Raw genomic sequence first — 72,089 nt, 5'->3', positions numbered from 1 at the left:
ATCCGCTAGCTGGACGGTCCCTCCTCTAGGAGTTATTAAACTGAACATTGATGCTCACATTGCTAGAGGTGGCTATATGCGACTACTGCAGAAGCTGCTGCTGTCCGCTACGGTTTACAGTTGGTGCAGAGACTCGGGTACAACAATATATGGGTGGAGTCTGACGCTCTTGAAGTTGTTCAAACTATCAACAAGCAAGCCTATGGAAGAGCTCCTATTTTTCTGTTCTATGATGATATTAAATTGCTGTCTAATATTGTTAATGTTATTTATTTTTCCCGCCTTAGGACAGCGGGCAATACCGTTGCTCATCTTGTTTCGAGATGGGACACTAACGGATGTTCGGAGTTAGTTTGTATGAACTCTTTTCCCCAAAGTATCCAAACTTTGGTGGATTTTGATTTGCAATAATTTTGTCTTCTCACCTTTTCCTCAAAAAAAAAAAAAAAAAAAAAAAAAAAAAAAAAAAAACCAAAAAAACAAAAAAAAAACAAACATAAAAACTGTATAGTCTTAAAATGCTTATACGGAGTAGCTTTCTAAGGCCCTTTTCTTTGGAGCTTCTGGGCTGGGCAGACAGAGCATAGCAGATTTCAGCAGAGCAAATTGAAGCAGAGCATAGCGAGCATTTTATTATTATTCTTATTATTATTAGTAGTAGTAGTAGTGGTGGTGGTGGTGGTGGTAATAGTAGTAGTAATATTATTATTATTACTACTACTAATACTATTATTATTACTATTATTAATATTATCACATTATTATTATAATCATTAAATATTATTATTAAATATTATTTTATTATTGTTATTAAAATTAATTATTATTATTATTATTATTATTAAAAATTAATAATTAGTATTATCTTTAAATATTAGTTATTATCTTTAAATATTAATTTTTATTATAAAAAAACAATTATTACTATTATTATTATAATTAATATTATTAATAATAAGTATTTATTATTATTACAATTATTATCATTATTACTATTACTATTATTATTATTATTAAATATTAATTATTATTATTAATATTATAATTATTAAATATTAATTATTATTATAATTATTAAATATTAATAATTTATTTATTATTATTATTATTAAATATAATTTATTATTATTATTAAATATTAATTTATAATAATATTAATTTTTAATAATAATATTATTATTAAATATTTATTATTTATTATTATTATTAAATATTAATTATTATTATTATAATAATTCAATATTAATTATTATTATTATAATAATTCAATATTAATTATTATTATTAAATATAAATAATTTATTATTATTATTAAATATTAATTATTATTTTAATAATTCAATATTAAGTATTATTTTTAAGTAGATTGGAACAAAGCAGAGCAGTGCAGAGCAGAGCAGCTCTAAAAAAGAGGCCTAATATGAGAGAACTTTTTGAAAAAAGTTTGCTAATGTAGTTTTATTAAATTAAATAAATAAATTATACAATCATTTGAAAACATGTAAGTAGTTTAGATGGAGGCTTGTACATTTGATAGGAGATTCGATGGCCAACCACTTATAAGAAGAATGGTTATTAAACCATCTAAGCCAGTTATCGATCTTATTATAAACCTGAAAATAAATCATATAACTAATATATAAAGCTAAACTTTTAGCCAAGCCATGAGACAACGACACTTGGCGAAAATTGTATATATGTAGATAGGCTTCATAGGATAAAAAAAGTAGTTTAGAACTAGCATAGTGCCCGTGCGATGCACGATGTATAACTCTAATTATTAATCCCGTAAAAAAATACTTCAATTAGTAATAAAGAGCTCATTTACACTAACTAATTAATTAATACTTCGTATAATTTTACTACTTGCACAAATTATTACATATCTAAATATTTCCTTTCACATGTTTTCATTGTTTTAATTTATTTCATACGTTTTAATGCCTGTTGACTCGATTCATTATATTTTTTCAATATTATTGTATTGTCATTATAATTATTTAATATTTGTGCAAAGCATGAGGCTTAACCTAATATCTATTTAAAAAAAAAAGGTAATATTTTATTAAATCAATAACATAATATTAAACAGACACCAAGAATGACACATGTCATTTTATGGTGTTGTTTTTTTTCCTTCAAAACTTTCCCATCCCTTTTTAGCAAAAAAATATTTATTTTTGAAATCTTTGTAAAATACAACTACAATAATATTATTCCTCATCTTATATATTATCTACAACAACTTTTGTGTATGGATGACCACATCATATGGCCAGCTAACACATGAGTAACACTTGACCATGTAACCCCTGACTGATTAACACCTGACCAAGTAACCCTTGATTGAATAACCCTTGACCAAGTAAGCCCTGATCCAACCGAGTAACCCCTGATCAAGTAGCTAATGACCGACCGAGTATCCCCTGACCGAGTGAGTAACCCGTGACTGACCGAGTAACCCCTACCATTCTTTCAAAAAAAAAAAGGTGGTGTAGCGAGCCACATATGAAAGGTTGTGTAATATTTTTATAATAATTGTATTCCTTTTTATTTCGTGCTCTATTTGCTTAAAATAGTTGCATAAGATATTGAGACCTTTTAGTTAAGGAAGAATAAGCTATAATTTAGAAGGTTGTTATATAGTGGAGAGTATAATATAGCACAGCACCCGTGCGATGCACGGTTTACAAATCTTAATACTTATATTCATTTGACAAAATTTTAAGATAAAACAATATAATGAGTAATAATGAATTTACTTGCATAGGTGTCTTAATCATACATTTTTCACCTCTCAAAATAATGATATACTACTTTGAAATGGGGGATTTCTCTATGTGTGTGGCTGGATTTACTCGAGTTAACTACTCGATCAGGGGTTAAGTAACCCCTGATCGATTAACCCCTGATCGAACCCCTCGAGTAACCCTTGATCAAGTAAACCCTCGAGTAACCTCTGACCGAGTAACCCCAACCCCTGACCGAGTAACCCTCAAGTAACCTCTGACTGAGTAACCCCTGACCAAACCCCTCAAGTAACCCTTGAGTGAGTAACCTCTGACTAAACCCCTCAAGTAACCCTTGACTGGATAAACCCTCGACTAACCCCTCAAGTAACTCCTGACCGAGTAACTCCTCAATTATATAACCCCTGACTAAGTAACCCTGTACCGAACCCCTCAAATAACCCCTGACCGAACCCCAAACCACGTAACTCGAGTAACCCCTAACCGAAAAAATTGAGTAACCCCGGTCACACGAAGTGGCCAACCACATATAAAAATTTGTGCTTTAAAATAACTTTATGATTCTTAAATTGAATGTAAAGTTTTTAAATATAATTCAATTCACTGAATTGATAATCAATAGGCCAGCTCATTTTAAAAATGATTAAACTTTATCTACCAACTCAATACAACACTTTTTATTCCTGTTGTAGTTCCATGAAAGGGTTTTATTCCTCCGTAATTAGGTGTTTAGATTTCTATTTTCTTTTAGTTTTCTTGTTTTTGCTTGTTTGATTTTTCCTTTTCTTGGTTATTTGTAGCCTCATTTGGAATTTAAAAAAATTAAAAAAAAAAAATCTAAAGCATATACAATAGTAAAATCAAATAAACCGTGCATCGCACGGGCTTCATCTAGTACTAGTATTATATAAAGAGCTTATAGAAGGTATTTTATTAAATTTATATAAATAAAATTAAAATACATGATTTTAATTGTTAGAGATATTGTTTATATTATTTGTCAAAGATTTTATACATGTTTATGTTTGATAAAGATTATATAGCTTCATTCGTAAAAGTAAGTACTTTACTAAAATATTCCTATGTAAATATGCAATATATATGAATAGGATTTTGACAAATATACACCGTGATAATTTTTAAATAATTAAAAAAATTTAACAAAAATAGGGACACGTGTCAGCTTTGGAGCTAGTGTACCCTGTTTTAGTATAGTATATAGATTCTATTTTCAATCAAATTTTGATAGAATTTTAGGATAAACTATAAGTTGAGAGTTTTATTTTCGATAAAATACAAATATTTCATATGTATAAATTGAATTATAATTTTATTCAAAAAAACTATTATATTATAACTTTAAAACAAATACCAATATTATTATTAGTCATTTACATGCCTACTACATAATTTAAATCGACACAAAAGTACATCAATTCCTAACTAATTTTGTATTAGAGATATATTTTGAAAATTTGACATATAGATTAAAAATTTATCTTTAAATTTAATAAACAACCCAGACATCGCACGGGGCACAAAACTAGTAGTTAATAAAAGTTAAATGAAATAAATGATATTACAATTATGTTAAATTACGTGAAACTACTTATAAATTATATTGCACACAATTAATACATATAAATTATGTATAGCCAATTTCATTTGAACTTAAAAGTCCATCGAGTAGGGTTTGTAGTCCCTACCTATGGCATTCATTTCAAGATTTCTTTGAGGTGACAAAGTTCGTCAACAACCCTATTCTTCTTAAGCAGTGTCTTAATCCGGATCAGTGCGTTGTTTTCTATCAATCCCCACTTTTTGATGAAGAGCGTGCTGAGGGGTTTTTTTCGGTCGCCTATTCTTTTTATTTTACTGCAATGTCAATCCAGACAAAGTCACTACTTTTGTATTGATACATCTACATTGATTAGATAGGGAAATAGAATTTCAACCTCGCTTGTAGATCCCAAAGATAGAACAATAACCAACTCATGTCGAAAAATTACAGCATAGCATGTTCGAAATGGCTGGATACACAAGAAAAAAAAAAGAGTCCAAGTAACATAGTTCTCGGCCTTGCTCAGGCTTGCTGCAACATACGGAGTAGTTCACACTACAGAGAGCTATTTCATTCAAAAGTGAAATTTATTCATCTACTACGTAAAAAAAACTTCATTCTGCATTACTGTTTACTAAGATGGTTCATAACCGATCAAAAAGTTCATTCTGATCATTTGGATTCTAGTTTAGGTGAATTGACTCCAACCACGAGTTTCTAGCTTGACAAGGATTTTTGTTGTGTCATCATATGATTTTCTCCTAATTAGCGCAACTAATAATAAAAATCATAACTTAACATAACATAGCTTGTCACACCCTGCAAATCAACAAAAATACCCATAGATTAAGATCAATTTGGGATTATATAGATAAGTAAAACGACATAAATGTTATTATTAAATTTAAACTAGTTAGTGACCCGCCCGGGTTTTTTGTTTCTTTGTTGTTTGTAGATATTATGATATTTCAAGCTTATGGTTTTTTAAAAATATTACTCCTTATTCCACAAAGTTAGTTAATCAATTGTTGTGTGTGACTATTCTATTTAATTCAACGCACTATATTGTCTTGCTAAAATTTTGTACCTATAATTTGCAAGTTTTTCATTTTTAAATAGCATATATATTGAAAATTAAATAGCAATAATAGAATATCGTAAATGCATAAGTAATAGTTAGAGTAATTAACAATACTGTACTTGATTGCTAATTTTTACATTCAGTAGGATATATTATTTATCAAGTAAATCATTTATAGACTCTATCTATGTCTCATTTTTTTCATTTTGTGATGCATCTTGGTTATTTATCGGGAGTTGTTTTTCTTCTGCATCTTCTCCTTGCATAAGGTTCTTTCCACAGTTGAGTAGCTTCGCTTATTCAGTTTCCCTGTACAAATTCATATGATGATATCAGTGCTTTGGGTTATTTTTTGTTGGGGAAAAGAGGGTTTGGGGGTAGGGGTATCAATATACTATATGGTTCTTTTTCTTTTCCGTTCATTATCCTCTGATTTAGTTGATGTTGTGTCACTTGCATTTGGGGAACTTGTGTTGTGCAACATATGCGGATCTTCTTGTGTACCTTGGTTGTCGTTCTTTTTTGATGTTTTCATCATGCCATGATTCTTTTGCAGCAAATATTTTGTTTTTAAGTTGTAGTTTATGTCAAATGTCTTGTGACAATTCAACTCCACCGTGTCACTTCTTGTGTTCACTTTCACTTGGAATACAAATTGTTTTTCGATGCATTCTTTTAGACAACTCATAACTTTGTCCTCCCCGTTAGCCTGCAATTTGTTATTGTAGATTGTGATTTAAATGTGTTAAGCCTTAGGTATCAAAATGTGCATATTATTTGAATAATAGTATTAAATGAATGCAGTAAAATATATTACTCGGTATTTGATTTTCCATTTCTTCTGTCTTGCCAATTTTTCCTCTTTTGGTTTATTTTTTGTGGGTTTTGTGTTTACCTTACTGTAGAGGTCAACCATTTCTTCTACTTCAATTCTGACAACCTTCTCAGCTTCTTTACCAAATAATGTCATTTGGCAGCTTTTACTCCCATCGTCTAATTCCACCTTCAATAAGTACCTGTGTATGGGCTGTATTTGTAAATTGTTATAATTGTAATTTTTTTAGAAAATAATTTCTTACCTTGGTTTTGGGTATTTCGCTCGTAGTTGACAAACCCTACGAAACCGATTGTCATATATCTTTCGCTTGCATGTGTCACATGATAAATATTTCCATTGTCCATCAGTGCAAAGATCCATTATTATTCCCCTGCAAATGAATATTCCCTGTTTTGGGTGTGTAGGTATTAATTGATTAGTTTGATCTGAAAATGTACAATAATGGTGTTTCTTGTATTTTGTTTGAACTTGTATAATGTATGGTGTTTTTTATATTATTGATCTATCATTCTGAAAGTTATTTATTAGTGTATAGGGTGAATTGTTGTTACCTATGATAGAAGTCTTTTGCTTCTGGAATTTCCGGGTTCAAGTATATCTTTGTAGCACTTAACGATCCCAATTGATACTTACCTATTTAATAAGATTTGGGCCTTTGTATTATTTTGTATCGAACTTTAATGCATATTGTGCAGGTGTAGTGGGTTTTGTTTAGTACTTACCTCTGTACTGTGTGACTTTTAATGAGGTGATCACTGCCACTTTTGGACTCATTTCGTCGTTGGTAATATCTGTAGTGATGAGGTCTGTGGCCAATCCCCATAGTGTCACAACGATCTCATTAAACCTGATGATAATTTGTTAATGCCATTTCTTTCTTTACACTTAATATGAAATCAAAAGCTAAGGCTATTCATTAGTGAGGTTTCTTACCGTAGGTCTTCAATGTGAAGTCTCCTTATTGGTGTGTCTTCTCCCTTGACCTTGACAGTGCCTTTATCTTCCACGCCCGTTATAAAAGCAATGACATCTGTTTATACAATTTTAGGAAACAATATTAATCTTATTTGTTTTCTCTCTCTTTTTTTTTCTTAAAAATGTTGTTTAATTAAGTTACATATGCAGTATTCCTCCAAAAAGAAAAAAGAAAAAAATTACCTATGCAGTAGTCCTTTTTGTTGTTTCTTTCTTCCAATCGATGTAAGGGTTTGCATTGAAATATCGGCAACACTCTCTCGTTCTTCAACTATTGTTGTGTAGGGTGTGAATCTGAAAAAAAAAAAGATCACTACGAACAACACAATAATGCTTGTCATGTTTACCAACTTCATAATTGTTGATTGTGTACAGTTTTCCTTCTATGATATCGTCTTTAAACATTTTTATCAATGCCTTTCTTATTGTTGCTTGGATGGAGGTTCCCTATTTTTTTAAAAGGAAATAAATCGTTAGCTTTTGTAAATTTTAAATTCATACATTACTATTGTTTGTATTAAATGTCAAACTTGTTTGTCTATGAAGATCATGTCCAACGATGTTGGCTCCGCACTTGCGTTATAGATCACATTCCATGTTCTCAATACTTGAACTATTAGATGGTTGCCGCTTTTTGTTTGCTTCAAATCGGACATCAGCACTTTTTTTGCCCAGCAATATGAATGAAGATGTTAGTTGTGTCGTTGGAGTCAATTGCTATGTGTAGTTGATAATTATATATATCTTTTTGTGACAGGTACTTACCTATATATTTCAGATGTTGACTCTTAGATTGCAACTCCTTTGTTGGTACTTGAAAAGAAACTTATAACCCCATTTTTTTTTTTTTTTTTTTTTTTTTTTTTTTTTTTTTTATAAAAGGAAAAACTATTGGAGTACGTGGTTGGTTTTTTTCTCCTTCCTTTTTGTAATAGAGTGAATGATTACTTTGGATGCAATGTTAGGTAGTCATATATATATTTCAAATTTCTTTAGACATTAATTTAGTGTCATTTTTGTTGCTGTTGGAGTGTTTTCAGTTTTGAAATTATATACTTAGTGTGTTAATTACTAATTAATAGTTTTCAATTTTAAATTTATATAGAGGTTACTAAATTATTAAATTATTTTAATATACTCTATATAATTAATATAGAATTTAACTATTAGTAATTGAGAATGTGTGCTTTTAATGTGATTAGTAACCGACAATATATTTGAATAGCATGCTCCACTTTTTATTATTATTATAAATACATCATTTATTAGTGCTTTTTTGGGGATAGGATAATTTTTTTTTATTTAATTTTATAAGTTAGTAGTATAATAGATTCATAGATATATATGATCTTTGGCAAATTAATAGATAACAGTTGTATGGAGTATATATTTCATCCTTAAGGGGTTTGCATTTAAATTCTATACTATGATGTTTTCATACCTTTTGTGATATATACTAATTTTCATAAAGTATGAATATGTCACAGCTGAGCTCCTATTAAATTGATAGCTAATTGTTTATTTTGTATTTTTAAAATTATGAAGTAAGGTAACTAATCATTAAGATCTTGGCTTTTAAAAAAAAATTAAAATAAAAACTCATTTTTAAGCTATGTTTGGATTAAATTTTTTGAAGTGCATACAAACCTGCTTATTTGCAAAGACATTGTAAAACGTTATCAATATTGAGATTAACACATCTATGTTTAATACTATGGCTGATTTTATTTTATTACATTTAGAACCAAAGATAATTATACATTAGAGAATATTTCCTTGTACACTACATTCATTGTGGACTTGCTCTCCTCTGTAGTTGATGTAGGTGTAGGGATACATATTTTGAGGCCTTTACGGGTAGTCACTCATGATACCGCAACATAAAGTTGGCCATGACTAAATACGGGCTCGGGTAATTATACCCCTACTTGCTCGAATGTCTGTCCTTGGCTCTTATTTATTGTCATTGCAAAACATGGTTTTAGAGGAAATTGCCTCCGCTTTAAGGTGAATGGCCACTTTGTATCTGATGGTGACATTTCCACCCTGCTGATTGGTACCTTCTTGCCCACATGTGTTCCAGTTATAATTTCGGCTTGGATCACTCTTTTTTCTAATCTTGTGACAATTAGTCTTGTACCATTGCAAAGTCCACGACTGTGGTCAATGTTCCGCAACAAAATAACAGGGCATCCTACCTTAAGTTTTAATTCATGATTTGGTATTCCTGGTAACTGCAGTGTATTTAAGAATTCCGTTGGGTATAATGCTTTGACATTCACCCCCGTCCTAGTCAATGGGCATACTCTATCTGCACTCTTATAGACTTTTTCCTCTCCTGGTATCATTTTGAGTATTTGATCATTGATCTTATCAACCATGTCATTTTTCGATGCAAGTATGGCACGTTGTTGTAGGAATGTTGGGTTGGTGTATTCTTGAAGAAGGTCCAGGTACACACATTCCACCATTTCATCAATTGAGTCTTCTCCGGTCTTTATCAACAGGTCATCAGGTATGTTAATCCACATTGGTTCATCCTCCCCTTCTTTTGCAATTGCTGGTAATTTCCATCTCCTACATGTAATACCCAGTTGCTAAACTCAGCTAGTTGTCTCTTCTCTTCTTCATTACTACTCTGCAATAATCTCATGTTTGTCTCTAATTTAAAGACAGTACAATGTGGCCATATTGCTGAGGATTTGTTAATGGACGCATCTATGACATCTGCTCGATTAGCCTTTTTAACAACAGGAAGAATCTGTCTAAAATCTCCACCTAAGACAACTAACTTGCCACCAAATACTTTTTCTATAGAAGATGGGTCATATAGTTGCATGATATCTCGGAATGTATGGTCAACTGCTTCAAAGGCATGTCTGTGTGCCATTGGTGCCTCATCCCATATAATGAGGCTTGCCTTTTCTATTAAGTGGCCTAGGCTAGATCAGATCCTTGGTCAATGTTGCAGCAGGAATACTCATTTAGTGCAAATCAATATATATATTAAAACTCATGGCAAGGATTGTAATCTTGCCATGTGTTACCAATTTTGCCACGTATTGCCATGTCCCCTACTATTATTAATTACCAATAATATAATGTTTCCTCACAAAAATTTATTAATTGTTAGCATTAATATGTGAACCCATAAGCCATAACCTAATATTCATTAAAATTGAACTATGATCATCACTCTAATGACACATCTTATATGATAATAAAGTTGTATTACAAAGAGTTATTCATGTTCATAAATTCTAAAATTATAATTGTGAACTTATATGTGGACATTTTAACAATAATATGATTACAAATTTATTTTCGTTTCTTTCAGTTACTCAACCATAATTTATATAGGTGTTAACTAAAATATGTAACCCAAAAACGCATAACAATTTTACAAGTTTTTTCTTTTGACCACAAAATATATTTACCCAAATGAATTTATTATGATAGCTAATTAATAAGAAAAAAAAAACCTTTAACAAATAAAACAAATTGATACAAAATAACATTTAGATTACTGCACATTAAATAATGAATTTTGATATTCAATTATATTTAAAAAATTTAACAAATGATATTATTTTTATAAAACCACCAATTGTAGACACCAAATTTTGATCTTACTTTTGTAATTATCACTATTAGTTATTTTTTATTATTATAGTTATTGTTTTATGCAAATAATTATATTTTTTTTTGCTAAATATATTTTATAAACTTACTGACGTTTGATTTATTATTTAAAACGAAGAAAACAAGTAATAATAATGATTTTTATTTATAATTTCCAAAATACATGTTATAATTTGTACTTTTAAACTACTAAATTACAAAATATAAAAGTACAGCTAACACTACATGTATTTTTACCCTACTCCACCGAAATAATTTTCGGGTTTTACTTGTGTATTAACAAGTAAATTAATGCATCCATTAGGAGGACCACTAGCCCCACAATGTACATGAAGTACACCCTTATCATCCTCATGTCTTCCTCAAAGGTGAAGACCGGCTGATATTCCTGGTTTTCTCGAAACATGGTGGCCGAGTTTTAATGGTGTTTTTTTTTTTTTTGTTTGGTTTTTTCGGGTAAGGAGGAAGATGGAAGAAGATAAGAATTAAGTGGTGAGTGGAGATTTTGGATAAGGGTAATTTCTTTTTATAGTAAAAAGTAAGTATTTTAGATCGTATTTTTATATGTATATGTATAATAATCATATAGTATAAAGTACAATATTTTTTGTCTCGCCAGGGGAATATGTCATTTTCTTTATAAACAAGCGTTGTTTACTCCTTTAGAGTACAATAAGTATATCGTATGTTCACTTAGACTGTTAGAGTAAGTTTTATTCTTTTTATTTTATCTAGTGATTTTTGCGATTTGTGCACTACTCTATTATATGACCAATTTACCTAAGCTATAAAGTCCACTACTCTAAAGACTCATGCCCAACCAACATAGGAAATGACAAACATCCCCACACCTAAATGGGTACTATATGTTGTAATGCTAAAGGGACCTCCTTTTATGTACGCTTGTTATAATGTCTTTGTCTTTTTGTCCCGCAGATAATACTTGATCCGATAAATATAAGTTTGGACCAAACCCATTGATATTTATCTAAGGATAATTGAGTATTGTATGGATGAGAGTAAACGGGAAATACTTGTGAATACAACGCGTAGTAATGAAGTATTTATGAATAGTAAAGACAGCTGAAAATTCGGATCGTGTATTGAGTTTCTGTGAATGATGTTGCATGATTATCTTCATTTTGGTATCTTAATAGTTCTGACATTCACGTTTGTTTCCGTTTTTTTTTTTTTTTTTTTGTTTACTTAGTTTAGTTTGTGTATTCTTTCGTCAGTTTTGATAAGCAATTGTCAATAGTTAAATAACGTCAATTTTTTTTATCCCCTGCAGTTAATATTGTATCCAATAAATTTCAATTTGGAGCATTTGCATCAATATTTATCTGATGCTAATTGGGACAGCTGGATTTCAGACGTGTCATGTATTGCATTTCACTATTCAAAACACTATTTGACACTATTCAAACACTATTTGACACTATTCCAAATAGTGATTTCCATTACATTAATTTACGTTGCCGACGTGAATTTGGTCTTCTGTTTTATTTGTTTTCCTGTTGTTTTAATCTAGTTTTGTATCTTTTATTTTTTACGACTATGATAAATATAAATTTGTGTTTTAGTAGAGTAAAGCAAGATAAGGGTTCACCTTTTTTTTTTAAAGATCATTCGGTCAAGGGAATATAGTTTACTCTTAACTACCTGAAATCTATGTCGTATGACTTAATATTGTATGATTTTACATGGTGTATTTTCACTTTGACCATGTCAATCTTATGATTTTATATGATTTACCTTACTCTATACTTTTAGTAAGGGTTATTATTTGTAATGCTCGTACTTTTAAGGTTTTGCCGTATGTTTAGATGTTCTTGGGTAAATTTATATGTACTGTCTAATAAGGGCAGGAGTTATTGTTTTTACTTTTTTTTATAATCTCTGAAATATTTTGTCCAATCCTATTAGTATTGTAACCTAATGTCTTTGTGTAACTTTCAGAGTTGACATCTCAGAGCTGATATTTATTTTATAAGTGTTGTTTTAATACCTTGGTAAGTATAATAGTCACTAAATAAATTTAGGCACTCTGCTATCGTATACCATGTAAGTATTACTGAGTTTGTGACATAACTTGATCATATATTTTCTTTTTTTGTAATACCATGGCATTTTAGAACCTTTTTATGTGAATATTAGAGTTGATTTTATTACGGTTTTCTTTATTTTATCAGTTTAAGTGTTGCAAAACTAATTAAGTAAGTTTGTTACATATAAAACGAAAGAATTTAATATCAAGATTCTCATTATTACCAAAATCTTTATATTTACCAAAATAATCCTTGATTTTTAATTTATTTACTTTTTTTTATTACAAATTAACCCCTTTATTTTCCTATAAATACCCCCTTAATTCTCAAGTTTTAGACACACCAAAAATTCCTACAAATTCTCTCTCTAAAAATTTTCTCTAAAAAATTTTCTCCTCTAATCTTTGCTTTAGTTAAAATCTCTCTAATTTAGCTTTATTCTTAAATTATTAGCTTATTAAAAGCATCTTATAATTAAGTTGATATTGTTATTTTTATTTAAGAGTTGTTATCATCTTTAATTCCTATAGAAAACAACACAAAAATATTTCAAGTTCAAGCATTATATTTTTTATTATCCTTATTAAAAAAATATTATTAAGTCTATATTAAAAACCAAAAAAAAAAGAGGGTTTGTTTCTCAAGATTTAGCTTTATTTTTCAAGTTTATTTTCTCTAATAAAAATAAAAAAAAAGTTCTTTAGCTTTATTTTTGCATTAATTTCCTTTAATATCTCAAAACTCCAAATCACTTAGTCTCTTTTATTGCACTTTAATTAAAGAGTGATCATCCTTTCATCCTTGATAAGTAAGAAGGGTTATCCAAAAAATTGCTACATCTAGTTCGAGGTATTATCTTTATTCCTTTCTTAATTTCCTTAATTATTATTATTATGCTAACTAATGTGTTTGTTTTCATGTGATGTTACCAATAGGGGTAATGACGATATTAGGTGCTAAATTAGCCCTAAATCTCTCATTACTCCACATTAGAAAGCCAAGCCTATTGGTGAGGTGATAGGTTACAAAGAGGGAGGTTAATTGCATTTTGCATTGCATCTCTTTACAATGCATTTTAAATATAAAAGGTTAATACATTCATGTGACTGGCTAATATATATTTTAAAGAATGATTTATTTCTTAAAGTGAGCTTAAAGACCTAAGGAATTAAGAGTTTAAGCAAAGGTTGTTCAAGAGTAAAGAATTACTTACCACGACCCAAAGATGGCCTGTAAAACAACCCTTACGACCAGAATCAGTTCCATTTCTTTAGCTCAAGTGCTAGAACTTTTCAAGAGCTTTCCAACCATATCTCACAATAATTTTTTTGATTTTTCTATGATTTTTAATGATTTTTTTAGTTCAAGATATCAAAGAGATGAAATATGCACGTTTTTCTCTTAATTGCTTTTTAAAAAATTGTATTAATTTATTTTTAAAGAACTAATGGTGGTATGAAACCTATATTACACTATATACTTCTTAACTCATGGAGTTTTAATTAAAATGTCTTTAATCTTATTTTAAAAATAACTTTAGAAATAAGAGTTTTAACCAGCTTTAATTCTAAGTGTTATTTTAAGAATCTTTTATTTTATTTTAAGATGACTTCAGAAATAAAGTTTTAACAAACATTATTTTCTTTTATAATTTCGTGAACCTTTTTATTTCACCCTTTTGTGACACAAGAATGAATCATAACTTTGCTTGTTTATTTCTAATAATTAATGATAGTTAATATAAGGTTATGGCCTCATTTCCAAACATGAGGTTAAGATTAATTATTTAGTTGTATAAGGTTGTAACAATTATCCATCTCCATAAAAATAAGCTTATATCCCATTATAATTACCCGATGGATTAATTGACAATCGAATATAATTAAATAGTTTATTGTTCCCTTTTATTTGGAAGTAAGGCCTTGACAGGTGTCGTGTTTTATTTGGTCAATTCCATTAAGCCTAAACACACAACCCTTAAAACCTTACTGTAGACACCCAAATGTGTCTCCCCAAAACCAAACTCAGTGATGAATACCTTTTGTGTCGAATGATTATCGAATAAGGTGAAAGTGTGAAAGGTCCGGTGTTGTGGTTGGTTTTTATTAAAAATTCTTTCTGTTTTCGAAAACAACTCTATTTTATGAAAATAGTCAATCCAGCTTATTTTTGTCCACGGCAAGGATCCAATAATAGTGTAGTTGAATGGGGCTTGCAAAGAGCTTTCCAACGATATATTATAAGCCCAATTCCGATGAATAATGAGGAAGTTATGGCCAAAATACTAAACTAGGCCCGGTTTGATCTTTATATGCGGCCCGATGATCTAGGGGAGGGCCCAATGTTAATTATTATTCCTAAAGTAATTAGAATTAATTATAGTCTTCTAGAATTCTCTAGAAGGTTCTCTTGAGTCCTAATAAAATTAGAATTAATAATTATATTATGATAAGTTTTATTTGGAATAAAATATTATTTTATGATAAATACGATTTTAATTTTCATACGGACTTTACGAGTTAATTTTGATTCATAAGTAGACTCCGTGTTTGAAAGCGCGTAGAAATCTAGGTTGTTGCCAAACAACAGGCCTGTCGCTACGCGACAAGCCTTGTCGCCACGCGACAGACCTTGTCGCCAAGCGACAAGGTTGGTTTTGCGGTGACAGAGTGGAGTTTTATTCCTTATCAAATTCTACCTATTTCCGGACTGTTTTCTTATAAATAGGGTCCTGAACCTCCGTTTTTAATCATCCACAATCACCATCAATTATCAATTCTCTAGAATCAATCAATCTTCTCTCTAAGCTCTCATCTTTCTAGCTTTTCATAAATAAAATTCCTCATACATTAGCACTAGACACACCTAGCCAAGTTCGAAGTTGCCTTCGCCCTAGACGCGAAAGGTTATAATTTCTGAGGGTTTGGTCCCAAATCTCTATTTCAATTATTTAATTTAATTGTTTAATTTTATACTTTTCCTTGAACTTACTAACGCGTGTATTTTGTTATTAGAAAGAGGTACGAGGCTTCAAAGTATGTAATCTTATTACTCTCTTTCAATGTAGATTGCATGTTTATTAATGTTTAATTCCTAGTATCATGTTAGGATGTTATTTATTGCTTTCTAGTATCATGTTTAGGGTGCCTTTTACTCTTTTCTAATATCATGTTAGTATCATGTTAGGTTTAAAGCTTTGATTTTTATTGTTTAGTGACATGCTAGGGTTTGTTATTAATCTTGTTAGTATCATGCCTAGGATCTTGCTATTAATATTATGCTTTAACATGATTATAATTGTTATAATTATTGTTTTTGTTATTATGATAATTATTATGTTGCTTGATGTTGTATTCATTGTTGTTGCTTGATCACGCCTTTTATGCATATTTAAAGGGAATTTGTACTTGTAATCACGCTTAATAAGATAATTAATAATCTTGTTTAGGCTAATATGATTATAATTCAAGTTATCACCAATAATAGTTTTATCTGTGCATTAAATTCAACCAACATAGATAAACAGGTTTAGGGTTAATCTATTAATTGCATGTCAGTCAGAAAGCGCACATGAATACGAGAAGAATGAAGTAGAGGCCTATTTAGGGCAGGTTCAATCTCTTTTAGATTGGATTTGTACCTTCATCCCTGAACCCTATTTGGTTCAAGACCTTTTGGAGTTGACGATCTCATGGATCATGGATCGTTAAGGGGTGTAATCTTCACCTTGTGAACGGTTTACAAGTTCCTAAAACTTGTTGGCGACTCTTTTTCTCTAGCTTCCTTCCCTTTGGACGCCACCATACTTAAGTGTATGATCACAGTGGGGTTCAAGTTTGGGGTTAATGCTTGAAATATTCCCTACACTTACAAAAATTACCTTCGAGTGAATTTGAAACCTAAAATGAGATTATATAGTGAACCCTTACAGTTTCACTCCAAAAAAATACCTTGACCCACTAAAAAAGTCGTCAATTGGGACGCATTTGTTGAATTGTCTTCTTCAAAAGACATTTTTGGTGATCACTAATCGGGGTGATTTTCCTCAACCAAGGTGGTTCATTTTACTTTTATGAGTGAATCCGTCAAAGATCACTAAGATCCTACTTACAAAAAATGATGTTTATGTCAACTACCCAAATTAAAAAACCCAATGGAATTGGTAATTTAAATCATGGCATCTGTCCGAACTACGAAGGTTTTGATCCGTGAGTGAATTCAAAATCTCGGTATGATCGGTACGTAGTGCAACTTTGGTGCTCAAACCTACCTTATATTATCTTTTTTAATGTGGTTTACATGTCTTAAAACTTGATTCTTAACAACGCAATAGTAAGAGCTCGTTCCTTAGAACGGAAGGGAAGACGTGTTCCAGACGTTCGATTCTCTTAACCTAAACCCCAAACCCTGTGCCTTATTTCTTTTTATGGAGTTAACAGTTGATTTTTTTTTATTGACTGTTTTAAAATCCGTCCTTATTCGGATAAAAATAAGGTGGCGACTCTAAGTCTTTAATTATAAGTCTTATTAGACACTTAAGTGGAACCTTTTATAAACTAATCTTTATCCACTAAAAACCAGGTACCACAGTCTGGCGACTCCACTGGGGAATTTCTTTTTATATAAAATGTGTAGTGGTTTAAACCTGAATTTGTGTTGTTAATTAGTGTAAGTTTACTCATGTGGTCATTCATCATTCATCAACTGTCATGAGCATGAGCATTTTTTTCCTCTTTTTTAGGCCGACACCTCTGCCTATTGGTAAGGTCGGATTTAGACAACAAAATTAATGAATTAAGGGCGTAAACCTACATCTGTGCGCTATTGCAATCGGCTCTGTTAGGAATGTCCACCCTCGGTGTTCACAATTGGAAGTGATACGAGGCCACTTGGTTAATAATTTCCTCAAAATGGATTGACCTTTAGATTAAGAAACATGTGCATTAATACATGCATGGAGTCTCCACGGTCATTTGTGTAAATGATTCATTCGTGTTGTCATGAAAGTTTTTTTTCAACAAAAACTTGTTTTAAGTGAAGCTTTTTTTAGAAAGCATATTTATGGACCCAATAATTAACTAAGAGTTATCCTTAGACTTTCCCTCGTATGATCTCAAGTGAGTAAGACTAACAAACACCACATGTGGTGCAATTTAAGCAATGCTAAAATCTCCCTTTAAAACCTTTTCAACTTAAAAAATGGTTTAATCACTATCGATGAGTTAATATATGAATTAATGTTCTTTTCAAAGGAAAGTCTTACACCCCTCAACACCTTGAAGGTTTGCTTAACCATGTTCTTGAATATTGCAGTTCACTTGTTGTTTAGAGACCGAGATATGGATACAGGAGCATAAATGTGTAGTGGAGGAAGCTGTTGGGGTTCTATCCGCCAGATTTATTCTAGGAGGTGTGAATCACTAAGTGCTATATATCATCGGTTAAAGTTACAGGGTTTCCTCGAGTCAAAACACAATAACTACACTATGCCGTTTCCTGGGGCTGATATGGGAAAGTATTGTAACTGTTGTCATGACTACGGACACAATACAAATGTTTGTAGTGATCTAAGACATGCAGTCCAACAACTCCTTGATGATGGGAAAATTCCAATTCCAAGATTGTGGACTCCACCTACTCTAAGATTTACCGATGCAGATTTGCCGAATGACTACAGTAATGACCGACCCTTGTCCATTACCTTGGTATCAGATTGTTACAAGGTCTCAGGAATTTTGGTAAACAGAGAGTCCACATTCAACATCTGTAGCAAAACCATTCTCAAGAAATTAGGGTGTGAAGACGCTTCTTTAAGACCCTCATAAAAGGTGGTTAGAACAAGCGATCGCACTCTCATGCGGGCAGTTGGGGAAATCACCTTACCATTAGGATATCATGATTGGGTTTGTAATGCCGATTTCCAAGTAATCGATGACCCGGAAAGCCTCACCTTTACCTTGGGAAAATCATGGTTACAACAAATAAGGGCAATTTCCTCTGCACTTCATCAGAAAGTCAGATTTTCAACCTCGGGCGGTGTGATAACCATTCATGGGAATGCAGTCTTACCGCACATGGCAACCACGGTGTGTAATATGGTGAGCTTTGGGGAAGGTTCGACTTCGAGACCAAAGAAGGAGAATTGTGAAAGATCGTTATGGGACTTACTATAAAATTCCTCAATGTATCGTGAGGCTCTTAGTGATTATCTCAAAAGAACAATCATAAACTCCTCAACCCCTTTTAGAGATTTGAGGGAAATCTTCAAACTTGATCCGCACCAGGTCAAAGACGATTTGATTAGAAAAGGTTTTATAAATGACTCACTGGATCATGCAATGATATGTCATAACATCAAGTATCATCATGTCCACATTGATGAAGAGTCTTCCATTAATATGTGCCCATACCATACATTTGTTGATTGGGAATTTGAAGAGGAAGAACTTAGACCTGTAACAATAGATGATTTTTGTAACAACGATGTATATGAAAATGTATGTGGTAAAATTGATGCAATTGTTAAATACAAAGGTGTAAGTTTCACCACAAGTTTCATAATTTGTGATACACCAGTTCCCTATGATATCAAACTTGGTCAGCCTTGGATTTACCAATTTCATCCCCTCATGTTAATTCAATCCCAAAAGACGTCGACACAACTTCGTGAATCCTTAACCTTCCATGATGGCTCTAAGAGTTTAACTTTTACGACCTGAATCTCCAAATGATAAAAGCCCGCATCCAAAGGTTTCCACTATAGAACGATCCAAGGCCTCTCGCCAAGAAAACACTGCCCCTCATTCTCGTCAAACTAGCCCCGAATTATTATATGATGTGCCTATCCATGAATCAATGTATTCTCAAAACGTATTCAAAACCTTAGACACTTTTCACTCTTCCTCACAAAAAGGGAAAAACGTCGAACATCACGATGTTGATCCAGGGCTCACCTTTACAGATAGCGATTTACCCCCTAATCACTATCATAATGAACCACTGCATATCACTCTTTGACACGGTTCAAGTTATATCAATAACATATTGGTTGACACCGGATCTGATGTTAATCTCTGTTCCCGAGAATACCTGTATGAGCTAGGGTATAATGATTTACATATCACTTACCGCTCCATTCTTCTTAGAGGTTTTGACCAATTGCCCAGGGAAGTGACGGGGTCTATAGTCTTACCTTTGGTACATGAGAACGCTCTGTTTAGCATAGAGTTTATGGTAGTGGATTTTCGACTCTCATGCAACTTGTTATTAGGAAGACCTTGGCTGCACGGGTGTAAAGCAGTCTCGTCTAGCTTACATCAAAAACGTATTCTCAAAACGTATTCAAAACCTTAGACACTTTTCACTCTTCCTCACAAAAAGGGAAAAACGTCGAACATCACGATGTTGATCCAGGGCTCACCTTTACAGATAGCGATTTACCCCCTAATCACTATCATAATGAACCACTGCATATCACTCTTTGACACGGTTCAAGTTATATCAATAACATATTGGTTGACACCGGATCTGATGTTAATCTCTGTTCCCGAGAATACCTGTATGAGCTAGGGTATAATGATTTACATATCACTTACCGCTCCATTCTTCTTAGAGGTTTTGACCAATTGCCCAGGGAAGTGACGGGGTCTATAGTCTTACCTTTGGTACATGAGAACGCTCTGTTTAGCATAGAGTTTATGGTAGTGGATTTTCGACTCTCATGCAACTTGTTATTAGGAAGACCTTGGCTGCACGGGTGTAAAGCAGTCTCGTCTAGCTTACATCAAAAATTGAGAATGAGAGCATCATGGGGCATCATCACTATATATGGTGACTATAGAAGGGGAGCCTATGAAGGAGAAAGCTCGTCGCAGCATGGCGGCTGGATAAACACCGTAAGCACAGCGGGTCATCGCATAGAAAATAATGAAGCTGTTGAAATAAGGCGCCCACCCTTTGCAAAAAGAACAATATATTTTCCTATTCCGGAAAATGAACGGGACAAGCCAAATTGGATGCCCAATAAGGCAAAGGCCGATGATATCTGAAGAAGGTTTAATTGGCTTTACGACAAAGATATAGCAGTTCCTTGTGAGGGGGTTGAAACATCTGCAAATAAAGTGGCATCTCTTCGAGAAATCATGGAACCCTACATCTTCCTCGACAACATCGACCTTTTACAACGGAATCGTGCACGGTAGTATGTAAAGCATGGGCATCATGGATCTTGGACAAAGAAGATAACCCTTTCTATGTTGCTAAATGAAAAGCTGTTTGGGAGAAGCGACTTTTAACCGGGGAAATAGATGCATGGTAGTTAAAGTTATCTCTGTAAAAGTTTTTTTCTTTGTGAACTGCGAGCGACTTGATCCCTAAAAAAAATGAAATTAAAAAAAAATGAAAAAAAATCTTGTAACAGGGTACGTAGGCAGCTCGCTTTGAGTGCAGTCGCAAAAATTAAAAAGTTAGTTTCCTTATTGTGTCGAACTACGATAGGCCTGATTTCCTAAATCACATTACACTCAGCACATTTTCGCACTCAAGAATACGTAGGCAGCCTTCGGGCCCGGCCAATAACAGTTTGTTATTGTTGCAGGTTTCACTTATTTATTTATCTATTTATTTATCATGAGGCAGAAAATAGATGGAAAAGAACATTAATTCATATTTACATAGTGATACAACCATGACAGTGAATAAAAAAAAATACATAATGCAAAAGTCAAAAAGGCCCTAACTGAATCTCAGGAGACGGTGGAGCTTCGAACACCTCTGTTTGACCCCAAGTAAACCCTTGGCAATGATCAACCATAAGGCAGACTCCTCGAAGCATGTCTTGAGGGGAATGTCGAATACTAACTTCCCAACCGCGAGAGCGCATTAGGAGTAGTATGTCACATAACTTTTGCTCGGTATTTGCTGGGTAGACATCAAGCCTAGTCAGAGATGAGATGAAGCGGTTAACGTCCATCACTACTTCTAATTGTTTCACCTCTAGAGAGCGAGCCTTTTGCAACCCATTTTGCAGTAAACAAAGCGAGAAAAAGGAAAATCTAGGTCCTCTTAGCCTTGAACCAAAACCAAACTTCCAAACATGCCCGGGTTCTCGCAATATATACCCACCTCTACATCCATCTGAGCCATCCGATAAGGCTACTAGAGATAGAGTATGAGGATCCTCTTGTGACCAAGGAGTAGTCGACAATGCCCTAGTTAATCTATCTATTATTATGAAGAGACTCCTTTGATCTATTGACCATAAAGTCTCAGGGAGACGAGATATGTAACGCCTATGACGCGGAGGTAGTTTTTGAAGAAAATTCTCCTTAGATTCTCGATAGTTTGAAGGACCACCCATCATCATTGTTAAGTGATTATAGGTTATGAAATCTGATATACCCAACCAAGGATGATTAACTGAGCTTTGGGGCGGGCCTCTCCCTTAGCGTGAGGAAGTCCCAGAGTAAATACTGCGAGGGGTATTGTAAGCCGATATGGCTATTGATCCTTCAGACAATCGAGTGAGTGAAAAGAAACATGTGTCACTCCATAGGAATAGAGTTGATGGGAGAGAATTATGCCCTGCAAGAATACAAGACTTTGTTACGTCTATATTTTCAGAGACCTCTTTGCCAATTGACAAATTAGAGATGAGTAGGACCAAACAAGTAGGAATATAGGTTTTGTGTAATATGGAAATATTATGTAATATTTGACTTGTACAGTACCCGCGAGCATCCCAAAACAATAACCTGAGAGACGATTAAATAGGAAGGTTAAAAGGGAAATGTGGTGGCAGGATCGGACTCTCTACGAGTTGGCTAACAAAAGGGAGGTTTTGTTGACTTATAGTAGCTATGATAGGGTAAAACGAGTCTCCAGAGAAACATAGGAATAGAGACATAGCTAGCACCATTGTATCTGCCACAAATAAGGAGAGTGACTCTAGAGAGCTATTTATCTCGAATACCTGGGGTGGACCAGTCACCAATGCAAGTTTCACTAGAGGAACTGAAGGTGGGATAGCTGTAGAATTTTGATCATAAGGGAGAGAGAGGTTTTCCCTAGAAAATTGAGATGGATGATCTTCTGGCCGTATTGAACTAAGAATCTCGTTGCGTTCTTTCTCTCGTAATTCTTGGAGGGAGGAACGCAAAGTGTCAGAGAAGAAGTGAATTAAATCTTTAACGCGTGAGGCATTAGGATCCATAACTCAAATTTAAGCAAAGTGAGTAAAATCTCAAAAGAAAACACTTGAGATTTTAGAGAAAGAAGAAGTTTGGGTGAATAATCTTTGTTCAAGTTTTAGTTTTTTATAAGCCGAGAACCAATGGTGTGTTCAACACGCAAGGAATCTTCGTAATAGGGTCCAAGTTTTTGTTTTTTTAAAAAAAGGGGGTGTTCATTTCTTTTAAAAAAATCTTTTAGCTTGTCGAAGAATTTTTTTTTGTAATGTTCCCTTTTTACCCCAAGAAATCTACTTGGACCCGCACAAGATCTAGGCTTGTCCGACAAACCTCTTCTCATAGTTTACAATCTGATTCAGTAGCTTTCTCATCGGGTCATTCGACGCCAAGGGAAATTCATTCTCCACCACCAAGCGAAATTTCTGAGATTCCTGGCCATGAAAGTTCGCTAAACCCTAATCCAGCTAATGATCTTCGAGGAATGATGCGAGCTATCCTTGATCGTCAAGATACTATGGAACAAACAATACAGATTTGTAAAGACAGATTGCAAGTGCTCCTCCTCCTCACCATGATTCAGAGGTAGCTTCACCATTGCATTTAGATGATGGAAATGGTGATAGAGAAGCTCCTACCAAAATTGAGGAAGATATTCTCAAGCTCAAGGAAGTACTGAAGGGTATGACCAAAGCGGAACCTTGGTTGGATATTCATGGTCTCATCTTATTTCCGAAAGCACGATTGCCACCTGGGTTTAAGATGCCGAATCTCACGAGATTTGATGGTACAGGAAGTCCCACCAATTTCTTAAAACTGTACGTAGGGGCTATGAGTCCTTGGGGTGTTGATGAACCTTTAATGACACAATTGTTTCAACAATATTTAGATGGGGCTGCCGCACATTGGTTTCTTAATCTGGAAAATTCAAAGAAAACTTCGTGGGTTGATATTGTGCGAGAATTTTCTAGCCAATACAGATATAATGAAGAGATCGATGTAACAAGGAGGGATTTGGAGACAACTGCACAAAATCCTAATGAGACGTTTTCCGCCTTCATTACTAGATGGAGAAACAAGGCTGCAAAGATGGTGAATAGGCCGAACGAGGAAGAACAATTATAGATGATAGTGAAGAATCTTCTTCCCGTCTATCAAGGACGAATGGCTTTCCAGTATTTTCCGTCATTCAAGGCTCTCATATCAACAGGAACCTTGGTGGAGGATGCCATAAAAAAGGGAGATATCAAGAAGGATGAAGGGAGCAGCAGTAACACCTCTTACAATCCTAAATTTGGGGGCAACAGGAAAATCAATAACAATGACTCAATACCCTCAAAACCAACAAACTTGATACACAATATTGGCGCCGCACCAGCATTCCAACTCAGGCCACAGAGGGATTTTTCTCCCTTAAACATGACCTATGCTCAAGCTTTCTCCAAACTAAAAAAGGCCAACCTTGTTCAACCTTTAAACCCAAGGCCACCACCAAGAAACCCTCCTCCCAGTTACAACCCAAACCAACACTGTGAATTCCATTAAGGGCCTGGGCATGACATTGAAAATTGCATAGCATTCAAGCACCGTATTCAAGATCTAGTAGATGGAGGAAGGCTTTTAGTTGGGGCATCTTCTGATAAATTTAAAAATACACAACCAAGCATCACTAATAATCCTCTTCCCAATCATAAGCCTCCTGTCTCTATAAACACCGTCTCCACTTTTGGTAACCAGATTGATCCAACATTATTAATGGTTCGAAGTGCCCCTAGAATGTATGAGATGCAATTATCCGAGAATTATGTGTGTGTTGTGTATGATCATTCCACTCAGCAAAAGGTCAAGCTTGTGCTGTGTAAGGGTTCCGGTGTTACCCTTAATAAGGATCCGTTCTCTGATGTCTGCGCCACTATGGGTTATAATGGGGCATTTTTCCTAATAGATAATGAAGAGGAGGCTTTCTCATTGTTGTCAATTGCTGAGGAAAATGCTGGGGCACACCTTAATACCCCTAGTAATCTTCAATGTCCGATCTACCTTGACGATCTTAGTGATGATGAAGATCTACATGTGGCTCATTTGACTTGCGCAGGTCGTCATTTTAAACCTTCATATCTTGAAGATGAGAACCCCGTGGAAGCCTTGAGAAGGAAAGAAAAAGACAAGGAATTGACAGAGGAGAATAAGGAAGAAGATGATGCTATTAAGCGTATGAAGGAGGTTAATGCAAATGTTTCCATATGGAAGTTATTGACTCATTCACAACCCCATTGGGCTGCTGTTCTGAGACATCTCAATGAAGTTTCAATCGATCCATCCATAACACTGGATTAAATGGTAGGACTTATTCATGGAGCCGACCGCACTTTAATGTTTACCGACAATGATCTTCCAGAAAGTGTCAACCATAATAACTCTTTGCACATAACTGTGAAATGTCATGGGTGGACAATACCTTGGGTACTTATTGACAATGGTTCTGCCATCAATGTATGCCCGTATCGAGTTATGACAAAGCTGGGTTATCAAAAAGAAGACTTGACACCTTCAAGCCAGGTTGTTAAGGCTTATGACAATGCCAAAAGAGATGTTTTGGGGTCAATCAAGTTACTTTTGGAATATGGGCCAGTGGCTAGACATGTTGAATTTGTGGTAATTGACATTGAAGCGTGCTTTAACCTTTTGGTCGGAAGACCTTGGCTTCATGAGAACAGGGCGGTAGCCTCTACCTTACACCAAAAGGTGAAGATGCTCACGGATCATGATGCGGTAACACTTGTGGGTAATCCAGAAATTATGAATGTTTCTAGGGTTGGAAAATTGGTTCTCCACTTAGATGAAGAAGAGGGTAGTCGATTAGACGGATTCACTATTCATAATATTGGATCTGATTTAATTGGCTCATGGAAGGAAGAAGAAGAAACCGAGGAAGATCCGGAAGAGGACTTAAAGGAAGATGAAGAAACTGAGGAAGATCCAAAAGAAGTAGTAACTGAGGAAGATCCAGAAGAAGGGCTTCAAGAAGATGACGATAACTCTGAGGTTAAACCTCAAAAAGTTAGGGGTGGAACAAATTGGTCCAAAGAAGACGAGGCAGAAAGAGAGCCTAAAACTCCAAAAGACAACGACCCATGTTTTAGAGGAGAATCTTGGACAAGTAATTCTTTTAAACAGGGTCATGATGAGGGATCTCGGAAGAGATCTAGGGCCGAGGATTTTGATTTGGATTTCGATGTCCTGTGTTATAGAAGGTTAGTATACCCGGAGGAGTTGATTCTTTTCCCTAACTACAGGCATGAAGATCGTTATCTTAATCTCCCCCAGTTCGAGAAGTTCAATGGGTTGGGAGATCCCATCCTCCATTTATACAACTTTGTGAACACCTTATATCCTTTAAATGTTCCAGAAGAACATTTTCCTATGTTGTTCAACAGAAGTCTGGATGGACCCGCGTTATCCTGGTATTATACCTCAGGGGTAACAAGTAAAGGTTCTTGGGGAGAAATAGCTCCAGCATTCAGTGATTGGGCGTTTGAATTTCGACAGACTGACACCGAAAAACTGAAGCTAGTGAATATGGAGCAAAGTGACCAGGAATCATTTTCACATCTCTTTTCAAGATGTTCTTACATTCGGGCTCAACTTCGTTTTCCCATTACTGATCAAGAGTTTATGTTGATATTACTAAGGAAGTTAAATGATTTCTATTATCGACATATGGTCTCCATCAAATACGCCGATCTCTCGCACATGGAGAGACATGGTTACAAAATTAATGCCTATCGACTTCAAGAAAGAAGGCCTAAGGTGCACCCTCAAGGTGAAAGAGCTAACAAGAGGATATTCACTCGAATCGACAAACCATTGAGTGCGGTGTACGATCGTTTGAGCAAAAAAGGTATTCTTCGGGCAAAAAGCTATGTGTATTCATTACCACCACATGGAACCGATATGAGACAATATTGCAGTTATTGTCATCAATATGGGCATAGAACAGATACTTGTTACGACCTTAAGTGTGCAATCAAGGATCTCATTGATCGTGGGGTCATCACTCCGGCCCATCCTAAGTCTAGCGCACCAGAGACAAGCCTGGCACAGCCACAGGCCTCTTAAGCTGATTTGTTCCTTCAACTACTCAAAGAAGGTCGTATCAAGCCACTACCTCGTCGAGCAAGAGCTGATCCTGTTGGGCCAAATCTCAACAAATATTGTCACTATCATCAGTTACATGGCCATGATACTAACGAATGTCATGCCCTCCGTTGGTGTATAAAGCGCACAACTGGAATTTTTTGCCCGAATCAGAAAGTGTCCATAAATGCCCTTTCCATTTTGACACGCGAAGACGATCCCACTCTTTTGATTGCTCGTCACTATTCGGAAAAGATATCTCAACAAGACTACGAGAAAGAATGTTGAAAGTCCTGAAGCCTAAGGAATCTCTGCACAGGGAAGGAAGCATCTGCAACAACATGGTGATCTCTATCTTACCCTCCATCAAGAAGGATGAATGAGAGGGGTAGTATGAACTTTGTAAACCAAGCATTTTTTTCTTTCTCTTTATATTTTCTTTTGGTACAAAGAACTACGTACAACTTGATCCCCCAAAGCACTATTTCATGATCATACACGAAAATTGTACTTGCACGCACATTGTTATTGGGGTACCTAGGCAACTCTGATCGAGTGCAGCTGTTTCAAAAAAAATATATTCTTCTTCCATTTTGAACTACGACGGGTCTGATTCTCTAAAAAAAAACAAAAAAATCTATCTGGAGATGCGTAGGCAGCCTTATGGCGCGACCCAAAATAATTAAAAGATTTTTTTGGAATGAACACCCCGCTAACTTATCTAACTTAACAGACGTCTTTTAAATGTTTACCAAAAGCTGCTTCCCGCATGCATTTTTGCATTTGTCATTTACTTTTTTTTTATTATTTTTTTTAAAAAAAGGAGGAAGTCCTAATCTTGAGTGTGTAATGTTTAGGTATCCTTTGCCAACCAATGACCAACCAAACTCGAAAATCTACTCTATCCCCGGATTCCATCCAAGATCCAATACCACAAACACTTACCAGAGGACTTCAATTGATGATGAAAATGGGTTATGTTCCGGGAGCTGGTTTAGGACGAAATAGTTAAGGCATGAGGCACCCAATCCCAATAATTGATAAGCGAAATCGTCATGGTTTAGGTTTTGATGAGAAAATGGGTTCTAAAGTTATGAAAAGGAAGTCTCTCACCTTGAATGGGCAATTTGTGTTGCAAAACGACACTGAGCCATTTTATGAGTTTCCTGAACCTTGGTGTGACTTGGATAAAGAGAAATTTCACCCTGGGTTAGAAATTTTCTTTGCAGAAGCAAAGAATAAAGAATTTATTAAGAAATGGTTTGATAAGAAACCGGTATTTAAGAAAGATATTGATTGGGCTGGCCATCTAAAGCAAGGAGTTCTAAGAGGCTTGTTTTCACCAATTTATGATTATGAAGTTCGATTCGACCCCGTTACACTTATCACTCCTATAAAAACAGAAGTTGAAAACAATATCCGACCCAAAGCTCAAGAACAATTCTTTCCTTTCCCTGAACTATATCCTTTTCAATCCTTTACCTCAGACGGTTATGAAACCGATAACTCATCATCTAGCCAATCATCTATCCATACACTGCCTGATATCTCATATCATAAAAACATCGATGAAGTTGCTTGTAAACATATTTGCGTACAAGAAATTGATCTTGATCATGATGCATTTTCTAATAATGAACTTTTCAATGAACCTAAATCATGTGTGACCCCCATGGAAGAGTCTATAATTTTAAATATAGGTACGGATAATGGTGTAAAAGAAGTCAAGATAGGGTCTTCCCTTTCCCTCGATGAACAAAATGCGTTCATTATTTTACTTAAAGAATATGTGGATGTGTTTGCATGGTCTTATGCTGATATGCCTGGTGTCGATCGTAATATTGCTGAACATCGTATACCACTCTACCCCGATAGCAAGCTGAAGCAACAAAAGCTTCGTAGAATGAAACCAGAAGTTAGTCTCAAAGTTAAAGAAGAAATTCAAAAGCAGCTTGATGCCAACTTCATCAAACCAATCAAGCATCCGGAATGGCTGGCGAATGTGGTGGTAGTGCCCAAAAAAGATGGAAGGGTCAGAGTATGCATTGATTTTAGGGATTTAAATTCAGCATCACCAAAAGACTATTTTCCATTGCCCCATATTGATGTTCTAGTTTATAACACTGCTGGACACGCCATGTTCTCATTCATGGACGGATTCTCGGGGTACAATCAGATACTCATGTTAGAAGAGGACATGTCAAAAACTTCTTTTATTACCCCATGGGGAACCTTTTGTTATAGAGCAATGCCCTTCGGATTAAAGAATGCTGGGGCAACCTATCAACGGGCTGCAACGACGATTTTGCATGATCTCATCCATGATATTGTGGAGGTCTATGTTGATGACATGATTGTCAAAAGTCATGATCGTGAGACACACATTGATGCGTTAAAATCATTCTTCGACAGAATTAGGAAATACAATCTGAGATTGAATCCTCAAAAATGTGTATTTGGAGTAACTTCGAGAAAGCTTCTGGGCTTCGTTGTAAGTCAAGACGGAATTAAAGTCGACTCTGACAAGGTAAAGGCCATACAAGAGCTTCCTCCACCAAGAACAGAAAAGGAGATTTGGGGATTTCTAGGTAGAATCCAATATATTAGTAGGCTCATATCACAATTGACAGCCCGGTGTGAACCTATATTCAAATTACTTAAGAAAAATGTTCCTACAAAATGGAACGACAAATGTCAGGCTTCATTCGATTCAATGAAAGAATACCTCTCTAATCCTCCAGTTTTAATGCCACCAAAGCCAGGGCAGCCCTTGATATTATATCTTACTATCACGGAAACGGCCATGGGAGCTCTTTTGGCACAATACCAAGAGGGTACAAGGAAGGAAATAGCTATCTACTACCTCAGTAAAAAGTTCCTTGAGTATGAAACTAGGTACACTCCTTTGGAAAGAGCTTGCATTGCCCTTATTTACGCAACAAAGAAGCTTCGACATTATTTGCAAGCATATACTACTTATCTGGTTTCGAGGTTAGATCCAATCAAGTACATTTTTGAGAAGCCAATCTTGAGTGAAAGAATAGCAAGATGGCATGCGATATTGTCAGAATTTGACATTCAGTGTGTGAATCAAAAGTCTGTCAAAGGGAGGGCTATATCTGAAGCTTTGGCTGATGGACCTATATCGGGTGATGAATTTGATGATGATTTTCCAGATGAACATATTTTCTATCTTAGTACGTCACAATGGAAGAATTATTTCGACGGAGCCTCTAACAGGAGGGGCAATGGTGCAGGAGTATTATTGATTGATCCTTATGGAGTACATATTCCCTTCGCTATGAAGCTTAGTTTCCAACGACGAATAACACGGCTGAATATGAAGCTTGCATCTATGGAATCAAAGCAGCATTAGCAGCTGGGGCAAAAAATCTCACAGTATACGGTGATTCTTATCTCATAATTTCCCAGACTATTGGAGCTTGGAAAGTTCGGGATGAAAGGTTGCAAATGTACACGGAGTATCTTCAACAATTTATCCCATTCTTTAAAGAAATAGAGTTCAAACATCTCCCTTGTGAGCAAAATAGCTTCACCGATGCTTTGGCAAATCTTGCGGTAAATTTGACTTGGGACGATGATGTGAAGGTACAATCAGTAACGATTGTAGAAAAAGAAATTCCAGTGGTTAATTTTGAACCAACAATTGCTCTGTTAACCCAAGAAGACAATGAGGATGCTTGGTATACTGATGTTAAGAAATATCTGATCGATGGAGAATATCCTGAAAGAAGTAACAAGAAGGATCAGTTGGCTATTCGAAGGCTAGCTTCTCATTTCACAATATTAAAAGGTTTGTTGTATCATAAAAGTTTCGATGGAAACTTGCAATTATGCATCGATGGAGAACAGACACAAAGGATCATGGAAGAAGTACATGGGGGAGAATGTGGGCCTCATATGAATGGACGAATGCTTGCTTGGAAGATTCTTCGAGCAGGGTATTATTGGACCACCTTGGAAAGTGATTGCATCCATTTTGTACGAACATGCAAAAAATGTCAGCTATTTGCAAACCTTAATCATATGTCGTCAGTTAGCTTGAATAATTTTACTTCGCCATGGCCATTTTCCAGCTAGGGCATAGACATCATTGGGCAAATACATCCGAAAGCTTTGAATGGGCATCAATATATATTGGTTGCTGTTGATTATTTTTCGAAATGGGTGGAGGCATCATCATATTCAAAACTAGGGGCAAAACAAGTTTCAAAATTTGTAATCAATAACATTATATGTCGGTATGGGGTACCTTTTGAAATTATCTCTGACAATGGTTCACAATTTGAAGGCCATCTTAAAGAAACCCTTGAGAAGTACAAAATCAGGCGTCACCAATCTTCGCCATATCGTCCTCAAACCAATGGAGCCGTTGAAGCAGCTAATAAAACTATCAAGACGATAATCGCCAAGATGACAGATAGGGCTCGAGAATGGAATGGATCCACTTCTTCCAATCGAAACAGAGATTCAATCGCTTCATGTAATGAATGAAAGCGATATATCTGAAGAACAATGGTTTAAAGAACGATACGATGAAATTTCTTTGGCAAGTGAACGAAGGTTACAGGCCCTTCACAACATTCAAATTTATCAAAGACACATAGCTCGGGCTTTCAATAAAAAGGTCAGGGAAAGGAATATACAAGAAGGAGATTTGGTACTTAAGGAAAATCGAGCGCCGATTCATGATCCACGTGGAAAGTTCAAGCCGAACTGGTCTAGTCCTTTCCTGGTCAAACATCTTACACCAGCAGGAGCAGCAAAATTGATGGATCTTGATGGAAATGAGTTTGTTCATTTCACCAACCTTGATCAGTTGAAAAAGTATTATGCTTGATTGGTACAGTGTTGTATTTGTGAGATTCGCAAAAAAAAAAAAAAAAAAAAAAAAAAAAAAAAAAAAAAAAAAAAAAAAAAAATTAGATAGGTTAAAGTTTGTGAGAATCTTCTACTAGCTTTAGATAGGTTAAAGTTTAGATTTCATTCATGTTTGCATTGCATGCTTAAGGGTCATGTAGAAATATTCATTATTATTAAAAGATCATGATCAAGTCAATACTTAACAAAATATGATTACAACAAACAAACAGCTTTTTTATTCAAATATAACACAAACTCTCTCGCTTTTTGGCGAGGTTACAACTTTTTTTTTTTTAAAAAAAAAAAAAACCATGGAAACAACAACCACATACACCATTCCCGAAAAACCAATGCCTTCGGATATGATTTCTTCTTTTGGAATTGAAAATGCACAAACAAGGGAAACACAAGTACAAGTATCGAAATACAATAAGGAAATCCTTCTAAGGATTTATTTAAGCATCACCCTCGAGGTCTTCCAACAACCATGTTGCGTAGGACACAGTTGGAACATTATCCTCAAGAACTGAAAATGCTGGGAGCATTCGTGCAAATTGCCATACACGAGATGATGCCCTAAGAGCTTCCACATTCCGAATTTCATAGGTGGTACAAGGTACCATCGGGAGCTCATGGAACTCTAGGAGTCGTTGGAGTTGGCCCGCTTGTCTCAAGCATCTCCAAGGAAGATAGAAGGTGACGCGACACAATCCTGGAAGTTGGACACCTCTGCGCCTGCTAGTGCTAATTCTTATGGAATCTATGTTGAGAAATGAAATGATCCATTCCACATCAGCTGCGGCGAAAAGCTCTGTCCATGCACCATGGTTGCAACATTGATGGAATATAGGGAAAAAAACCTCTCTCTCGAATATGTCAGGTTTGGTAAGGAATTCGAATAGGTGGTCTAGATAGCTTGAATTTCTCACATAACCAGAGTTGAAGCACGATTAGACATCCTTTAACAAAACCCCCTGGATTTTGTTTCAGATGGTCAAGCCCCATCATGAGTTCCCCTAGGATAAGAGGCCCTAAACGGTTCCCTGACTCAATCTGTGACAACAAAGAAAGGCAGCGAACATGACAGGAAAATAATGATTCCTTGAGTAAAACAAGGCCGAGGAATAAAAGGATGCAAGCTCTTTCTTGGCACTTTTGGAAATTTTCATTGTTGGCAAATTCCCAACGAGGTAAAGAGAAAGTTTCAAGGAAATTCTCTAACATTAAAATGTCGAGCAGGCGATAATTGCTTTCCATATTTAATGGTATACCTATCAAATCCCTCATGACCGCATCAGTTGCCCTTGAGTCAGCAGGTGTAATCACACGGCCTCGTTTATGAAGACCTAGTAAACCCTCCACTTCTTCCAGAAGGGGGGTCATTTCAATCTCTCCAAAGCGAAAAACATGGCGTCCTTTATCCCAAAATTCAACAGCAGCATGAATCATATCATACCGAGGCTGAATAGATAGGAGAGGGGTGATGGTTCTAGTAAAGACACTTGTATAAGGGGAAAGACGAGGTGGGGAAATGTTTTCTACCACTCCTTTTAGTTGGAGCTTTCTAGCTCCACTGATTTCATTGATTTCTTGAAACATTGAATTCATTTTCTTAGAAAAATTAAGGAGAGAAGAAATAAGACTTAAGAAGCTTGAAAGGAGAAGGAGGGAATTGATTTGGTGTAGAAATAATGAGTATCACCTCCCTTTTTATAGGGGTGGTGGTGATAATGGTGCCAGGAAGAAAAGGCCGAAGGAGTTTACTTTTCCAAAAACTCGGTACAAACCGCCTGATGTTTTTTGCATCCGAAATCCATAAACTATGTTCCTTCAAGAATGATTATTATCTTCCCTAAAGCTTGTGCAAATTGGAATTTTGATCTTTTAAACATCTATCTAAATTAAACTAGTGCAAGGCTCAGCTAGTTTTTCAACTGCATCCAAGCCAACATTTGTGTTGCAATTGAGTGAGAATTTCACTCTATTTTTCAGCCAGTTTTTCAACTGCACCCAAGCCAACATTTGTGTTACGATTGAGTGAGAACTTCACTCTATTTTTTTTTCAGCCAGTTTTTCAATTGCACCCAAGCCAACATTTGTGTTGCAATTGAGTGAGAATTTCACTCTATTTTCAGCCAGTTTTTCAACTGCACCCAAGCCAACATTTGTGTTGCAATTGAGTGAGAACTTCACTCTATTTTTTTCAGCCAGTTTTTCAACTGCACCCAAGACAACATTTGTGTTGCAATTGAGTGAGAATTTCACTCTATTTTTCAGCCAGTTTTTCAACTACACCGTAGCCAATGTTTAAATGAAAATCAATTGGGATTTTCCTTCCTTTTTTTTCCGAAACACACATCAAAATTTCGTGTCTTTTCTCAAACATTGATTATCATTTTATTTAAACTCAATCAATGTGGGGCAATCTGTAGACACCAAATTTTAATCTTACTTTTGTAATTATCACTATTAATTATCTTTTATTATTATAGTTATTGTTTTTTGCAAATAATTATTTTTTTTTTGCTAAATATATTTTATAAACTTAATGACGTTTGTTTTATTATTTAAAACGAAGAAAACAAGTAATAATAATGATTTTTATTTATAATTTCCAAAATACATGTTATAATTTGTACTTTTAAACTACTAAATTACAAAATATAGAAGTACAGCTAACACTACATGTATTTTTACCCTACTCCACCGAAGTAATTTTCGGGTTTTACTTGTGTATTAACAAGTAAATTAATGCAGCCATTAGGAGGACCACTAGCCCCACAATGTACATGAAGTACACCCTTATCATCCTCATGTCTTCCTCAAAGTTGAAGACCGGCTGATCTTCCTGGTTTTCTCGAAACATGGTGGCCGGGTTTTAATGGTGTTTTTTTTTTTGTTGTTGTTTGGTTTTTTCGGGTAAGGAGGAAGATGGAAGAAGATAAGAATTAAGTGGTGAGTGGAGATTTTGGATAAGGGTAATTTCTTTTTATAGTAAAAAGTAAGTATTTTAGATCGTATTTTTATATGTATATGTATAATAATCGTATAGTATAAAGTACAATATTTTTTGTCTCGCCAGGGGAATATGTCATTTTCTTTATAAACAAGCGTTGTTTACTCCTTTAGAGTACAATAAGTATATCGTATGTTCACTTAGACTGTTAGAGTAAGTTTTATTCTTTTTATTTTATCTAGTGATTTTTGCGATTTGTGCACTACTCTATTATATGACCAATTTACCTAAGCTATAAAGTCCACTAATCTAAAGACTCATGCCCAACCAACATAGGAAATGACAAACATCCCCACACCTAAATGGGTACTATATGTTGTAGTGCTAAAGGGACCTCCTTTTATGTACGCTTGTTATAATGTCTTTGTCTTTTTGTCCCGCAGATAATACTTGATCTGATAAATATAAGTTCGGACCAAACCCATCGATATTTATCTAAGGATAATTGAGTATTGTATGGACGAGAGTAAACGGGAAATACTTGTGAATACAACGCGTAGTAATGAAGTATGTATGAATAGTAAAGACAGCTGAAAATTCGGATCGTGTATTGAGTTTCTGTGAATGATGTTGCATGATTATCTTCATTTTGGTATCTTAATAGTTTTGACATTCACGTTTGTTTCCTTTTTTTTTTTTGTTTACTCAGTCTAGTTTGTGTATTCTTTCGTCAGTTTTGGTAAGCAATGATCAATAGTTAAATAACGTCACCTTTTTTTTATCTCCTGCAGTTAATATTGTATCCAATAAATTTCAATTTGGACCAATTGCATCAATATTTATCTGACGTTAATTGGGACAGCTGGATTTCAGACGTGTCATGTATTGCATTTCACTATTCAAAACATTATTTGACACTATTCAAACACTATTTGACACTATTCAAACACTATTTGACGCTATTCCAAATAGTAATTTTTGTTACGTTAATTTACGTTGCCGACGTGAATTTGGTCTTCTGTTTTATTTGTTTTCCTGTTGTTTTGATCTAGTTTTGTATCTTTTATTTTTTTTACGACTATGATAAATATAAATTTGTGTTTTAGTAGAGTAAAGCAAGATAAGGGTTCACCTTTTTTTTTAAAGGTCATTCGGTCAAGGGAATATAGTTTACTCTTGACTACCTGAAATCTATGTCGTATGACTTAATATTGTATGATTTTACATGGTGTATTTTCACTTTGACCATGTCAATCTTATGATTTTATATGATTTACCTTACTTTATACTTTTAGTAAGGGTTATTATTTGTAATGCTCGTACTTTTAAGGTTTTGCCGTATGTTTAGATGTTCTTGGGTAAATTTATATGTACTGTCTAATAAGGACATGGGTTATTGTTTTTACTCTTTTTTTATAAGCTCTGAAATATTTTGTCCAATCCTATTAGTATTGTAACCTAATGTCTTTGTGTAACTTTCAGAGCTGACATCTCAGAGCTGATATTTACTTTATAAGTGTTGTTTTAATACCTTGGTAAGTATAATAGTCACTAAATAAATTTAGGCACTCTGCTATCGTATACCATGTAAGTATTACTGAGTTGTGACATAACTTGATCATATATTTTCTTTTTTTGTAATACCATGGCATTTTAGAACCTTTTTATGTGAATATTAGAGTTCATTTTATTACGGTTTTCTTTATTTTATCAATTTAAGTGTTGCAAAATAGATTAAGTAAGTTTGTTACATATAAAACGAAAGAATTTAATATCAAGATTCTCATTATTACCAAAATCTTTATATTTACCAAAATAATCCTTGATTTTTAATTTATTTACTTTTTTTTATTTACAAATTAACCCCTTTATTTTCCTATAAATGCCCCCCTAATTCTCAAGTTTTAGACACACCAAAAATTCCTACAAATTCTCTCTCTAAAAATTCTCTCTAAAAAATTTTCTCCTCTAATCTTTGCTTTCGTTAAAATCTCTCTAATTTAGCTTTATTCTTAAATTATTAGCTTATTAAAAGCATCTTATAATTAAGTTGATATTGTTATTTTTATTTAAGAGTTGTTATCATCTTTAATTCCTATAAAAAACAACACAAAAATATTTCAAGTTCAAGCATTATATTTTTTATTATCCTTATTAAAAAATATTAGTAAGTCCATATTAAAAACCAAAAAAAAAAAAATAGGGTTTGTTTCTCAAGATTCAGCTTTATTTTTCAAGTTTATTTTCTCTAATCAAAAATCAAAAAAAAAAAAAAAAAAAAAGTTCTTTAGCTCTATTTTTGCATTAATTTCCTTTAATATCTCAAAACTCCAAAAAAAATCACTTAGTCTCTTTTATTGCACTTTAATTAAGGAGTGATCATCCTTTCATCCTTGATAAGTAAGAAGGGTTATCCAAAAAATTGCTACATCTAGTTCGAGGTATTATCTTTATTCCTTTCTTAATTTCCTTAATTATTATTATTATGCTAACTAATGTGTTTGTTTTCATGTGATGTTACCAATAGGGGTAATGACGATATTAGGTGCTAAATTAGCCCTAAATCTCTCATTACTCCACATTAGAAAGCCAAGCCTATTGGTGAGGTGATAAGTTACAAAGAGGGGGGTTAATTACATTTTGCATTGCATCTCTTTACAATGCATTTTAAATATGAAAGGTTAATACATTCATGTGACTGCCTAATATATATTTTAAAGAATGATTTATTTCTTAAAGTGAGCTTAAAGACCTAAGGAATTAAGAGTTTAAGCAAAGGTTTTTCAAGAGTAAAGAATTACTTACTACGACCCAAAGATGTCCTGTAAAACAACCCTTACGACTAGAATCAGTTCCATTTCTTTAGCTCAAGTGCTAGAACTTTTCAAGATCTTTCCAACCATATCTCACAATAATTTTTTCGATTTTTCTATGATTTTTAATTATTTTTTTAGTTCAAGATATCAAAGAGATGAAATATGCACGTTTTTCTCTTAATTGCTTTTTAAAAAATTGTATTAATTTATTTTTAAAGAACTAATGGTGGTATGAAACCTATATTACACTATATACTTCTTAACTCATGGAGTTTTAATTAAAATGTCTTTAAATTTATTTTAAAAATGACTTTAGAAATAAGAGTTTTAACTTGCTTTAATTCTAAGTGTTATTTTAAGAATCTTTTATTTTATTTTAAGATGACTTCAGAAATAAAGTTTTAACAAACATTATTTTCTTTTATAATTTCGTGAACCTTTTTATTTCAAACCCTTTTGTTACACAAGAATGAATCATAACTTTGCTTGTTTATTTCTAATAATTAATGATAGTTAATATAAGGTTATGGCCTCATTTACAAACATGAGGTTAAGATTAATTATTTAGTTGTATAAGGTTGTATCAATTATCCATCTCCATAAAAATAAGCTTATATCCCATTATAATTACCCGATGGATTAATTGACAATCGAATATAATTAAATAGTTTATTATTCCCTTTTATTTGGAAGTAAGGCCTTGACAAGTGTCGTGTTTTATTTGGTCAATTCCATTAAGCCTAAACACACAACCCTTAAAACCTTATAAAAATTACCTTCGAGTGAATTTGAAACCCAAAGTGAGATTATATAGTGAACCCTTACAGTTTCACTCCAAAAAATACCTTGACCCGCTAAAAAATTCGTCAATTGGGACGCATTTGTTGAATTGTCTTCTTCAAAAGACATTTTTGGTGATCACTAATCGGGGTGATTTTCCTCAACCAAGGTGGTTCATTTTACTTTTATGAGTGAATCCGTCAAAGATCACTAAGATCCCACTTACAAAAAATGACGTTTATGTCAACTACCCAAATTAAAAAACCCAATGAAATTGGTAATTTAAATCATGGCATCTGTCCGAACTACGAAGGTTTTGATCCGTGAGTGAATTCAAAATCTCGCTATGATCGGTACGTAGTGCAACTTTGGTGCTCAAACCTACCTTGTATTATCTTTTTTAATGTGGTTTACATGTTTTAAAACTTGATTCTTAACAACGCAATAGTAAGAGCCCGTTCCTTAGAACGGAAGGGAAGACAAGTTCTAGACGTTCGATTCTCTTAACCTAAACCCCGAACCCTGTGCCTTATTTCTTTTTATGGAGTTAACAGTTGATTTTTTTTTTATTGACTGTTTTAAAATCCGTCCTTATTCGGATAAAAATGAGGTGGCGACTCTAAGTCTTTAATTATAAGTCTTATTAGATACTTAAGTGGAACCTTTTATAAACTAATCTTTGTCCACTAAAAACCAGGTACCACACCAATATATTGCACTTAGTTTTGTTATAATTCTTTTATATATAAACAATGATCCCGGGCATCGCCCGAACCAAAAACTAGTGGTATTTTAAACCTCGAGTGTGTTGTTCGTCCACCTGGCAGAAGTAACGATGTGATACCCGATTATGCCACCGCAAGGACTATGCTATTTTCATATCTTAACTTTGATATTAAGGCTCTCCATAGATAATTTTTCCCTGTGCCTCCACTTCCATAGACAAAGAACACCCCGCCTTCTTGTCGATAAGCAGATTGGAGTATAGTGTCGTAAATTTGTTTCTGCTCAACATTTAAACCTCTTTAAAGGTGATTTGATTCTTGAGTCAATGTGCATGTGTCATAATTTTGCTCCTCCATAATCATCCTATTTCCAATGTCTTCAAGATGGGTCATATCAGGAAATGGGATTCCAGGGAACTCTTTTAGGCTTCTATTTCCTCTTTTTAAGATCTGTTCAATCTCATAGAGCGAGTAATTTTAGATTTCATCTTCTGTTAGACTCAACCCTTCAATACCTAGACGACGTCGTTGTCTATACTGTATATCATCGGAAAGGTTTTGCCAATGCTTCTCCCATAGAGTTTTTGGTTCTGACACCTCACAGAAGAGTAGAATTGTTATAAAAAGCTCACATAGTTGTGGTGCGGTTGACCATGTAGCAGCTTATTTTAGAGCCTCATTCCACTCATTGTCCCTGTCAAGCAATCCTAGGACATAACATGTTTCCTTGTATGTGGCATAAATGATTCCATCGACTGTGCGGATGTCTTGGAAGCAAGTTGGACCTTTGACAATGTTGAGTAGCATCCTCAAATAGTATTTTTCACTAGAGCTAGGATGAGCAAAATATATTCTTCCTAATTTAAACCCCCTATCTCGCCTTTTCCATATTTTCAAATATTTTTTCCACACCCACTCGGTTGGGAAGTCAGCATATATGAGTTCTCAAGCATCTGGAAACAACTTGTTGGTCTCCATCCATTCTGTCAAGCTTGTTTTTCGAGCCCCTACTCTTTCAATGACCGTGTCAAGTGCTTCATGGTCATGAAAAATGACCTCTTGTTCATCTTCTAGATGGAAGGTCAGCCTCTCAACAGCGGGGTCCTTATATTGCATTTCAAAACCAAATATTCGCCAGCTTGCTTCTGCGGCCGAGACATACCTACAATTCATGAACACCACTGAAGTGGTTAGTTTATTTTTAATATATATAGAAAAAGATGTTTATTGTTGTACTAATAACTATTTGTGAATAATACCTGCAGTTTAGGTAGGAAGCAATTTCATCAACTACTTGTTCAGACCCATTCTCTTGATTCTCCATTGTAGGCGTGTGCCTTTCTTCAATCATTGCAAGAGCCATATCTTGTCCTTTATTCATGTATTTGAATAGGTATTTTAAAGACTTATCTCTGTTACACCATTCTACATTTATATGGGCTGCATACTTCACCAGCAAATCAACATTGTGAAGGATGATAAATCTATTATCTATTGTGTGGCCATTTTTTATAGTTGTTCGACCATCGTCACGTTGTCTGTATATTGGGAAACCCTCAACAGTTACAGTTGTTCCAGAATTGAAATCCTTGGGATAGTATTTGGAGCATTTCCCATCTTGCATGCAAGGGGAGCTTCGGTTTATAACCCCACATGGCCCATGTACCATTAGCAGGATAGCTAATTCGTATGCATATGGGTCGGCTTCTTTGTATGGAAGTTCCGTTGAGATTATGCTTTTAATGTCTTCAAGGTTATTAATCTTATCCTCCGGATGTAGAAAAAGAAGTATATGTGCATGTGGCAAACCTCTCTTTTGGAACTCAATGGTGTATATAACTGCCAAAAAAAAAAACATAATTAATTTCTGGTCTTATTATTAATCTCAAAGTTTTCGTAACTCGTTAATTTCTCTTCATACCTGCAAGAACCTTCCCAAAATTTTCATTTGTTATTAAGTCCCTGATTAATTCATCGAGCAGCCACGATGTCTGGGCGATCTTCAGGCCGCTGCCCCGGATTCAATGCTACGAACTCTCTAATCTCACTCCATGTTGGATTACACGTGAATGTGATGAATAAGTCTGGTGGGCCGGCCCATCTACATATGGCCATTGCATCGTGGTAGTTCTGGACTCGAAATCTGGGGCTATTAGTGAATGATGAAGGTAATACTACACGTTGCCCTATTGAGGCGGGTGATGTATTCCCTCGAGAAACTGCATCTGTTAACCCACGCAGAATTTCCTCTTATTGTGGTTTGATTGAGGCGGACATAATCTAGCCTCACTTCTTCAATGCATGTCAGTGCATCTACTATGAATTGTTGGCGTAGCCTCCCACAATATATGAGAAGTCATTACTTCCTCGCACAATCGATAAGCATAATACTCTCTCATGGTGATTGTTTTCTTTTTCTTTCTAGTTGTGGTCTCAGCATCTTTATGGGGGATGTTAATTCTATAACCATCCTCTCCATAAGGAAACAACAATGGATATTGTAAGGCCATAAAACTGGGGTGGTTCTCTGAGATCCTTCGAAGGCCATAGCTTCTTTCCTCTATGATGACATCTCTAGTACTTTGTTGTGGATCACCTGTTCCAACAATTAATGCCGCGAGCTCCTCTATAGTTGGTAGGTTGTACTCCCTACCATCTTTTGACCGCACACCAATTAGGCGTACTCGAACATTTGGCATTTCAGTGATAGCAAATCGTTCCTTTGCCCTTTTAAACACCTTAGCAAGTTCGTTGTTTTCATAAAGCATGTTTGCAAGACCAGCAACTATTTCGGGATCCAACTCATTGGTGGCATTGCTTGTGAGGGAGTTGATTCTGTTGGCTACCTCATTTTGAGTGTCATAAATATAAAGTTGGGTGAATCTTGGTTGTTCACCAACAGGAGGGAGCAATGAGCCTATCTTGTGATAGTTTTGTCCGTGTAATCTAAAGACATATGGTCCAGGACCTCTATTAACACTTCTGTCAACCCTTCCTCCCATAGATGTGAATGCAAAGATAAAGTTATACGGCCTGATATTCTCCTTGAAATTTTTATTTCAAGTACCTCCATCTGGATTTAAAAGGGTTCTTAAGAATTGAGGTGGATTCTCGAGTTGTGGGAGTTGAATCTTCCCCTTTTGACAACAGATGATGTGCTTAGGGTTGTCAACTGAGCCAACACTCTTCACTCTTTCTTCAATCCAAACCCTTGCACTGCAGTCAACACATTTTCTTGTCGGTGGCCCAAAATTCCATGTTTCTTTGTACTTCCCTGTAATGATATTGATTTTAGTTACATCATATGGCATTGTACATCTAAATAGTTGTAAAAGCATTAAAAGATAGTGGCCTTACTTTGTCGCTCTTTTCTTCCAGAAACGTGTGCATGTATGTTGTTCTCGCTACTACATCCAATTGTTGTTGTAGCTGCATGACATAAAAACTCAAGGTTAATTTCTTGTATACATATTAATAAGCTTTTCACAACACGATTATGCCAATTATGATTATACCTGTTGTTAAGTGGGTGTCAATTTGATTGGCCTGATCGTGCATTTCATTTACTTCTAACTCCACTCTTTGTTTTTGGCGTGATGACTTCGAACATTCACCATTATCAATCCTCCTTTTTTGACAATAAGTTTGAGGGGACCCTTTGGAACCAAGGATGGTACATTGGATGTCAGAAAATAACATATACGAACTCATTAATTGGGGTATTAACTTTGTGCAGTTTCATTTTTTTTTTTGGTATTGTTAGTTTCTGTATGTACCTTCACTTAATGTACTTGATACACTTTGTTGAGATGGTATGTCGCTGGCTAGTGTGGCCCTTACACGGTTTGCCCTTTGCCTTAAAATGTATCGACGTAACAGTCGTGCGTGTCTTGCTTGCCTTGCCTTGTCTATGTCAACAAAACATGAAATGTGAACATATTAAGTGATTCTTATGCTATAAAATTTAGAATAATGAGATTTTTCGTTTGTTTGCCTTCACTCAATATGGTCCTTACTATTTGTTGAGTTTGTAAGTTATTGTCTTGATTTCGTATTGCGGTCCATACTTGGTTTGCCCTTCTTTGCCTAAAAATGTGTCGGCGTAAGAGTCGTGCTTGTCTTGCCTTTTCTATGTCTACCATCACTGCATCAGCATTTTTAACCTGTTAAAATATATATAAACATGTGGCTGGCAGGTTTAATAATACTATGCTTATATATATATATTCAAGGGATCTATTTAACCAAATTGGACTTCTGTCTGCCAAATAGATAATAATAGAGCTATAAAAAAAGGAACATCCCAAAAGTATCTATTCTGATAGTTGTAGGACGAACGATAACTTAGCTAAAATAATAATAAATGTAATCACATACATGAAAGGGTGATAATTGAGCTAGAATTTCACTTGATCAAAAGTGACAATGAGAGATTAGCCAACTATACAGATTAAACAGAGCTTTGTTCATAATACATAGACACCCAAAAGGAAATATATGCATTATATTTTTAAAAAATTGATTTGCATAATAAGAAGAAAGTACCTTAGGCTATTGGAATGAAGTGTCAAGTGTCAACCACTGAAATTAGCCTCAAACAACTCTGCAAATTCCAACATAATAAAATGAAATTAATGAAAATAACAGAACAAATGATGGTTAACCAAATTGGACTTCTGTCTGCCAAGTAGATAATAATAGAGCTAAAAAAAAGGAACATTCCAAAAGTATCTATTCTGATAGTTGTAGGACGAACGATACTTAGCTAACTGCCATGGATTTTAGGAAATGATGAAAGAACTACAATTTTTGAAAAGGTAGTGCAAAACTAAATATAAGAACAACATAATGATAACAATCCTAGAAAATCCCAATAATATAAATTTATTTCTCATTAATTGTCTTATTCTTGTAAAATATATAATCAAACAAATAAAATGGGAAACCATAAAGAGAGATATAATGGATTACAAATAATAAAAAGATAATCTAACTTCTAGGCTTTATATGTTAGTCATAGACAAAACATGTTTAGGTTCTTCACCATGTCCGCAAGCTCGCCCAATTAATGGGGTAGCCTAACTTCTTAGATTCTAATTAGTATCTCTACAAGGTTATCATTTTTATTGCAAACATCCATATACTCTCTCTTCATAGATTCTAATGCAATCTCTTTTTCAACTCGTTTAATGTCTGCAATCCGTCGTTTCTTTCTCTCAAGGCGGATGGCCTCTAAGTTGAAATCTGCTATGTCAAACACGTATAGCTCTTTAAGCTTCGCAATGGCCTTTCTTGTTGCATTTTCAGTTGCAGTTTGCAAGTCCTTTGATGATGTGCACCGTATACTGATTGGTCTCGCCTTTCTATTCATAGAGAAATTGATTTTAACTACATATTTTTGACGGAGGTCCTTATGGTATTGTTTATACAATGGTTGTGGGAGACCATAATACATGATGATGTTTGATAAGAGGGCAGTGAAACTTATATTGAAGATTTTCTTTTGGTTCTCCATGAAGGATATTGGAATTTCCCCTAATAAGTGATGACTCCTGCTATATTCAATTTCAGTGACATGTTGAAAATTATAAAGGTTGGTAAAAAAAATTATAAAGTTCAACAATATGTAGCTAACATATACCTGAGTGCCTGTAGTTGCGACTTATGACCAATTTTTAAACTCATAATAGTAGAAACCATCCAAGCATTAAGTTATGAAAGATTTTTGTTGTTTTACTATCTTCATACTAAATTAAAACATGGTTCTTACTTTGAAAAGTGTTAAAACATACCACTTTACATGCTTCATATTTACTAACATGCCAACTAATTACCATGACTAATATTCTTTTTTTAAGGAAATAAATGTAACACACTATCTAAATTACAAAACTACAATATTTAAGCCCTATGTACTAAGCTTAAACAGTTAAATTATTTTAAAATTATTCACTAACGTGACAGTCTGAAGCCCATAGCTTTCCTTGCTCCCCGCCCCCCAACCCCCCGCGCGAAAAAAATGTAACATCCTTTATAAAAAGGATACACAACTAAACCATCAAAGTTGTTTATGTTTGAGCTAGAATAATAAATGTAATCACATACATGAAAGGGTGATAATTGAGCTAGAATTTCACTTGATCAAAAGTGACAATGAGAGATTAGCCAACTATACAGAATAAACAAAGCTTTGTTCATAATACATAGTCACCCAAAAGGAAATTATGAGTATTCACTTCGGAAGTTGTTGATAGTGGATTATGAGTATTCACTTTGTGAAGGATTTTTTAATTTTTTTCTGAATAAAGATATTAATTGCTATTTTAATAGGGTGAATAAATATAAATGTTGCTATTTTAATAGGGTGAATAAGGTGATAAGGTATGATGATGTGGCAGTTAATGATGTGGTAATTTTGCTGACTTGGCTTAATTAGGGTGAAAAACTAACACGTGGCGGATTTGTAACTCCTTGCATTTGAGTTTTAATAATAATATTGATTGATTGATTGATATTGATATTGATATTGATATTGATTGATATGGTAAAGGATTAGTAATCCATCTTAAGAATAAGAATAAGAATAAGAATTAAAAATACAGTCACTTAATGCTAGTACAAGCTGTCTAAATTTTGAAAACACTTTCTCACTCTCTTATCCGTAGACGTTTGCTCATTGTCTCTCCTCTATAGTCGGACCTCACTACTCTTCTTCTCTCCACTGTCTTACCTCAAAGCTCACCTCTAATGGCGACTTCTTAACTTTCCTCTGCAACTTCCTATCTCCACTCTTTCAGCCGTCGCAACTCCTCTAACATCTCTCTTCAAGGTTCGTTTTCTTCATCAAATTCCTCTCCTTCAATTTTCTACTTCATCTTCAATTCATCATTCAACGATATACTGTACAATTTGTAATTTTGAAAATAATAACCCTAATTCGTTGAATTTCATGTCATTTCTAATTCTGGAATCCATTGAAAACACAAATTGGAAAAAATTTAATTCTTGGGTTTGTGAATTTTGGCTTATTAATGTAAGTATTAGGTATCCTTATTTGATTTTTGAGTATTGATCAATGAATTGGATGATTTTGTATAGGTGTTAGCAATGTGGAATGTAAATTTGCGCAAAACCAAGTTGCAAGAACCAATGTTTCAGTTTGGAGGTCTGCTGCTAACTATGTTGGGATGGATTGTGGTGTGAAGAAGTTTTCTGGGAAGGCTTTTGTTATAAAGCATTTGCCGAACCGGTATGTTTGTCACTTCGGTGTTGAGTCCTTTCGGTTTTTGTTAAAATTTGGGTTAAGAGAATGGAAATAGAATTATTAAGTTTTGATGTACTCTAGTGGTTTTACTGCAGAGCAGGAACTTTTAGGTGTGCAACTATGGAGGAAATCGAAGCTGAAAAGTCGTTGATAGAGACGGATACTGTAAGTTTGCTTCCGGAATTTGAGTTTTGAATGTTACTTGGACTTAGGAATCATTGTTTGCATTATTGTGTATGCGTGTCTAGATGTGGAATTTGATTGTTTGTGAATGTTTTTCTTGTAAAGAAACAAAGGATGGAGAAGACTATTGATACAGTACGCTCAAATTTCAATTCTGTAAGGACAAATCGAGCTAATCCATCAATGTTGGATCGGATAGAAGTACGTTTCGTTGATCTCCCTGCAATATCATATGTTTTGTTAATTCTTGTAGTTCATTTGAAGTAATCGTTGTGGTATGAATGTCTACTCTTAATGTCTTATCTAAATAACTGGGTTCAATGCCTAATATAAGTTTCCTTTTTGATTTTGCAGTTTATTTCTGATTCTAGTTTCTTGCTATTTGAACTTTCCTTTACCTTAGTTGACAAATATGCCTGAACAGGTTGAGTATTACGGAACTCCAGTCAGCTTGAAAAGCATTGCTCAAATAAGTACCCCAGATGCTAGTTCTCTTTTGATTACACCTTATGACAAATCAAGGTATGATTTCTGAAAGTCAAATTCTATTGGCAGTGTGGGTTTTACTTTTTTCTATTGTAATTATATAGGGGACTTTTATGTCGCTGGTGGGTATAGGGGGAAGTTAGCTTGTTGCTTTTATAAATAATGATTGTTATTTTATACTATTCTGACTTAGGCATTATGGAATCACACTCATGTCGTAACAATGATAAGGGTGTTGAATACATTGTACAGCACTTGAAAAGTTGAACTTACCATTGGGCACTTCGTGGCACTGTAATTCACAAGGAAGTTGAGAGAGAGGGCAAAGAAGAGAAGCTTAGAAAAGTGCAATTAACCTAGTGGACTAGATTTGCTACTTTGAGTGCTTTGATTAGGATTAGAGTGTTATATATATGCGTGGATCTAAAAGGATTTAGGGAAATGAATTGGCATCAGCTAAACTAACATATCTTAAATTATGAACTTTTAACTTTCTTCAAATATTTTTGGAGAATGTATATAGTTATGAATTCATGATGTTGATGACAATATATTCATTCTTGGTCCTGTGAATTTTTTTTTGGATGGTGAAATTATATGTACCCTAAAATCGCTTGTCTTGGTTCTGTTCTGAACATTTAAGCTTTGATTAAAAAGATATCCTTTTCTCAAGATTGTGGTTTTTCAATGAGTCTGATGGTGAGGACGAGAGCCTTGTAGCGTATTGAAAGAAAGAGCCTGAAAGTAGTTTCACTTGAAAAAAATTTAATGAATCATCAAATTCTGATATTCAGATGCAAATTTCAACTCTTCTCATTGTTACATTCTTCAATATATGTAATGCTCAATCTGTGTAGTAAACTGAATCCACATAAGTTTTCTTACTCGTACTTAATTTATGTACACGGTCAATAGATCTCACTCGATATTTGTTTTTCCAGCTTGAAGTCAATAGAGAAGGCATTAGTGAGCTCTCAACTTGGTATAACTCCTAGTAATGACGGTGAAGTTATCCGGCTGTCCCTGCCTCCCTTAACTACAGATAGAAGGAAGGTAATCTTCAATAATCTTATATTCTTATACCATAGAGAGAGTCATTTGTTTGGTTATATAAGGCTCAAAGCTGTTAATGAAAACCATGCAGACTTGCTCTGACAAGATTTGGCAATTGCGTGCATAATGATCCATTGAGATACTTTTTTCCTCTTATTAGTACTGCTACTTATCCAATCCTTATATTCTATGTGGAGTGGTGGACTTTGGCACACTATAAAGCCTCTTATAACTTTTATATTAACGTTTTTACTCTGATAAGCTGTCTACTTTGTTGTAAAATGACCTTGGCAAATGGTTATGTGCAGACTCTGGATACAAATTGATAGTCTGCATTTGGGCATTTTAGGGTATAAGAAATAAGTTGAAAGGAAATAGATATTATAAGGAACAAAATGCGGTATGATGTTTCACTATTCATATCTGGCCCTCCCGAACAAAGCTGAGAATGTATTGTATATCACACTTTACATATGTCATTCCACTTCATGCCCTCTGGTATCAATCAATGGTTCAATTAAACTAAATTTTTCCCCAATATTAGTGTTGTTAATGCTTTATGCTAAGTAACACCTTCACTTTTATCCAATCATTACAATATAAACAGTGACCAGATATAAATCAATTTCAGTAGATAAACTGAGTGAATTTTCTTCTTAGAAGCTGGCTTTATAATTTATATCTACACTGCTCATTTCATACTAGTTTCTTGGAATATTTTATTTGACCTCAGTATTAAAATTCTTGCATCTCTGTTGCAGGAGCTTTCAAAAGTTGTTTCTAAACTCGCAGAAGAAGGAAAGGTTTGTTTTCATCTAGTAATTTTTTTTTATTCCTTTCTTTTTGGTATTAATTTTTAAAAATAAAAATCCAAAGCTCGATAAGTAGTACTGACAGCTCATTATTAGATGAGCAGCTGGTCAGTAGCCTAAATCTGAAACTTTGGCTCTAGTCTCTACTACATCTTCTAGGGAAATGCTTTATTTGTATCCCTTGTCAATACCCTGCATACCTGTGCTGATGGGCTGACCATGTTTGCATAAACCAGCTAATCAGCAATTGAACTTCTGATGGTTTAATGTTAGGCCTTATGTTGATCAGAAGAAGCCATTTGTATTGCATTTATTCTTTAATAGTGGAATTTAATAGTTTGACACATGTAGGCTTCTGTATGCATTAATGCATTATCAGTTAGAAAGGAATTGTGGCTTAAATGTCTAGGTAGTCTAGATGCTTCTCCCATTTATGTGAGCCTGCGTCTCGCGGGTTTTATTGAGATTGAGAGGTTAGTGAGGATTCAGCAATCCCCACAATTGTAAAATGTTCCCACAAAAATTTTGTTGAAGGTCACCCCATAAATGTAAAAACACACTTGGTAATTGATTTAATGAATTACTTCCTCTGTTTCTCTATAGTTGCAACATACACTGTATCACGGTATTTAAGAAAAGTGGACCTTACATAATAATATAATACACTTAAAATGGGGTTAAGAGGTTGTTAGGATTATAATCAAGTGGGCCATGAGCTATAAAGGTGATAGTACAATTTTCACCTTCAAAACCTTCCTTTTATAGTGTGTTGTAACTATTGTGACATTTTCATTTTAGGAAGTTTTGCAACTATAAAGAAACGGAGGAAGTATAAGTTTCATCGTTCACAGACAAGATTCATTATAAAGCATGGGATTCTGGCAAATTCTTTGTAAAGTTGACTTGCATAAGACCCCCGCCAACCAAAAAAAAAAAAAAAGAATAATTTAAAAAAAAAAGTGAATAATTTTTGTAGAATTGATTCTGCAATCTGCATTGATGCATAAGCATAACTGAGTTTAGGGTTTTAAATTGTCTTTACAAATTATACAATTTTATTCTTGCATACTAGCTGATCTGCATGCTTGTGGACTTTGCTCTATAGATGAGATAAAAAGAGCCAAGCTTCAGCTGACCTTCCTATTAGCATAGATAATTTAAAATCAGAGCTTAATCCAACATTGTAGTAAGTAACTCTACATCTTGAGATCTGCAGCTTGGTATATCACTCTTTTATACAGCACTCTGAGATATGTTGTAGTTTGATCATTTTTCTGGTGGCAAACTAACAAGTGGTTGTTCTCTTGCAAAATTTGTTCTCATAGGTTGCAGTTAGGAACATAAGAAGAGATGCTCTGAAGGCTTATGAAAAACTTGAGAAGGTGTTGATCTTTTAATCAGTAATTCTGTAATTTTGACTTTATGTGAATGTTCACTGAAATTTCTTTGTCTCTGTCTTTGTCTTCACAGGAGAAAAAACTATCAGAAGACAACGTGAAAGACCTATCTGCTGATCTACAGGTAATACTAGGCTTCACAACTTTACAATTGATGCATTTAACCAAGTGGTGTTTATGACTGGGCCTTGTGTGTTTGGGGGTGTGGGGGCAGGAGGTTGTCTGATTGATCTTACACGTCAATACGTCATCCATGTGACTTAGGGGCAAGAAGCTGGCAGGTTTTTATATGGATAAGAACTTTTAAGATGACCTTTTAGAAAGCCAATGGATAATGTAGTCATGTAGCTGATCTATCTGGGAAGATGAGGTTTGGTTTGTACTTGGTTGCTATATTTTAAATATGAAGATATACGAAGTTCTGAATAAATGGTCAACTCAAGAAAGAAAATACTACCTTTGTTTCATATTATTTGCTACAAAGGGGTATTTTATTTGTGAGACATAAAATATTCCTTCGTTGCAAATTATATCAAACGGAGTAAGTAACTGTATGAGGTGGTAGGATTTCTTCTCTCTCATGCATATAATATATACATGTAAACCCAGTCAAAAAAAAAAAAAGGAAGTATATACATGTGAATGTAAATGTAAATGCTAGATCATCTGCATTGTGAAAGTTTTGGGCTTGGCTATATCTGGTCTAACAGCTTTGATGCATTGGGGTGAGATGGTGCTCACGATATATGTGCAATTATTCAATACCTGCCAACCGATGTAGTATATTGTGGCAAAAATTATCAACAAGCAGTGTTGCTCAAATAAAAATCATAGACTTTAGGCTGTTTAAAAAACAGAAAACTCATTTAGATAGTTTTTTTTTTTTTTTTTTTTTTTTTTTTTCAAAAAGTGGAGTAGTTCTAGGCAGTTAAAAAAATGTGCTACCTTTAGTATACCCTTTTTTGATATTTTTGGAGAGGACTTAGCCACTGGATTTATATTGTTTTATTACAGAAGCTGACTGATGAGTACATGAAGAAGGTTGAGTCTATCTACAAGCAGAAAGAACAGGTACTGAGTGAAATCTTTCTTGATTGTGATTTATAGTAGTCAGAAACAGGTCTAATTAAATTTACTCTTTTTCATATGCATGTGATGCTCTCTTTTGTAAGGAATGAGCCTAACCGCACAAGCGTTTATTACTCTCTTATTTTTTCTTGGGTCGAAATCTTATTACTTTTGTTTAAATGGAATTATGAGGAAATTAACCTGTTAAATGTGATTAAAGCTGTTCTTAATTCACTGAGATTGTCGCTCTCAGTCCTCATGCTCTTGAGTTTGAATTAGCTTCACAATTTCATTGGTTACATATACATGAAATGTAAACAAAATTTATTTCTTTAATATTTTGTCCTTTCATATGATGATTTTGATTCATATTTTCTTTTCAGGAGTTGATGAAAGTCTAAGAGACTAAAAGCTGAAATATATGTAGCTTTGCAAACGTTAAAACCGTGGCTCCAATGTCCTTAATGGTAAAATATGATGCTAGAGCTTTCCTTGGCGGTTTCTTTTGTGAATAGCACTTAAATTTCTCGAAAATAGGTTTTGATTTATCAAACCTTGATAGAAATGGACTACTCTGATTATCATGTTTGTAATAGGGTCTAGTGGAATTTTTTTTTTTTTCTTTTTTTTTTTTTTTGTTGGAAGATTCAGTGGAAGATGATAACCACTTTAAACAGTTGAAAAATTTGCTCATACATACTTGATAAAGCTTGTAAATGTGTCTCTTCTTGTGTAATGGCTGCCGTATACTGTGTAGTTCAGTTGCCCTATTAATCTGTTATAGCAAATTAGCAATATTGGTAGATTGCTTATCATTTGGCACTTAATTATTATTTCGGTCAGGTCAAAAGTTGATTTTTATACTTCTTTACGGCGACTTAAGGATATGGCTTTAATCAATATGAAAATTAAGTTTTTTGGTCAGTTAGTATTAGAATGTAACAGTGGGGATCCCAAAAGTTCTAGTGCTATCTCAGCCCAAGTTTTGAAATCTGCTAGTGCTAGGTGCCTATGTTACGCAACGCACACTTGTTGATGGTGCTTTTATTGAAGATGGTCAAGTCTCCTCCCTCTCTCTTTGTATTGTCTGAAAGTTCAAATTTCATTAAGTTGAAATAAGACTTTATGTTTAAAGATCTTAGATAGCAAATATAGATTGTTACAGAAACAGAGGGTCAAGTGAAATAGCAGCACAACAGGGCAAGGTGGAGACTGGAGAGAACTATATAGGAACTTTGTCATCCATAGTATTCCATACATGTACGCATGAGTACCTTGCTGGTATTGAACGCCTTCAATGCTATATTTCCGACTAATATCTTTAACAATGGAAGTTTCTCAGTAGGCCTAGTTAAACGGAGGGTGCCCCAGTTGATCTATTTGATGGACGAAATACGTAGATCTAATAGTGGTGTCATATGCCGAATCATATAGAAATTATGAGTATAATACGTAGATCTAATGGAAATTTGATTTATTACAAGTATGAGTATATAGCCAACTTATGATTTATTATACTCATGTCGAATCATATAGAACTAAAGTAAAATGAGAGGCATTTCAAACGGCTAACAATGAGTCTCGTTTGGGGTGTTTAACAGGCTAATAGGGGTGAGAATGTCATTTCGTTGCAAAATTAAAGACAGTTGTCAAATGATACCACTAAATTTCAATGGTATAAAATACACTCTCAGTGGTAGTAGTTCCCACAATTTTTTCTCTATTTTGCAGGTTAATTTACATCTGGCAAGAAAGAGTGAGACCCACACCACCTTTTTTCACTTTTCCTTTCTCTTCTTTGTACCTTTTTACACTTGTTGTGTGGCTCACAAGTCACAACCCTTCATTTGCACTTCCTCGTAATATGAAGGCTAGCATTACTTGACTCTGTATACATAAGCTTCCTCCTCCTTCCCCAATCTCCACCCACCTTCCACTGACACCACCATTTTCAACACCAAATTCTTCGTGTCCATCTTCCACCATCATCTTCTTGGTCTCCATCCTCCACTAACGTCACTACCATCTTTGGCTGCTTAACGAAAACCCTATGAAAAATGAGTTAAATGTCTCAAATGGGTAGGACCACCGTAGGGGTGACCATGTCTTCCATTGAAGCTGCCATTGAGCTTGATTTTCTCCATCTCTATTGTTGCTTTACACTCCCAAGTAACATTTGTTCACATCCATTTACTTATCAAGCATATGTGGCAACTTGTCTAACTCAACCTATCGAATTTATAGCAATACCCCCTTAAGAATTCATGACAATGTCGGTTTTACACTGTTGAAATCTGTCATATGGAAATCAAATAGATCAACTTGTATTATATAAAATAAAAGAACAATTAGAGGGCAAACAGAGACTGAGGATTGATGATACAGTTCCATCTTAGACTCGTGCCTAGCAAATTTTATTAGTAATCATTGTTATAGACAAGCTAATAAAGAGATGAACTGCATAGTGAAACACCGACATCAATGCCTTTCTTCCATTTTTCAGTTTGTATTCCTTCACTAAACTCTAGGGTATGTTTATTTCCAAATTGAAAAGAGAAGAAAAGATGGAAGTATGCACTTGACACTCAAATTACATTTATTTACACAAATGTGCAAATATTATTGGTACAATCTACACTATGATACAAATATAAGTAGTGGGAGATTTGGGTAGAGTTGACACCCCAGGTACCACAGCTTACCAGGGTGCTTCTAATAGAGAAACATCTAGATAAATACTCGCATTTTGCAACCAAACTTGGTATCACACTCTATCCCACTGTGTTAGTTCTTCTCAAAGACACTCGCCAACTTGTGCATTACATGCTCTTTTGCTTGTCGATCAAATGGATCTTCACCAATGTATAAATCCAGTACTGATTGACAAAGAAGTTTGCTCTCAATGCTCCCCACCTCATCTCCGTTAACTGCAAAAGTTCAAACATATATTTGTGCAAGTACAAACAAAATATCTAACTCAGCAATCATACTTTTATGCAATATCAGTGTAACTACTCACTTTTTTTTTTTTTTTTTTTTTTTCAGGAAGCTCAACTACTCACTTTGTTTCTTTTTATTTGTTACATTTTGACTTTTACGGTCTCCAAAGCACATTTTTGACCACGAACATGTTCAATAGGATATGTGAAAATTAGATATTTTAAAATTTAATTTCAATACAAATCTAACAATATTCCACTTGATATGGTTTTGATCTTTATAAATTTTGTAGTCAAAGTTTTTAAAGTTGACCACACGTCAAAACGTAACAAATAAAAAGAAACACAGAGAGTGGTATATAACCATTTCACAACATGCTTATTGGACAGATGAAATAACATACTACCTCCGTTTCATATTTTTTGCAACTTTGGGGTATTATTTGTGAGATATAAAATATTCCAAAGTTGTAAAAAACATGAAACGGAGGTAGTAAAAAAAACCCATTCTCTTACCTTAAATGTATATAGCCCCTCTCATATTCAGTTCCATATAGGAGTAATGGCTTCTTAAATAAACTTGCTACGCACAATATTTATACTAATGAATGACAATACCACAAGACTGAAATCAGCTGATGCTGTACAGGTGTACCCCAACCATTCCTCAAGTACACAGAGAGAGAGAGAGCTTACTTTTTGTGCGAAGCACATGACCATGCTCCCTGGACAATTCTATAACAGAACCCTTTGGTATTTTCATTTCATCTTTGAACTGAGAAGTAAATCTGCAACGAACCATATGTCAGCTCAATCATGCTCAATTGATAATGCGTTCCTTACATTATAGAAAATCTCAACTCCATTTTGGTCCTTGTTTATAATTTACTTCCTCTATTCCATTTTAGATGACAAATTCAATTTAGGCTTGGACATTGAGTTGATTAAAAAGGAATACGCGTCGACTAAAAAATAACTTCCCAAAAAGGAATACGTGTCATAAAAAAATAAAAAAAAATAAAAAAAAAATAAAAAAAAGAGGTAGTATAATTTTCTTGGCCATTGAGTTATTATTTTTATCAACTTCTTCAAAATCTACCAACTATGTGCTCCATTATAAACATAATAATCTACAAGGGGATTAAGTACTCATAACCCTATCAGTTGGACCAAGACTCTGTGAGGTGTAATAAACGCACATGCCCTACCATCAAAGCCACTTAATACTCTGCTTTCATGATGGTCAAAAGTAAAAACCTTCTGGTTGACAAATGCTTTATCCATAGCATATATAAATTACCCTACTGCTCAATGGATTTCAAAAGGTTTACAGCATTTATTGAGCAGAGATAATCTCCTTTGAAAATTGTACAATTATTTTTACTTTAACACTCTTAAATAAATAGCACTTTGAATTAACTGTCCTCCAAGAAAGTTGACTTATATAGTTATATATGAAGTACTTACTCTGTTTCTTTATAGTAACACACCATTTTGGCACGGCAGTTTAAGAGAGACATTAGAGTATTAGACTAAATTAAATAATCTTAACATTGATTTTAAAGAGAAAGAGTTAAGTTGTTATGGTTTAAATTTTTTAGATTAATCCATCCACTTACCTTCTCTATTCCCTTCCTTAAATAGAACGATAAGAAGGTGTATTGCAATTATAAAGAAACGGAGGAGGTACATAAATAAGAAAGCACAAAAAGTAAGCAAGATTTATGTATGGCATAGAATAAGTAACTACCAAGTCTTGAAGCTAAAGTTAAGATGTCCTCATCCAGTCATCTGCCCAAATTTCCTTGTGCAACAACTTAGGGTTAGATGAATAGATGCACAAGAAGCTGTAATGGGCCAGTACCAGATTGCACCATTGATCACAGGATGATGGTGCACCCAACTTTCCTCGCACAACAATTTGTAGTAAGGTGCAGAAGGGCAGAGTTGTAATGTACCAATGCTAGATGGCAGTATGGCACCATGGCCTACGAGATAGTGGTGCTGTGCACTGATGAAGTAGGATGGCAGTGAAACAATGTGAGGTTGAGGTATAGCGTGGGAGGAGGAAAGAAGAAGGAATGAATTTGATATGACACGTAAAATTCAATCAGAAAATGTCCTTTATTGTTCACAATGAAAGTCGCTAAATTTTTTCGGAAAGTTTTGTTCAAGTTGTTAAGAGTTAGAATTACATACACTACAAAGTTAATACAAAGTAAAAGATTTTCCAAAGTTAAATCTGAAAATTTTGACAAAGATTCACCAAAATGTCCCATTATACTCTTTAGAATTGTCCTCAATTTTGACTTATTATTCTGAATACATAGGAGCTTTCCATAATGCTACAGCTACTCAGCCATTGACTTGTTAGAATGCTGCCGCAATTTTGTGCAGCATCAAAATGGTTGTTTATCATACTAAAGAAAAATGAAATATGAAGCAGTGAACTTTTATGAAGAGCAGGACAGGCGGCAGAAAGAAAAAAAGGAATGGATGAATAAAGTTGAGTGATTAGGCCAAAAATAAAGAGCAATTGAAAATGGTGAAACTATAAGAGTATATGACTTCAAACAAATTGTTATACATAGTAAAAATTGATTGGTGGAATAAGGCAAATAGTCACAAAAAATAATGTTATAAGGTACAGAGTAAACAGTATTGTTTGAATTTATAGTCCCAAACAGAAGTTTATGCCTAAACATCAGGTAGTAAGCATAAAAATTGACATAAATTAAAGCTGGCAAATCTAAGATATGATTAGAAGATGGAAAGAGTGCGCTAGAGCCTCTGAATTGTAGAAGCTTCAAAAGCATACCAAACACATTGTAATAGATTTTGAAATTGACTAACTGAGTTACCTGTGAAGCAATTCTTTGTTAGCATCCACCCCAAACTTCTGAAGTCTGCTTCCTACCGACTCTTCAAAAGCACTCCGCACAGATCGTATGCTCAATCTAGAATATAATATTTGTAGTCTCACAGTCAAATTTACATCACTTTCCAGCAGAGCTTCAGTGAAACCCTTATTGTCTTTCAGATCAGAAGCAGAATATTCCCCGTACTTATCCTTCAGATTCTTCTGCACATCATCTTCATCAGCATATACACCTGTCCATAACAAAAAAATAAAAAGATAAAAAAATAAAAATAAAAAAATTTAATTAAATTAAAATTTAATTATTAAAAATATCATGTAGCTAATTTCACTGATTACTTCCACTCTTGATTACCTGTGCAACTGTACTGATTTGACCATCTTTGTTAAAAAATTCAGGAAGAAATCAGTTTGACATACATGTATGTTTACATCACATGGTGATGCTACGGAATACAATAAGGCTATTGCCGCTATTCCAATGTCTTTTAACAGTCATGCACAACAATTAGGGGATTGTAAGATTATTGTATCGAAATTTAAAGATCATTACTAATATTTCAGTAGAGGAGGTCTATGTTTATATCTGGGATTGATCAATCTCACACACATGAATCATAAATTTGTTCACTGTTCATGTGTGTGAGATTGATCAATCTCGGATATAAACAAAGACTTTCTCTAATTCATTAGGATTTTAAAGTAAAAGTAATGTTGCAGCATAGAGTATTTAATAGAACTTTGTCTTGGAGTAGGCATCATTCTTGGTCAGATAGCACTTTGGCTGTTGAAGAACACAAAGGTAAGGCCTTAATGGAACACCAAGATCCATAACAAGACCCTGGAACCATGTACCTCTTTTATACCTTCATAATCTGCTCTAGTTGTAGATAATGCAACCTAAGGTAGCAAGATGCCTTCCAACAGAACACGAAATGAAGATATAACTGGATAGTGATCTTCAACAGTCAAGATAGCCTCCATAGCCAAAATCATCGAAGCCAACATAACTAGAAGTTAATAAGGTATGTCAAAGTCTAGCCCCAGATTTGTAGTTTCTTAAAGGACAAAAGGTTCTATTTAATACTTCCTCTGTCTCAAATTAGTTGCTCCATTCACTTTTCACAACATCTAGGATTCAAATTTGACCATACATGAATGCAAAAATTATAAAAAAAAAAGTTAATATATTGAAAGTACATGTTAAGACAAATCTAACAATTTCCCATATGATAATACCTTGTGTAATTTCTTATATCGTAGTGCATAAATTTTAGTCAAATTGATATTCTTTATATTTAAAAAGTCAAATGGAGCAAAAAATTTGAGATTGAGGGAGTAGCGTTACAATGCTCTATTCCAGGATTATTGTACATATAACAGCTCACCATGCTTATAGAAAATGCAAGATTAGTCTAGAACAGACTATGTCATACATAAGACTATCAATTGCACTAACTTATTGGGTGATTAAACACTAATCTATGGAAAAGATGCATCTTTGCTGCACAAAATCCTATATCTCAAACTCCTTGATGAATGATGAGTTGAGATTAAAGTTGTAGATTAATCACTCACATTTAAATTAAGCGCCCTCCTTTGGTAGCTCAACAATGGAAGGAGCATTGGAATGCTCTTAAATGAACCTTCGTCATTTAAACTACAAATCTGGGATTACTATTGGCACTTACTGTTATTCAGCCCAAAATATGTTAGTATGTTACTACATTTGTAACTTTGTAAGAGGATATGTTTAGGTGGAAGAGGCTTCTCCACTTTTCTTGGCATACGTTTTTCCTTCTCATCCTCTACAACCTATATAAGATGTTGGGAAATTTTATGGGCATCCGAGAATCCAACTACTTGAGTACACAAAAGTGTTCTCTTTCTCCATAAACAATTCATTGAGAGCTCCTTTGTGAGTTGATATACAATCATTGTGAGAGATGTATTTTACTCGCCTTATAAATTTGGGATTTTTGTATCATAATAATTTTCATGTAGTGAATATTTTGGCAGCTCAAATTCGTGGGATTTTTACTTAAGGTTTTTCCTCATGTTAATTATTGAGCATCCTTTATTGCTTTCTTGCATTTATTTTCTAGTTAATTTGTCGAATGACTAAGTTTTCGTAATGCTCAATACCTCAGCACATAATTCAGCACAATATCTTAAAATTCCAGAACTTTTTCCAAAGAAAGAAAGGCATCTTCTTTTGTTGCACCCAATTCTAAAGCTTTTTCCAAGGAAAGAAAGGCATCTTTTTTTTATTGCACCCTCAATTAATCATAAAATGTTCCCAACTTAGAATAACTAATCCTACTACCTTAATCATAATTTAGTAAGAAATTACAATTAACCCACTAAATCAAACAATCAAGAATCAATCATAAATTAAAATTTAACAATGGGGTTTCAAAAATCATAAATAGTAACTAGTAATGATAATTGAACAAAATCACACAAAAATCATAAAATTAACCAGAAAAATCAAAGAAAACAGTTTTAAGAAGTATACCAAAAGCATAAACATCAATGTTCTTAAGCCCAAACAAACTCTTCCTCCTCAATCCAATACCCAGCAATGTCTGTGAATCCTTAACAATGGAAGGAAACAAAACCCCGGTTTTTGGTTCAGTGACATCAGGAGGGGTGACGTCAGAGGAGAGAGAAAGACAACCCCAGAAAGGAGAAGAGGAAGAAGGAGCATTTGGGGTAAAGGGAAGATGGGTGAGTAAGAAATCAAGTGTATTTTGAATAATTGGGTGTTTGTCAGAATTTTGAGTGATAGCAATGCCGGCGCAAGCGCCGGCAATGGAGGCGCCGGCTGCAGTGAAAAGGCGGAGGGAAGTGGCGGAGGAGGCGGAGGGTTTGGGATTGAATGGCGGAGGGAACGATGAGAAGGGGAAGCGCAATGATCCCATAGTTGTTGGGCGCAAATGCTAGGAGTAGTACTTCCTTGCTTTGTCAATGTGTTACTTTGTGAGTTTGTGTCAAATGCTATGCATAACCAATGCTCACTTAAATGCATTTTTAATTTGGGCCGTTTTCTCTTTACTTTATTACAAAGTAATTATTAGAGATGACAAGTGGGTATAATTTCACAAATTTGGAACTGAATTTATCTTACTCGAAGCGGCTATGGGTGTGACCTTAGTGAGTTGTAGAGCAATATGGATATAAAAAGTCATGTCTGTCATGGGTAGTGAGTAGTTGATAGATTTGAAATCATACGTGTCCTATATCTAACTAACCCATCATGTATCTACCTGCACACTCTTCAATCTTCATACCATCTGTTTGACTTATATGATGGTCCACAACAATTTAAAAAGATGGATATATATATATATACAGGTAATGGATATCAACTTGAATGATAAAAGCAGACATGGATTTAGATTTATAATCACTTAGGTGGGTACGAATGTTTGAATACATACCCATCATGGATAATGGGTGGTACTGGGTATCGAAACTTTAAGTGAGATGGGGAAAAGGAGGTAACCACACCCATACCGCCCATTTGATATCCTTATTTATTAGTCACTCCATTTGTAAATTAAAGTCATATTTGCCCTTTGCACACGTAATAAAAATAAATAGATAGTTCATGTAATCTAGCTTATTGATTATTAAATGAGATTAATAACAAGAAATAGTATGTTCTTTTTATCATTTAATTTAATTAATTATAGATATCTACTCCCTCCGTCCCTTACTGATAGTCCCTTATGACCAATTTTAAGTCCCAAAATGATTCCATTTGATTTTTTCAAGTACCATTAATATCATTTTTTTATCAAAATTCTCTCCAATTTACAATAATATTTGTGCAAATTTAACATTCACATGTAAATTTTGTTTTCTCGTGTATTTTTATTACTTTATCTCTCTGCTTTTTTAAGTACCCAATGTAAATTTATCTTTTTCAATGTACTTTACTACTTCTTATTTATTTTATTAATTCCCGTGAAAATTGCCCATAAGGGGCTATTATTAAGGGACGGAGGGAGTATATTTATACTTATATATTAAAAAGCGTGTCTGAAAATGTTTATGTACCACCTAGATCTGCACTAGCATTGCACAAGTCACCATTAGCATTGCAACAATTATTCTATGTCATTATTAATGAGAAAAAAATACATCTTATCTACAAGATTCGAACACTAAATTAAACCTCATGGATATAAGATAACAAATCTTTCATCTTAACCAATAGTAATTTATGTCCTCTGTATAAAGAAATATACCTATAAGTAAGCACAAAAAGAAAGGATAAAAGAATAATTGCGTAGCCTAGAAAAATCTTCATACAATCGTACTAAGGTGATTGTGCAATGTGGCCTATAAAGTGGTAATGAAGGTCATTGTAAATAGTCTCAAGCCAGTCCTCCCTAGCTTGAGTGATTTCTAACACTCAAGCTAGCTTTGTTCTGGGTCGTCAAATAACGGATAATATTGTGATTGTTCAAGAGGTGATTCACTCTAAGAAAGAAAACAAGGGGCGAAGGGTTACATGGCGATCAAGATTGATTTTGAAAAAGCCTATGATAGGCTAAGATGGTCATTCATTCGAGACACGATGGTGAAAATGAATCTCCCGATTTTGATGATTGAAGTAATAATGGAGTGCATTACTTCCGCTTCACTTCAAGTTCATTGGAATGGTGAACCCTCACAAAGCTTTAAGCCTAGTAAAGGTATCTGCCAAGGAAACTCGCTCTCACCATACTTATTTGCTATGTACTGTGTATGGAGAGATTTTACCAAACCATTAAAGAGGACATTGTGAACAAAAGGTGGAAGCCAATTAGAGCTAGTAGAGATGGTCCAAAGCTATCTAATTTGTTCTTTGCAAATGAAATCATCCTGTTTGCGGACGCCAGTGAGAACTAAGCTTCGATTGTGCACTGTTGTTTGGAAAGGTTTTTTCAAGTTTTGGGTCAAAAAGTGAGTCTCACCGAATCTAGGGTGTATTTTTATGCGAATGTTGATGAGAATACACGAAATACAGTTAGCTCTGCCCTCCAAATGGAAGCGATGGAAGACCTTGGGATGTACTTGGGAATGCCCACCTTAACGAGTAGTGTGTCACAAAGGCCACTTTGAGTCGTTTGTGTGAGAAGATTGATAGGAGATTAGCGGGATGGAAGACCAAGTACTTGTCATTAGCAGGAAGAATGACACTTGCGAAATCCACTTTCCTACAATGTCACTCTACTCTATGCAAACAACAAAAATTCCAAAGGCCACATGTGAAGAGATTGATAAAAAAAAAAAACCCGAAAATTTATTTGGGGAGGAAGTAAGGAAAAGCGTGGAATTTATCTTATTTCCTGGTAATTAATTCAAAAGCCTAAGGAAAAAGGGGGGGATTTGTTTAGGGTAAAAATTACCCTAGACAGGTGTCCCAATAAGAGAAGGCCACGTGTCAAGACCAGGCTGACCCAAGTGGTCCCCCAGCCATCTGACACGTGGCACCTTCACATAGATTCTGAAATGGCGGCCTTCAAGGGCCCAAATCCCAAGAAACCGCCGTAATTCGGCGTAGCCCACTAAAATCTAGGTCAAGTGACCTAAATAGAGGCACACCTACCAATGACCCTATAAATAGGGAGATATTTCCCCATTTTGGGGACACATTCAATCATTTATTACACCTACTTTCTCTCTCATCAGAGAAACACCTGAGCTTGGAATCCAAGCAGATCCCCACCTAAATTTCCGCACTCTTTATTCTCTTTCAAGTTACTAACTTGGTCTCCGGAGGCGGAGCTCCGCCACCCGGAATCTCCGTGTTTTTGCAGGTACAACTCGAGCCGGACCAGTCTTTGTAATGTAACTCTCCCGAGGGACAAAAACACCCAAAACATTTGGTGCCGTCTGTGGGGAGAGTACCTCAAGGATGGTTCAAGAGTCTGTACCACCTCCTGAGCGTCCGGTAGACCAATCGAAAGTCTTTACTGACCAAGAGGACGACGATCCTCAGGTCGAAACTTATATAGCCAGTGATGGATCTCTTATAACCAAGCGCATCCGGCCTAGAGACACTCTGGAGCGGGGTGCCAGCCAGGCGGGTACTAACCGACCCCCCGGACAGCCGGAAGGGGAAACCCATACGGCCAGTGGATCTGCTCCCGTCACTCGAGACGAACTCATGAAATTCATGACTAGTTTCAGGGTGAAATTAAGGATCTGATCGCAAAGAACCGGGCTGGCCCAAGCAAGGGTCAGTCGGCAAGGAAGACTCATCTGGAGAAGGGGAAGTCAGTCAGAAATAGGCAGCCAACTCCGCATCCAAAGGAGAAGGCAGCCGGGACCATTGATTGGTCCAAGATTCTTCTGCCTAAGAGGAACACCAACAATACCCGCCGGAGTGAACAGCCGGTGGGAAACAAAAAATCACCTCTTGATGCCCGGGAAATCATCTCCCGCAGGAGGAATCAGCAGTTGTCTGAATCAGCTTCTACATCAAGCTTTCCAGACAGCTTTAAGAATAAGTCAACAAGGAATGGCCAATCCTTGCATGAGAGCCATACAGGCGGTAATACCGTCCATTCTGGCCCTCAGATGATTGGGAATGCGCCGATGTGCCACCTATGGTCTACGGCCCGTATTCTCCTCATTACATGCAGCCGACCCTCTTCGGAGGTCAGGCGGCATTCAACAATGTCCAGCCACTGGACTGGCAGCTTCGTCTGCTCCGCCTGGGTGAACAACCTTCTGCGTTCACCCGGGAAATAACCGAGGCGGCGCAGCCGGCCAAGGTTAAAAATGTGTTGGTGGGTACTTATGATGGCACCTCCAACCCGGAAGATCATCTCATGGCTTACACCAACCTCATGTATCTACAGGGGTTGGATGATGCCACTTGGTGTCGATGCTTTCCGGCTACATTGAAGGGCATTGCCCAACAATGGTTTGGCAACCTGCCAGCCGGCTCCATCGATAGTTTCAAGAAGCTTGCCTTCTTGTTTGCTTCCAACTTCTCAATGAACATCCCTGCGAAGAAAACAAGTCTTGACTTGAGCACCATTAAGCAGGGAGAGAGAGAAGGACTGCACTCCTACGTCAGGCGGTTCAATCTGACCAGAATTCATATTCAAGGACTGTCTAATGAAGTAGCTTTTACAAACTTCTTTTAAAGGTCTGAGGGACGGGTCGACCTTTAAGTTCGACCTTGTTAGAAAAGGGGGTTTTACTTTGCAGGCGGCCCTGAGGGAGGCAGAAAGCTATATTCAAGCAACCGACCTCTGCTCGCCTGGTAGCCACTCGGACTCCAAGAAGTCTGATAGGCAAAAAGACAGCCGGCCTGCTCAGCCGGCCAAGAAAAAAGATGAGAGCAAAAAGAGAAAAGAAGTCTGGGTGGTGAGTGATTCTGACCAGCCGTCCCAGAAGAAAAAGAAAGAATTTAAACCGTACGTCCCCAGGTACGAGTTTAACAAGGACTGCAACTCTATCCTCATGGAGATCAAGGACCGGCTGTCTCTAGAGAAGCCGAATCCAATGGAAAAATTCCATTCAATCAAGGAACAAAAATAAATTTTGCCAATACCATGAGGAAGTTGGCCATGACACCAACGACTGCTTCAACCTTCAACGGGCGTTGGACCGTCTGGCTGACAAGGGGATGTTAAAGTCCTACATTTCTAAGTCCAAAGGGACTCATAAGAATAACCCGGGGCAGTCATCTAAGACACCCCAGCCTGCTAGTAGCTCGGACACCGATAAGGAGCCGGTCTACACCATAGCAGGTGGGTTCTCATGCGGTGGCCCTACCATCCGAGGCACCAAGAGCCATCTTCGAAAGATGGACAATAATGATGAAGAATGATCAGGCGGCAGGTAGTTCCTCCTTCCCAGACGTGCTGATCACTGAGAAGGACAGGGGCACTGTACGCCGTCTGTATGACGATCCGGTCGTCATTGAATGTAAGGTCTCCAACCAGCTGGTTGGTCGAATCCTTATTGACACCGGCAGCTCGTCGGATATTATCAGTCTCCGGTGCCTGCAAAAGCTGAAATACAACCTCAGCAGCATGCATCCGGTTACCCACCCCTTGGTTGGTTTTGGGGGTGGGATGGTTTACCCAGTCGGTAGGATCGACTTACCTATCCGACTGGGTGAAAAAGGAAAAGGACGACACTTGGTCGTCAAATTCTTGGTCGTTGAGGAACTGACCGCCTATAACATCATCCTAGGCTGTCCAACCCTCAACGAAGCCAAGGTTGTAATCATCCCTTCTCTCATGCTCATTAAGTATGAGAGGGATGATGGCTCTGTTGGTTCCTTGAATAGGGACCAAAAGACAGCCAAGGGTAGGAACCAATAGACCTTGACAATGTCAAGGACGCTAGCCCAGCCCCACCAGTAACCGGGAAGAAAAGAAAAGCACCGGCTCCTCAGTTGGTGGAGGTGAAGAAAGAGAAAAAATAGCAATCACTGACCGGGGAACGGTCAGATGAGCTCCGTCCCCAACCGGCTGGAGAACATATTAATATACCTCTGGACGACAGCCGTCCAGAGCGTGCTGTTAAGGTTGGGACGGCTGCTTATGCTAAGCTGGGTGCAGACCTACACCTATTGCTGAAAGAATTCAAAGACATTTTTGCCTTTGAAGTGGAAGAGATGTCAGGCGTCAGCCCGGATCTAGTTGTCCACAAACTCGCCGTGGATCCAAAAAAGAAACCCATCCGGCAAAAGAAAAGAAATCACCGTGAGGAAAGAATTCAGGCGGCAGCTGTCGAAGTAAAAAAGCTGCTGGATGCTGGGTTCATTCGGCCATGTAATTTCCCCGACTGGGTGGCGAATGTTATGCTTGTAAAAAAGCCGAATGGTACCTGGCGTATGTGTGTTGATTACACAGACCTCAACAAGGCATGTCCAAAGGACAGTTATCCGCTTCCAAAGATCGACAGTCTGGTCGATTCTACAGCCGGGCATGCCTTGATGAGCTTTATGGATGCCTATTCCGGCTTCCATCAGATACCCCTGTGGAAAAAAGATCAAGAGAAGACGGCCTTCGTCACTAATCAGGGGTTATTCTGTTACACTGGGATGTCGTTTGGCTTGAAAAATGCGCCGGCTACATTCCAACGGATGATTAATACGGTCTTCATTAATCAAATTGGGAGGAATGTGGAGGCGTACATAGATGACATGATAGTCAAATCCAAGCAGCAGGCGGATCACCTTGCTGATCTCCGAGAAACCTTCACCACACTCAGGCGGCATAAGGTCATGTTAAATCCTAAGAAATACGTCTTTGGTGTTGAGTCTGGGAAGTTTCTCGGATTCCTGATTGATCAAAGGGGGATAGAGGCTAACCCTGAGAAGATACAGGCGGTAATTGACATGAAGTCACCCCGCACTGTAAGGAAGTACATAGACTAACCGGTTGCCTGGCGGCACTGGGGAGGTTCCTCAGCCAGTCAGGTGACAAATGCCTTTACTTCTTCCAAGCAATTAGGAAGAAAACCAGATTTGAATGGGGGGATGATGCTGAGCCGGCCTTTCAAAAGCTGAAAGAACACCTGCACTCCTTGCCAAGGCTTGTTAGCCCTCTGCCCAAAGAAACGTTATACATGTACCTAGCCGTCTCAGACCATGCCCTCAGTGCTGTTCTTCTTGCTGAGAGAGACGGCGTCCAGCTCCCGGTCTATTTCATTAGCCATGTGCTAAAAATTGCTAAACTCCAGTACCCCATGGTTGAAAAATTTGGCCTTGCTTTATATATGGCATTCAAGAAATTGAAGTCGTACTTTCTGGCACATTCGGTTGTAATTTACACCGATCAGCCCCTCAAGCGGCCAATGTCCACCTTGGAGTCATCCGACAGAATGTTGAAATGGGCTATTGAAATGCAAAGTCTTGAAATCACTTTTGAGCCCAGAAAGGCAGTGAAGGGTCAGGCGTTTGCCGACTTCATTGTTGAAATGACACGACCGGTACCACCGGATAACATTGATCAGGTTTGGAAAGTGTATGTAGACGGGAGCTCGACGAAGAACGGCCGCGGTGCAGGAATTATTTACGAGTCCCCTGAGGGGGACAGGTTTGAATATGCACTGCGGTTTAAGTTCCAGGCCTCGAATAACGAGGCGGAATACAAAGCCCTGCAAGCCGGAACCCGCATGTGTAAGGCAGCAAGGGCAACAAAAATTGACGCCTACTCTGATTCACGGTTGGTTGTAAGCCAGTATGAGGGAAAATATGAGGCAACTCATTCGGCTATGATCAAGTATCTTCAGGCAGTCAAAGAAGAGGCTGGGGCACTTGAAGAATTCCGTCTGAGTCAGGTGCCCAGGTCAGATAACAACCAGGCGGATGCATTGTCCAAGCTGGCATCCTCCGCCTGCTGCGATACGCCTCGGTCAGTCTTTTGGGAAGTTTTGGAAAAAAGAAGTATATATGAAGAGCCCATTGGAATTCTGGACCGAAGCTCTACCTGGATGGATGGCATCCGGGCATATTTAACAGACGGCATGCTTCCTGATTCACCACAGGAGGCAGCCGTCATGAAGAAACGAGCAGCAAATTTCGAGATGAGAAATGGAGAGCTCTTCAAGGCAGGTTTCCTTAAACCTCTATTGAAGTGTGTTACCCCAGAAAAGGGTAAAGAAGTTCTCGAAGAATTACATGCGGGATACTAAGCCTCTCATATAGGCGGCAGGTCCCTAGCCGTCAGAGCCAAGCAGCACTATTTTTGGCCTACTCTTGAGGCAGATGCTAAGGAGTTGGTGAAGAGGTGTGACAAATGCCAGAGGTTTGGCAAGCTTATACACCGTCCGGCTACTGATCTGACGACAATCCACAGCCCAGTCCCGTTTGCTAAGTGGGGCATGAATATCTTGGGTCCTTATACGCCTACACCAGGCGGAAAGCGTTATATTTTGGTGGTTGTGGATTAATTCACCAAATGGGTAGAGGCTGAGCCGGTCAAGAACATTAAGACGAAGGATGTCATTTCTTTCATTTAGAAGAACATCATCACCCGGTTTGGGGTACCTATGTCTATGGTGTTCGACATGGCCCTCAGTTTGAAACGCCTCACCTCAAGACTTGGTTGGGAGATCAGGGAATCTCACATTGTTTTGCATCTGTTGGCCGACCCCAAGCAAACGACCAAGTTGAAGCTTTCAACAAGCTTATCTCAGACGGCATACAGAAGAAAATTGAAAGAGCCGGTGGCTTATGGGCAGAAGAACTGATTCACGTCCTATGGGCCATCCGGACAACTGCCAAAGGGGCAACCGGTGAAACCCCATTTCTCATGGTGTACGGTGCTAAAGCCGTCTTGCCCATTGAGCATTACGAGCCGACTCTTAGAGTCATGCTTTATGATGAAGATGCAAATTGGGAGGCCATGCGGCTGGCATTGGACTCCCTCCCGGAACGCAGGGGCAATGCTGCCCTGCGTCATGAGATATACCGTTTGAGAATGACGAGAGCCTACAACAAGAAGGTACGCAAGCGCCCTTTGACAGCTGGCGACTTTGTGTTACGGAAAATGGAGGCAACCGGTAGGGCCAATGAGCTTGGAAAGCTAACCCCCAATTGAGAAGGCCCCTACCGGATCTATGAAGAAGTCAGGGATGGCACCTACCGTCTGAAAACCCCAAACGGCAGACGCCTACCTAGAACTTAGAATGTAGATAAATTAAAAAAGTACTACTTCTGAGAATTGTAAATTTTTGTAAAAAAAGAGTCTATTAATGAGAAATCAGGCTTTGTTTTCAAAATTGTTTTGTTTATAATTACTTATCCGTCTGGGTAATACTAGAGCTGTCAAAAGCTGACCCGACCCGAAATACCGACCCTAACCTGACCCTAACCCTAACCCGTCTGAACCCGAAAAAAATGGTGACCCGAACCCGACCTAACCCGACCTGAAACCAACCCTAGACCCGAGTTGACCCGAGTATTTGAGACCCGAACCCGACCATGAACCGACCTAGAGAGGACCCGACCCGAATGTGACCCGTAAATTATTGACCTGAACCGAACCCGACTCGAACCCGAGAATGACCCAAACCCGATTTAACCCGTCAAAACCCGAATTCAACCCGACCTGTTACTAACCCGACCCGAGTTCAACCCGACCCGTTCCTAACCCGACTCGATTTTAAACCCGACCCGAAATAAACCCGACTTGTGATTGACCCGACCCAAATTCAACCCGACTTGTTATTGACCCGGCCCGAATTTAAACTCGACCTATTACTAACCCGAATTTTAGGATTTAGGAATTTTTAGGATAAAAAGAGTACTCCGTATTGACTATTGAGTTTCAGGCTTTTTTTCAATTTATTAACATGGATTCCAATTATAAAACAAAAGTGGTCTTTCTCATCTTACTTGACTTATCTCTTACATAATCCTCGTCAAAGAAAAACTGAACTGGATAGCAGCAAAAAAAAAAAAAAAAAAAATTAAACAAAAAAATAAAAAATACACGGGACCCAGACAATAGCAAGTCTTTCTCATCTTACTTGACTTATCTTTTTTTTTTAATTATTATTTTTTTTAAGGGAATTCAAATTTTTGACTTGAACCACACCCGAGACCGACTTGGAAATGACCCGACGTGATTATAACCTGCAAATTATTGACTTGCCAATTTGAACTCGAGAATGACTAGATAAGTTTAAATGACCCAACTTGATTGTAACCCGCAAATTATTAACTAAACCTGACTTGAACCCAAGAATGACCCGACTTGGAAATGACCCGATTATAACCCGCAAGTTTTTGAATTGAAACGAACCCGACCCGAACCCGAGAATGACCCGACTTGATTATGACCCGCAAATTATTGACTTGAACCGATCCCGACTCAAACCCGATAATGACCCGACCTGATTATAACCCGAAAATAATTGACTTGAACCGAACCCGACTCGAACCCGAACATGACCCTAACTCATTTAAACCCGTAAAAACCCGAATTTAACCCGACTTGTTTTTCACCCGACCCGAATGTAACCCGACCTTTTATTGACCCGACCTAAACCCGACCCGAACCCGAAAAGATGTATGACCCGACGTGACCCGACTCAAGCATGACCCAACCCAAACCCGACCCACATAGGTCTTGACATTAACCCATATTGACCCGACCCGAGATGACCCGACCCACACAAACCCGACTCAAACCCGACCCATTTACCCAAATTGACAGCTCTAGGTAATACCCAGACGGCTTATTTGCTTAACCAACTAAGTTTGATACTTAGTGTTAAATTCAATGATCAAATAACACGCGGCCAATGGCCAGATTGAAAAAAACTAAGCACAAAAACGCTTAGTAGCTATACAACCGGTCTCAAACAAGACCATAGGCCAATGGCCGGATGGTTGCTTAATTTACAAAATCGCCTGTCCCGACATGGACAATGGTGTCCGGCGACACCCCTCCGGGTGCAATCGTCGCAGAGAGCAGACTCTTTGTCAACTCTACGTACCTATGCAGACGGCAAAAATTGAACGACCAAATTGGTCAACTCATAGTCGTCTGACCAGAATAGTCTACAAGAATGATTAAGTTTCCGAATACCGGATGCCCTGAGGCATCAGTCGGTTACCAGCTGAAGTTCCTACTTAGATTATTTATTCCAAATTGCACACTCTCACCCGGTTGGGGCAAAAGAGTTTTGTGTAAAGGCTATGCAATAACCCGCTTGGGAAAGAGGCTCGAAGCACCCGTTTAAATGGCCGGCTGTGCACTTGGTTTGGGGCAATCACCATTGTGATCGATTGGCCTTAAAACACCTCATACTTTTCCAAGTATCAAGTGTTTTCAAGCCAATCAATCAATATTGATATGAAACTAACCACACAGCCGTCCAGGGGCAAGAACAGCCGGAATGCAAATTGCCGCATGCTTTTTTAAGTTAGGCAAAATATCAAAGAATTGCAGTATATACGCAAAATTCAAACGCAAACATGTATAAACAACCGACTGAGTCGGAATACTTCATATAAATATTAAAAATGGCACTAAGGCCATAATAACTGTTAACCAGAATCATATCCGGTGAAGAAGAAAGGAAATGATTGTAACCCAACTCCACAGTTGGTAAAAATACGACATACTCGGCTTACAAGCCGGAAAAGAAAGAAATTTGGCATACTGCCGCTGAATTTGGGGAGGCTAGCCTAAGGTTGAGATGGAGGCTGCTGATCCGGCTGGTTCTGACCGGTTGGGAGGGTTGCTGATTGGTTATCAGGCTGGCCGCCGTCATTCTGCTCATCCTCCGCCGGCTCCTCATTATCAGAAACATCATATCCCAGCTCTGCAGCCCATTCCTTGAAGCGAGGCAGAGCTGCCTCTCCCAGCACTTGGGTATCATACACCGCAGTGGCGTAATCATACCTAAGTTTATAGACTTAAAAGTCTATATCTGGATAGAGGAGATCCCAAGTGATCTTCAGGCGGGCTGCATTGTCCCGCTCATTCTCTTCCATCAGCCGCATCTGCTCCTTGGAAATTTCATCTGCATGCTGACTCCGCATGTTGACAATTTCCAGCCCCAACCGGGTGACGTCTGCCCGGAGCCTCGTGTTCTTTTTGTCAGCGTCTTCTAATGCCTTGAGTTCAGCCTTAGCATCCTTCAGTTTTTTATC

At 36.1% G+C, this 72,089-nt stretch overlaps 5 protein-coding genes across 5 annotated transcripts; 2 read left to right on the top strand and 3 right to left on the bottom strand.

Moving 5' to 3' along the window:
- Nucleotides 1–9,121: 9,121 nt before the first annotated feature.
- On the bottom strand, nucleotides 9,122–10,095 carry LOC145575269 (uncharacterized). Its single transcript, XM_081633158.1, has 2 exons — nucleotides 9,796–10,095; nucleotides 9,122–9,700 (listed from the first exon to the last, which is right to left on the bottom strand). Exons 1-2 carry the CDS (start codon nucleotides 10,093–10,095, stop codon nucleotides 9,122–9,124), a joined length of 879 nt encoding a protein of 292 aa, XP_081489284.1.
- Nucleotides 10,096–31,675: 21,580 nt separating this feature from the next.
- Nucleotides 31,676–32,077, top strand: LOC145575268 (uncharacterized). The gene has a single exon (XM_081633157.1). It carries the CDS (start codon nucleotides 31,676–31,678, stop codon nucleotides 32,075–32,077), a length of 402 nt encoding a protein of 133 aa, XP_081489283.1.
- A 9,594-nt stretch (nucleotides 32,078–41,671) lies between these two features.
- LOC145575266 (uncharacterized) lies at nucleotides 41,672–42,379 on the bottom strand. The gene has a single exon (XM_081633156.1). It carries the CDS (start codon nucleotides 42,377–42,379, stop codon nucleotides 41,672–41,674), a length of 708 nt encoding a protein of 235 aa, XP_081489282.1.
- Nucleotides 42,380–46,023: 3,644 nt separating this feature from the next.
- LOC145574622 (ribosome-recycling factor, chloroplastic) lies at nucleotides 46,024–52,376 on the top strand. The gene is made up of 11 exons (XM_081632452.1): nucleotides 46,024–46,206; nucleotides 46,476–46,626; nucleotides 46,737–46,806; nucleotides 46,930–47,025; nucleotides 47,249–47,346; nucleotides 48,252–48,363; nucleotides 49,125–49,166; nucleotides 50,501–50,557; nucleotides 50,646–50,696; nucleotides 51,587–51,643; nucleotides 52,024–52,376. Exons 2-11 carry the CDS (start codon nucleotides 46,565–46,567, stop codon nucleotides 52,039–52,041), a joined length of 663 nt encoding a protein of 220 aa, XP_081488578.1. The 5' UTR covers nucleotides 46,024–46,206; nucleotides 46,476–46,564; the 3' UTR covers nucleotides 52,042–52,376.
- Nucleotides 52,377–54,211: 1,835 nt separating this feature from the next.
- LOC145576381 (fatty-acid-binding protein 1-like) lies at nucleotides 54,212–60,459 on the bottom strand. Its single transcript, XM_081634152.1, has 4 exons — nucleotides 59,976–60,459; nucleotides 57,441–57,690; nucleotides 55,276–55,367; nucleotides 54,212–54,567 (listed from the first exon to the last, which is right to left on the bottom strand). Exons 1-4 carry the CDS (start codon nucleotides 60,379–60,381, stop codon nucleotides 54,425–54,427), a joined length of 891 nt encoding a protein of 296 aa, XP_081490278.1. The 5' UTR covers nucleotides 60,382–60,459; the 3' UTR covers nucleotides 54,212–54,424.
- Nucleotides 60,460–72,089: the final 11,630 nt, after the last annotated feature.

Source organism: Chenopodium album, chromosome 13 (genome assembly GCF_948465745.1).
Source record: "Chenopodium album chromosome 13, dcCheAlbu1.1, whole genome shotgun sequence".
In the NCBI taxonomy this organism is placed as follows: Eukaryota; Viridiplantae; Streptophyta; class Magnoliopsida; order Caryophyllales; family Amaranthaceae; genus Chenopodium; species Chenopodium album.
The sequence above is the reverse complement of the archived record's forward strand: the minus strand, read 5'-3'. Positions and strand labels throughout refer to the sequence as shown.

What these genes read in the sequence shown, in the direction of transcription:
- LOC145575269 (XM_081633158.1), bottom strand. Translation starts at nt 10,095, where the DNA reads ATGGCACACAGACATGCCTTTGAAGCAGTTGACCATACATTCCGAGAT. An exon ending in TAGCTGAGTTTAGCAACTGG is followed by an intron (nt 9,701 to 9,795) that starts GTATTACATGTA and finishes CTGTTGATAAAG; the next exon opens with ACCGGAGAAGACTCAATTGA.
- LOC145575268 (XM_081633157.1), top strand. Translation starts at nt 31,676, where the DNA reads ATGGATCCACTTCTTCCAATCGAAACAGAGATTCAATCGCTTCATGTA.
- LOC145575266 (XM_081633156.1), bottom strand. Translation starts at nt 42,379, where the DNA reads ATGGGAGGAAGGGTTGACAGAAGTGTTAATAGAGGTCCTGGACCATAT.
- LOC145574622 (XM_081632452.1), top strand. Translation starts at nt 46,565, where the DNA reads ATGGATTGTGGTGTGAAGAAGTTTTCTGGGAAGGCTTTTGTTATAAAG. An exon ending in CGTTGATAGAGACGGATACT is followed by an intron (nt 46,807 to 46,929) that starts GTAAGTTTGCTT and finishes TTTCTTGTAAAG; the next exon opens with AAACAAAGGATGGAGAAGAC. An exon ending in ACCTATCTGCTGATCTACAG is followed by an intron (nt 50,697 to 51,586) that starts GTAATACTAGGC and finishes GTTTTATTACAG; the next exon opens with AAGCTGACTGATGAGTACAT.
- LOC145576381 (XM_081634152.1), bottom strand. Translation starts at nt 60,381, where the DNA reads ATGGGATCATTGCGCTTCCCCTTCTCATCGTTCCCTCCGCCATTCAAT. An exon ending in AACAAAGAATTGCTTCACAG is followed by an intron (nt 55,368 to 57,440) that starts GTAACTCAGTTA and finishes GGTTCGTTGCAG; the next exon opens with ATTTACTTCTCAGTTCAAAG. An exon ending in TCATGTGCTTCGCACAAAAA is followed by an intron (nt 54,568 to 55,275) that starts GTAAGCTCTCTC and finishes GAACTTTTGCAG; the next exon opens with TTAACGGAGATGAGGTGGGG.